The sequence below is a fragment of the Centropristis striata genome, chromosome 17, assembly GCF_030273125.1.
Source record: "Centropristis striata isolate RG_2023a ecotype Rhode Island chromosome 17, C.striata_1.0, whole genome shotgun sequence".
Classification (NCBI taxonomy): domain Eukaryota; kingdom Metazoa; phylum Chordata; class Actinopteri; order Perciformes; family Serranidae; genus Centropristis; species Centropristis striata.
The window spans coordinates 28,109,092-28,181,180 of record NC_081533.1 but is presented as its reverse complement, the minus strand read 5'-3'; the positions used below and the strand labels follow the sequence as shown (position 1 = coordinate 28,181,180).

The 72,089-nt window shown below is 44.2% G+C and overlaps 1 protein-coding gene across 1 annotated transcript; it reads right to left on the bottom strand.

Annotated features, from left to right (window-relative positions):
• Positions 1-26,563: 26,563 nt before the first annotated feature.
• LOC131989257 (probable serine/threonine-protein kinase dyrk2) lies at positions 26,564-45,804 on the bottom strand (the record flags this gene model as incomplete). Its single annotated transcript, XM_059354446.1, has 7 exons — positions 26,564-26,623; positions 27,837-27,952; positions 28,015-28,021; positions 30,652-30,699; positions 39,634-39,753; positions 44,335-44,388; positions 45,757-45,804. Coding segments are annotated over 7 exons (453 nt in total), but the record flags the coding sequence as incomplete, so codon positions are not given.
• Positions 45,805-72,089: the final 26,285 nt, after the last annotated feature.

Here is a 72,089-nt window from a genome sequence, read left to right as displayed (position 1 = left end):
GGATCCATTTGCATCTCTCCAGGGGCTATGATGAAGCCAAGGAAAGATGTGGAGTTGGCATGGAACTCACTTTTTTCAGCTTTAACATACAATTGGTTCTCCAGCAGCCGCTGCAGAACCTGACGCACATGGCGAACATGAGAATTTGAGTCCGGGGAAAAGATCAAGATATCATCTAGGTAAACATAGACAAAGTGGTTCAGGAAGTCTCTGAGTACATCATTTATCATGGCTTGGAAGACAGCCGGAGCGTTAGTCAATCCAAATGGCATAACCAAGTATTCGTAATGTCCACTAGGTGTGTTAAAGCCAGTCTTCCATTCATCACCATCTCGGATGCGAACCAGGTGGTAGGCGTTTCTCAGGTCTAATTTGGTAAAGATCTTGGCCTGTTGAAGCTGATCAAAAGCGGACGACATGAGTGGCAGAGGATACCGATTTTTAATGGTAATCTCATTGAGGGGCCCATAGTCAATGCATGGCCGGAGAGACCCATCTTTTTTACCCACAAAAAAGAAGCCTGCCCCAGCTGGAGATGAAGAAGGCCGAATGAGGCCAGCTTTTAATGAGGACTCAATATATTCAGTCATGGCCTTCCTCTCAGGGCCAGAGATAGAATATAATCTACCCTTAGGAATTGGGGCCCCTGGTATCAGGTCAATGGGACAGTCATATGGTCTGTGAGGGGGAAGGGAAGTAGCCTTACTCTTGCTAAAAACCTCACCCAGATCATGATAACACCTCGGGACTGATGTCAGGTCAGGAGGTTCAGAGTCTGTGGCACATTTAACAGAGACAGCATTAAAAACAGTCTTCACATTCAAATCATGACATGTTAAACACTTGTCCTTACAGCTATCAGCCCAGCTCAAAACCCTCCCAGTGCTCCAGTCAATGTGTGGGTTATGTTCTTTTAACCAAGGAAACCCCAGAATAAGAGAGTGCTGGGGGGAGCTAAACAAATGAAAACACATGAGTTCATGGTGGTTATCAATGATCACTGTCAGTGGTTCAGTCTTATGAGTAACCCGGAATATCAAACTCCCATCGAGAGCACTGGCCTCTATAGGCCGGGCTAATTGTTCAGTTTTCAAGTTGAGTCTTTTGGCAAAGTCCCAGTCTATGAGGCTCTCGTCGGCCCCTGAGTCAATGAGGACCTCAAGATCAGCCGTGGTGTCATGATGCTTTACCTTGATCGCTGTTAGGGTTCGGGGAGAGACTTCAGCCGAGGAGAAACGGCTCACCAGTACTCTCCCATCTACTGGCGAGCCTGCTCTTTTGCTGGACACGCGGCGAGGAGATGCCCCTGCTTCCCACAGTAGAAACACCTGCCTTCCTGCAGTCGGCGACGACGCTCCTCGGAGGACAATTTAGCACGTCCCAGCTGCATGGGCTCCTCTTCCTCCTCAGAGGACACCTTCCTCCGTGGGACTGGTGACGGGAAGCGTGAGGAGCTCAGGCGACTGAGTGGAGGGACTGCAGTGCGGCCCCCGTGGCGACCAGCCGATGGCGCTGCTAGGTTCCGGCTTCGTTGACGCTCCTGTAAACGGTTATCAGTTCTTATGGCTAGGGTGATCAAAGAGTCAAGGTCAGATGGCAGATCAAGGGGTACTAATAAGTCCTGGATCTGGTCAGAGAGACCCTTAAGAAAGACGTCATAAAGGGCCGTGGCATTCCACCCGCTGTCCGTGGCTAGGGTGCGAAAGCGGATAGCATAGTCACACACAGGGTCGATTCCTTGTCTGATATTGCTCAACTCACGTGCTTTCTCTCGATCGGACGAGAGGGGATCAAAAGTTCTCCTCAGAGCCTGCTTGAATTCATCGAGGGACCCACAGATTGATGAATCACAGGACCACTCGGCCGTAGCCCACGCCCTCGCTCTCCCGGTGAGATGGGAAATCATAAATGCCACTCTAGACCTCTCTGTAGGAAAGGCTGAGGGCAAGTGTTCATAATGCATTTCACAGTCAACAATAAAGGCTCTGCATTCTCCGGACTCACCAGAAAACTTTTCAGGTGGGGCGAGGCGAGGAGCCGCTGCGTGGATCACTGGGGCCGATGATGCTCCAGCAGCTGCCGGGGACGGTGGGGCTATAGTGTCAGGAGAGGGGGGATCCTTTGTGAGGTGAGCGAGGACTTGACGTACTTGGGCTGCCAGGAGGTTCACTTGGGTAGTGATGGTGTTTTTGAAGTCCTCCTGACAGTTCGCCAGCTCCTTCACGCCACTATGCAGACAGGACATCTGATCCTCCTGCTGGTTCAGTCGGGCGTTTTGGGAGTGAAGGGCCGCTGTCAGCTGGTTTGAGTCGGCTGGGTTCATGCTTGGCCAGTTCGTTCTGTCACAACTGAACGAGGACCCGAACCCAAATGCACGACTCAGACAAAGTTTACAAAATAGACTATCCTTTATTTAGGAAAAAGTAACAAAGAAAAATCACTCTTGCTGAGGAAAATCAAAAACTACACGAGAAAACAAAGATCACTCACTGAGAGGAACAACAACAAAAAATCACTCAAGAGAGGAAAAACACGAAGGCTACAAAGTATCAAAATAACAAGAAGCAAAGTGCCAAAAATACAAAACCTGACGTGGACAAGATACAAGGAAATGCCTGGCGTGGGTCTTACTGTTTCACAAGACAAGACGAACTGGCACAGGACAAGGGGAAACACAGGCTATATATACACACACAAGGTAATGGGGAACAGGTGGGAACAATCAGGGCGGGGCAGACAATCAGACTGGTGACACACGAGGAAGGGCAAGTGACCTGAAACGAGAGGAGAGTTAATTTCCAAAATAAAACAGGAAGCCACTAGACAACATGGACACAGGACAAAACATATAACTTAACACAATTTCTTGGACATGACAGGCTTGGGATATGCAGAAAAAAGTATGAGGGTGATTGATTCAGTAGTATGATGACTAGGGTGGCCATTTCCTTCACATCAAAAAGGAGGACATTTTGCATAAATGGGACAAGCAAGCAGATATTTGTTTGGTATGATCCGGTTTTAAGCAGAGTTGTACTCCGATTAGCTCGATGCTAGTTAGTGCTAGCATGTCTCTCGTTAGCTGCTTTGCCTTTGCTGCTCACATCCACATCGCTTCGACATAATGTACAAAAAAAATGAAACTCATCCCTCCTACTTTTTGTAACAAACCCGTTTTCTCTTGCCCATTCTGGGTTGTTGTGGTGAATCAACACATGGCTCATTTGGATATTCAAATGAGCCATGTGTTGATAAGTCGAAAATGTAACCAATGACACATTTTTAGCCAATAAGTATTAAACTAACAAGGTAACAACAGGCGGACCTTTTTTGTTATTTTCTTAAAAGGAGGACAAATGAGTGTCCGGCTTAAGGCTGCGCCTACAGCCAGACACGGACTGTCCAGCCTAAAGCCGGACAGATGGCCCCTCTAATGATGACCCTTTTCGACCAAGGCAGTTCCAGGGCTGGTTCGAAGCCGGTGCCTAATCTTGAACCAGTTCTTCGCTTTTCAACTACCAAAGAACCGGCAAAAACATGTATTATTGATTTCATTTGATTTGTTTAACTTCACTGTGACTGATACGGGCTAGCACTCACGGGCTAGAATTAGCGGTTAACAAGCTAGTTTTAGCTTACAACAATGGCCACCACCAACATGTTACGTTCAGTGTGAATAAGAATCTAAACGCCATCCATATTGATCAAGACGAGCAGCACAAATGTGTTGTACCAGTTGTGTTTGGATGCCAGTGTAGGCTCGCAAAGCCAGAAGCAACATTTGTAAAGAGATGATGTAGTCTGCCATGTTGTTATTATACTTGCTGAGAGACACATAGTTATACAGACACTGATGTAATGAAGTGGTACTTTAGTCTGTGGAAAAGCAAACAGGTTCTGAGAAGGTTCGCAAGTTGAATCAACTGTGAACCAGCACCAACACTAACACAGCAAAACAACTACGTTAACATTGGTCGGAAAGGGGTATGAGAGATCAGCTATATGGACGGATACACACACCCAATCATGTGACTAAACACATGGTCCCCTGCTAGCTTACGCCTGATGGAGATAATAAAAGCTAAATAGAACCTGATAGGCTCTGAAATTATGTTTCCCAGTGTACCACAGGGTGCATTTTATTGTTCAAAGAAATATGAGTGTAGGAGGCCCATGAGAGAAAATAGGGCCAAATATGAGGATCTGGTAGAGTGTTGTCAGAGCTCATAAAGATGGAATACAGAGGCTTTGTTTCAATCGGCTGGCTTGGCTCTCTGGATGAGGAGAAAAACCTGAAACACCTGATGATCACATGTAACATCACTGAAGATGTGTCCCAAAGCTTGCATCTCAGAGCCACCTGTTTTTTTTTTTTGTTTTTTTTTAAATAAGCAGTTGAATAGAAAAGATGGATCAGTGCTTACAGGAGTTTAACCCTTTGATGCACAACATGGGTCAAAAATGCATTCATTTCCCATGTTATTTATTGCTTGCTGTGTGTTTCTGTGCTCTATCTTTTGATATCAACTTATTTTATGATTGAACATTCTAAATATTCTTTAAATATCTTGTTTTTGATAACAACAGATCATTATTTTCGCTTTGCTTCTCGTAATTCATAAAGAAAAAAGTTTTTGTATTATTACATAGCTAACTACTTGGCTAAGTAGCTTGCTAAGCTAACTACTTAGCCAAGAAGTTAGCTAAGTAGCTAGCTTAGCAAGCTACTTAGCTAAATACTTAGCAAAGAAGTTAGCTTAACAAGCTACTTAGCTAAAAAAATGGATATGGCTCATTTTTCAACCATGTCATGTATTAGAAGAGTAGTAACAGAAAAAGGGATTTTATTTAAAAATGAATAAAGGAAAACATAAAAATTAGGATATATGATGATCAAAAACAAACTAATTGAGGAAAACCTGGAATACTGAACGATGAATTATTGCAAAGATATAGAACATAAAAACTGTCGGGTCACTTTAGACCCATGTTGTGCATCAAAGGGTTAAAGGGAGGTTTTATCCAGTCCACCAGTGAAATGTGTTGTGTATTTAAGGTCTACAGGGTTGGACAGGTGCACAGATGAGATGAGATCCAGAAAGACATCGCAGGTCCACATCCAGCAGGCAGTGAAACAGCTTTCTCAGGCTAATCTCTAATGGTGTTAAGCAGGCTGTGTGCTGCTGATCCAAACCTATTATCTAATTGCTACTGCAGCAACACTGACTGGGCATAACACATCAATCTCCCCCTCCCTCCTCCTCTCCCTCCCTACCTCCCTCCCATATCTGCTGTGTAATTAGTTTTTTTTTCTCTGTCCATCACTCAATGCTTACTAAGGCTCTCTGTACACACAATATGGGCTCTGTATACATTACCAGGGTTTGTTATTTTGCCACAGTTTTCTTATTTATTTGATATTTTACATGGTAGTATTTTTCCGGATGCTTTCGTCCTTTGGTATCCATCCCTCCAAGAATTAAGTAGCTTGTTTCCCCTTTCTTCTTTCTTCTTTCGTCTTTACAGAGCTCTGTCCACATTTTGCAATAACATTATATGCTTTTTCTGCCAAATGCTAACAACCTAAGCACATTGTATATATATATATATATATATATATATATACGTAGACACAAGAAACAAACCTTCCATACTGACAAAATGTATTTTTATATTCATAGTTTTTTAAGCCTTACTTACAGTCATGGAAAAAATTATTAGACCATTGTTTTCTTCAATTTTTTGTTCATTTTAACCCCTGGTACAACTAAAGGTACATTTGTTTGGACAAATGTAATAATAACAACAAAATTAGCTCATAAGCGTTTTGTCCAAACAAATGTACCAGGTATTAAAATGAATAAATGCAATGAAGAAAACAAGGGTGGTCTAATAACTGTCTGAGTCCGTCCAGACTCATATAGCCATACAGTGGACAATGTTTCAACATCATGGATTTTACCTACAGAAGCTAGAAATTCTAAAACGTGGCTGCTTCACACACATCTTTAACTCAGCAGCTCAGAAGATCTTTACGGTCACCACAGGTTAAGATTAGTGTGACCACTTCAATGTCTATATTCTATTCCTGAGTTACGACAGTGAATTATGTACAGAAAAGTAAAAATAATATGATGTCATAGTAAAGTTGACCTTTGACCTTTTGAATATAAGATAAGATATTCCTTTATTCGTCCCACAACGGGGGAATTTTCAATGTCATCACTTCACCATTTTATTTCTAATAGACAAAATTTTGTCATAATTCCAATTCCAATGTCCATAATTCTTGAGTTATGGCTAAAAAAAATATTTTGTGAGGCCACAGTGACCTTTGACCTCCAAAATTCAATCAGCTTATCATTGGATCTAAGAGGACATTTGTACCAAATTTGAGAGACTTAGAAGTTCCCTTCAGATGTTTTAGAAATATCGGCTTCACAAAAATGTAATGGACGGACAAATTAAAATAGTTTTTTTTTTTGGTTCAGGTGAGGATTCTGTCTGCTGCATTTTTACTATGTTGACTCAGACATGTAGAGAGTGTTACAATAGTCCAGATGAGAGGAAATAAAGTATAATTGACCGTTTTTAGATTTGTGCTGGACAGACTTGAACTCATCTTGGAGAGTTTCAGATTTTTCACAGCATAAGCATTTATTATGCCAGGACCAGTGATGATTAATTAAATCTTGTCAGCTTAGAATCAATCACACTAATTAGTTAGGAAACGATACATGGAAACTGTCCAAACAAAAGTTAATCTTACAAAGTTTAAATTGTTTATTAGTGGGGTCACAAAGACAATATATTTCATAACATGTTTTTTGTCAGTGTTAAAGAACGACCAGGGCTTGTTCCATAAAACTCGTTCATTAAAGTCCAACACAATCAGACTCATTTGAGACAGGTTCACGAAGCTGAGATAAATGCATGTGCACGCTATTTTTAAGCAGCCTGAGAGGTCAAATATGGATCAAATCCATACGCAAAGACAAACAGCAGTGGTAAAGAGAGAGCTGTGCCAGTTTTATATCTATGGGCAATGTTAATTTCAAAGCTAACTCTGACTTTCGCCAAGGTTTCAACAAGATCCATTAACCTAATGTCAATACCAGCCAAAATGACGGAACGTTTTAAAAATAGCACACGCGTCATTACACATACATGTACGGTTCACACATGGCTGCAGCTTTGTTGAATTTAGGCTACAAATCCACTGATCTAGGTTTACTTCCTGGTAAGGCATTATAAAAGACTAAATGTCGGATGTTACAATGGTGATATAGTTACGTAAAAATGTGATGCATAAAGTTATATTTACCTTTAACTTTGAGACTGGTCTCCATTCAAAGATGACCCATATACATTTTATACTGTTGTGGTAGTAATGAATTGATGGCAATTCAGAGTTTAAATGGCAGAATTCACACTAAATAATGGCCCCATTTAGAAGAAAATAGAAGATAAAGAATCGTATGATTTGGGGCGTGGCTACTTTTGATTGACAGGTCACTAACAAGGCGAGCTGGCATCAGGAGAGAATGGGAGAGAAGAAAAGCAATACAGTATAGACATAATAAAGATTATTATATTTATTATGTCTATGGTTTCCAGCCGTGAACTTGTTTGTCGTTGTCTGTGTTTCCGTCCGGTTACGTCTCATACTTTGACCCATTGACACTGTATTTTCATTTAAAAATACAGTGTCTTCTTGTAAGATTTTGTTAATTTAAAATGTCTTGTTCAGTGTTTGGTTGGACGAACAGACACTCCAAAGAGCTGCTGTTCATTTTTCTTAGGTAAGTTAGATACATATTGTTTTTGTTTTTTGCTAACCAAAACTAACATCCCAGTTAATGCTCCAGTTAATGCTAACATGAATTAGCAGTGACTTCTCTCAGTCAGGTTGAGGTGTAGAGAGGCTGTAGTCAGTGATCAGATCCCTCGCGCTCCTCCACAGTCCAAATGTGGTCTGCTCACCGTATTGGAAACAAGATGGCGACGCAAGATGGTGACGAGTGTCATGCCGAATTCGAAGCCTCAAATGGACAGTCTACAAGCCAATGGTTGACGTCACGGTGACTACGTTCATTATTTATATACAGTCTATGTGTATAACATAAATATGGGTCGTTTTTGAGGGGAGACTGTGGCTCAGTTGGTAGAGTCGGTTGGCCCCCAACTGAAGGGTTGGTGGTTCGATCCTTGACCGTCGCAGCCTACATGTCGAAGTATCCTTTAGTAAGATACTGAACTGCTGTGTTCATCGGTGTGTGAATGAATTCCCAATGGTGGCAGGTGGGACCGTTTAGGGTAGCCTCTGCCACCAGTATGAATGTGTGTGTGAAAGGGTGAATGAGCACAGTCTGTAGTGTAAAGCGCTTTGAGTGGTCAAAAAGCGCTATATAAGTACAGGTCCATTTACCATTTACCAGTCCCAAAGGTAAAGGTAAATCCAAGCTCACGCAATCAGACTCATTTGAGACAGGTTCACGTAGCTGAGATAAATGCATGTGCAAGACATTTTAAGCAGGATTAACCTCATATTTGTGAGATTATCACCTGATAATGGACTTTGTGAAACATGGCTTAAGAATGAGAGTTTCTGTAGATGTTTAGATCAGTCGGGCGTTTCAAAGGACATGTATCCTAGGGCTGGTGAAAGTCCAGTGCAACTCACAGAGCTCTGAGCTAAAGTTAACCCTGGGTTGAAAATGTGTGTCTCAAAAGAGCTGTCATTCAGATCTGCTGATATATTTTCAAAAATAACTTCAATTTACATTTACATTTAGTCATTTAGCAGACGCTTTTATCCAAAGTAACTTACAGGAAGAGTAAAAGCAAACAATCAAAGTATACTGCAATAAGAGCTATTTAAACCTGAATTATTTCAACAACAAAATTAAGCATATAGCAGCAAAAGACTCAGCGGTATTAAAATAAATGAATGTTCTAAATATATCAGCAGTCACAGACATTTATAGCAGCTATTCAAACCACCAGAGAGGAATGTACTGTTTTTTCTGCCCCTCCATTCAAAGTGTTTTATAATGTCTTTATTATAGTTCTTCAGCCATGTGGACAGACAGCCTCTCTGGCTCACTGAGTGCATCTTACAATGGAAACATTAAAGCACTGTGCAGCACTGCAAGTAATAAATTACATTTGCTGTTGTTACTTTCCATATTTTGTTTTATTGATGTCAGCATTTGATTTTACTTGAGTATGCTGTATTCCAACATTAAATGTAATTTAAAATATAACATTTTAATTCAATCAATTCCATATATACAGTTGATGTTACATATATCAGTTGAAATTTGAATGTTTAAATAATAAAGTGTGTTCAGGTTTGTTTTTTGAGTTAACATCTGTTCTTTGAGAGGGATTCTGTCACTTCACTGCATGGATGGAAGCTTTATTGAAACAAGACTACAGTGACCCTCAGTGGCTTCCAACTGACATTACACAAGATATACATTTCCATTTTCACTGTTCACATAGTGTCTCAAAGGTATACATACATGTAAATGGAAAAATCAAAGACCTTCACTAATATGATTCAAAAACACACTAAGTGTTGGATTAAAGCAAACCAGAGCTGTACCCATTCTTAAAGTCTTACAGTCTTAAGTAGTTTTTTCTTTTTTTTTTTCTTTCTTTTTCTCTGTTATTTCTTTCTTTTCTCCTTATTGTTGTATAGATTTATGATGATTTTAAACTCTAGGCTATATTTATACAGGGTTTATTTTTTTATTTTTTTTTTCTCAGGGTAAATGTATATTGTAATTGTTTGTAATTTTATTCTATTTTGTAGATGGCGTAATTGTATATTGGATTTTTATAGTATTGTGATTTTGTATGTAGTTGTAAAAGCCCAACTAGGGACGGGAGTTGAAAATTAGCTGAAGCTATATCTCTGTATGCAGCACATCAGATGCATGTCCTGTATCTACGCTAACTGCACTGTCCCTATCAAATAAAATACATTACATTCAAAATATTTTACTCCTTTCTATTAGTTTTAGCTGAAAAATATGGACCAATACAAAAACTTTGCAATGATTTATCAAAGTTTTTTGATGATTGGCTGGATGAAGTGTCAAGGTCTTAAATGACGTGATGATGTGTCTTTGGGCACCTTTTAATGGGGTCGGAATGTGAGTGGTTGTGTGTGGTGTTGCCTGTATTTATTATTTAGTTTATTTTCTAATGTCATAGTTTATTTTTTATAGTTTTATATCTCAATTGGAGTTTGTGTCTGTGTCCACTTGACTTAACTGAGATGATAGTTTTGTTGTTTATTTAACTCTTTGCCTTGCAGAATGTTGTTTTTGTTTTTCTTCTTTGTATTTTTTGGGGGAATGCATAGTGGAGATTCTTGATTGAACTTGTAATTATAGTATTATGCAATAAAGTTTGAAAAAAAAAGTGTCACAAAAAGTTCACAGTCAACTGTTGGCCTTGGAAGCTGCAGTTGATGAAACAAATGAACTACAGCTGTTTGAAAGCTGCAAAAATGTATTTATCATTTACAATGTCTGTCCTTACAGTTTTATTGTGAATAAAAGAGTTATTCTTTTTGGAGAATAATCACATAATCATACATACAAGTAGTTCATTTGGATTAATAATGCTTACCCTGGTGCCAATTTACACACAAACAGATAAATAAAAAAATCAGTTATGTTGACACCTACAAGCAGCAAGTACAAATACTTACTGCAAGTGGAAAAGTCAACAGTGTGACAACAGAGCATCCAGACCTGACCTGAGTCGCGCTCATCCTCATCTGTTGAAGGAACGAAGGACGGAAGAAAGTAAAGCACGCTATGCACTCCAGCAAAGGCACTGAAGAAAATGAAGACAACAAGCTATTAAACAAAATGTAAGCCGCTCTGTAATATAAATGTTAAAAAAAAACAAAAAACAGCTCTTTTATTAGGAACAAAAGGCAACATCTTTTGTCAGATCTCCGAGGTTATAATAGTTTTGGATTTTTCTTTAGTTTTAGTTTTAATTTCGTTGTGAATTTTTGTTTTCAAATTAAGTTAGTTTTAGTTAGTTTTTAGAGTGAGCTTTTTAGTTTGAGTTCAGTTCTTATTTTTTGAAAATGCTTAGTTTTAGTTTAGTTTTTATTAGTTTTAGTGTTAGTTTTAGTTTTTTTAATGGGCTATATGTTGGGTGCCCGATTCAAAGAGGCAAACATTTTTTGCCTTTATTTCCTTTGGTTTATCCATCTCAGCCCCAATAAGGTTATTAACTCTTACAGTTCCAGGTGATTTTAATTTTGGTTTGAGTGTAGACATCCAAGTCTCAGTAAACATATTCACCATGTGTTGCATGTTCAAATAGAAACACTGAATTATGAATGAAAAAAGTTGACAAAAAAACGAAAACTAAGGACATTTTCACTATAATTTTAGTTAGTTTTAGTTAGTTTTGTAACCACAAAAAACAGTTTCAGTTAGTTATCGTTTTTTTATTTCAGTTAACGAAAATGTTTTTTCAATTCTAGTTTTCATTATTTCGTTAGTTTTCGTTAACTATAATAACCTTGCAGATCTCAAGGTGTGAATGTCTCCAAGGTAAAATGTACATACGTTAGATTTTTTTTTTTTTCAAGATTGCCTGTGAAATTAAATTTATTTTGAAAGGATTCTGTGTGCATCTAGAAAGATGTAAACTGGTGCAGAAAACGTGTAAATGGTGCAAAAGCCATCTGTAAGCATAAATAGAAACGAGGAGAGTAAGATAAAGAGTTTACAGTAGCTAAATTATTAAGACACCAAAGTCACACACTAACACAAGCGGCAGTAGGATAGCAACTCTCGGGTTCTGTGAGGTAAAATTATTATTTTTTAATCAATGGGTGGCTTTGAAGAGAGCATAGATAACGGCTTCAGTTCCCCCCACGAAAACATAAACAGGGATGTCTGATGGCAAGATAAAGTGGTGAAAATATACTCAATAAAGCGGACTTAAACTTAAACTGAGAGCTTGCTGACCAACATCTTTAGGGTTAATACACCGTAAGTACCTCATACAACCACACTCCGAAAAAAATCTGAACAATCTCTTTAAACTGTCTCTTACTGTCTTTTCTGATCCTACACCTGAAACAGGAGGAAGACCAAAGTTAAACTACAGACAGCAGGACGAAGCAAAAAGCAGCAGTTCTTTAGATTCTCATGTACACTGTAAAACATAATCTGTTTAATTTACGGAAAAATATCGGCAGCTGTGGTTCGCCAGAACTTCACCGTAAAAAATACAGTGAGTGGATTGTCTATTCTAAATTTAAATGTAAATATCAGCAAAAAACTAATTTAGACTGAATAATCCTGTTATTTTTTAGGGTAATTGTGTCATTTATTCACACATCATGGTGTTTCTCCATACATTTGTGTGAAAATGTTATATTTTTACAGCAAAACTGTGTGTTTCTTCCAGTTTATGACAGAAAAAGTAAAAGTTTTGTGCTATTCTTTGATTTACGGTAATTAATGGTGTCTAATACGGTGATGTACAATTTTTAATTTTACGCCCCATTTCTGATGTATTTGACAGTGTTTTACTGTTATTTCTACAAACATTTTTTACAGTGTAGGTTTGGTGATTTAAAGCCCTACCTCTTCAAGTATTAGATATTTCAGTTATGGGGTGTATTTAACCTTCAAATGTATAAATATATTTAAAATTCATAGAAATGGTTAAAATGCATGAAAATGTAAGTAACTGTTTTGATAGTTCAAAGGTAAAAAGTTGGGTTGGAGTTCATGTGAAAGAGTTGTTTTATGTGTACTTAATGAGCCAACACATGTAGTCAGCCCTAAGGCCTAAATGTTCATCAGTATTTGTCAATCTTTGTTTTTCTGTGTTTTAGGTTTTAGATGGAATGTTTTAAGATCTACAGCCAACCAGATTCTATTCTCAGGTAGAGGGGCGGGGCTTAGTTGCAAGATACAGATCACGGACAGTGGAGAAAAGGCACTTTGTGTCATTACTCTATAACTGACCATTTCAATCAATATTGAGTGTAGTGGTGTTCTTTACCTCTCACAGATCATGGTTCAGGGAGGATAATTCACTCATTTTTCATTAAAAATGCATGTTGAAACTTTTTTTAATGTACACTGGAAATACCTTCATATAAAATACAACAGTTTCACATGACTGATTTAAAAAAAAGATGCATTTTGATCTTTTTTTTTTTATCTTTATGGAGTGATGTTGATGAATTAACACGAGAAACCTCTTCTGTTCAGGGTCAAATTTTCCTGCAGACTTAAAATCAAGACAAATGAGTCAAGATGATTTGTATTGAAAATAAACTTTGTTTAACCCATTGAAGCCTGGAAAGCGGGTAGGTCGTTTTGTAGTATTTGTATAAGCTCTCAAATACTTTTTGAATTTCATTTCTATCTGCTACAGAGGCTGAAAAATCTATTATTTAGTAGAAGCGTTGACACTTCTATTGAATTTCCAGAAAAACCTCAGGTTTTAGGGGCTTATTTTAAAATCGCCCAGAGATTTTACAGGCGTTTTAGGCGTCAAAGGGTTAAGCACTGTTTTTCAACCAGAAATGAACAAAATAACAAAACAAAAAAGGAGATTTCCAATATGAACAGGCTGTGTGTGTCTGTGAGTTTCCACAGCCAGGATGAGGAACCTCAAATATGCATGTAAATGAATTTTATCTAGCTCCTTCCACTTCTCCCCCAAAACACACCTTCCTTCTAAATAAGTAATTTCAAGAATGGCTTTTCTGTATTGAGTTGAATAGGACCAGCTCAAAAGCTGACTTGATGTCTGTCACACAAGTCATTATGTTTTCTGCAGACAGTTTTGCCTGATGTATATTTGGGCCTGAAAACCACTCTATTTTACCATTTTTTGATGTGAATGTCTTGCTTGTAGGGATATGAATAGCAGTTTCCTCATTTGGTTCAGAATCATCAGATGGTCTTCATCTTCAGACACATCCTCCTCTATTTCACTGACATGATCAAAGATGAGGCCCAGGTCCTCCAGGGCTGCCATCTGTTTACTGCTGCTGCTCATTTTGTAAAGCTCTGACAGAGAATATATCATATGTAGCTGCAGAGTGTAATGTTTGTAGGACTTTCTTGCAGATAATCTTTTTATGTTTTGCCCCTCCCCTGCTGAGTGTCCACTCAGAGAGGGTGGAGTTTGCCCACAGGAACAGAAAAGGTTCCTGTCAAAAGCCTCATTACACCCCTTTTTTCAATTTTAATACATCAAATGTACAATAATATATCATTTGTGCTCAGTGTTTGTACTGTAGTTTTGGGGTAAGCACCTGCATTTAGGGGCAGATACTGAGATCAAAGAGCAATCCAATTGAATTTTGCTGTCATAGAACTACATTACACTTTTTGATGATGTTTTTAAGCCTATCAAGTTTAACTATCTGCAGACACTATTTACACAGCTTACAGGCAGGTTGTCTGCTGGGCTTTTTATGTAGGCACATTATAAAGTCATAACCCTTATGAAGGGCGTTTGCAATTTACAAAGGTTTTGAATAGTCACATTTGATGAAAATCAATGGAAGTATATAATATACATATATATATACATATATATATATATAGCTATTAGCCATTTAAACTACCAAAACTTAAATGCAATATTGAATTAAACAATATATTTCATTCAAAGAAAATGATTTAATTGGCCACACACTTATGTGACCAGTCAGTCCATCTTTGGCCCAAAATCTAATTATTTGACAGGTTTCATCAAAATATATCTCACAATAAATAAATTTGACCGTTAATATGAATTGTAATTGTTGATCTGACTTTGTCATGACTAACGCTGTTAACCTGTAAACTGGAACGACAACATCTGTGCTGGTTTACACTAATGTCCTGAGCATGCCTTGTAAGAAACAGGCCAGCTGCTTCATCCTTGGTGACAACATATAAAAAACTTGTAAAAATACATTTATCTTTATCTTGTTCTGTGTAGAGTAGAAGCTACACTACAGCTATGGCTGTTTGTTTCCGCCCCCGACATGTTATACTGTGGATTTTTTCTTCTTCCTCTTCCGGACGCAATTTCGTCCCGCTACTAGTCCTACAACTTGAAGAGTTGCAGGACAAATTATATATCAAAACATGCGGTTTGATAGGGATCGGTGTGCTATTACTTTTCTCTACAGAATACGAAAAACTGCCCAAAGTTTTGCATTGAAATGAATGGGACGGCCGACAAAAAAATGAGCGAAAAAGAACAATAATTGGAGATTTTTAAATGTCTACTTCTCCGGCATAATTTTACCTAGAGTTTCCATTTAAACTTTAAACAGTAGACACAAGTCTTGTGTATTGGTATATTAATCCACGTTTCGATAGGTCATATAGTTTTTTATCAATCCCTGTTCAATGACCATGATCATTTTTGGAGAAATTCTGAGATTATAATGGGTGTGTATTGCACGAAATGTTCGTGTCACAGTGTGTGACATCATCGCCAGAGTGTAAAGGGAGAGGTAAAATTGTCAAAATTTTTTTTTGAAAACTGTGCTCCAGGCCGCAAATTCCACTCTACAGAAATAATTTATACATAGAAATGTAGGAAAATTTGTCTTCTCACTCACAATCTTCTGGTAAAGCTGTCAGAGTTATAGTTTGGGCGTACGACGCACAGATGCATCACCAACACCACCAACAGCCTCATTGGCTCCCATATTAAAAACGCAGGAAGATTTCGGAAAAAAGGAAGATGGAACAGTTTTTCTAGATTGCTCTAACAAAGCTATTTTTTAATTTTTCTCTCAAAAAACAACATATGTAGACGTTCAGGAAGAACTCGGGACTCTCAAAGTGAAGTCAGATCAATGATAGGTATTATGGTTTTGCCAAAAATGCTTTCTGTTCAAGGCCAGAAATTCCAGTCCACCTCTGGCTGCTGTCACTCTTTCATTAACAGGTGTCAGTTAATTCTGTTGATTGCTTTGATCTGATTGCCTTTGATCTTTGATGTGATTACAGTTACAGATACACACACACACACACATGGGCGTAAGCATGCACACTCCTCACACATGCATACACATGCTTCAAACACACGCACGCATGCACACACGCACGCACACACACACACACACACACACACAGTAACTTTATGTGATTTTAATTACACACACACACACACACACACACACACACACACACACACACACACACACACACACATTCTGAGGTTAAAGGGCATAGTTTGAAATCTCTGAAGAATCTCATCATAGTGTACACACACCGGCAGTAGCCCCCGTGGCCCTTTCAAAATTTCCCCAGAGGAAATTTTCTAGTTTATAACATTGTTATGTTTCTGAGGGGAATGAACTGGAATACTGGACAGTAATCGGGGACTTTGTCAGCTGGTTTGAGCTCAACCAGATTCAGCTAAACACCTGCAAGACAAAAGAGATGATCATTAACTTCAGTAGGAAAACATCCCACTTCACACTGGTGAACTTCCAGGGATTAGACATTGAGGTGGTGGAGAACTTCCTGGGTGTTCACCTCAACAACAAACTGGACTGGACTGACCACACCTGTGCTCTCTACAAGAACGGCAAGAGCCTCCACCTGCTGAGGAGACTGAGGTCCTTCGGAGTGTGCAGGGCCATCCTCTAGTCCAGCCATTCTCAACCTTGGGGTCCCGACCCCAATTGGGGTCGCGAGATGATTTCTGGGGGTCGCCAAATAATTTTGGAAAAAATATAAATGCACAAAATTAATATCAAATGACATAATTTTAGACAGGGAGATGTTTTAGCTGTTGTGTGCTTCATTATTTGTCCAAAATTCGTCGTATCAACTGAGTTTGTATGATCTGTTCAGTGAGCACAGCGGAAAAAATAAACAAACAAAAACAAAAAAAAACGGCGCATTGTTGCTTTAGCGCAGCTGCAGTTTGCTAGCTAAGGGGGCTGAGGTGGGGGGTCACGGACAACATGCATGTTAAATTGGGGGTCGCGACTCAAAAAGGTTGAGAACCACTGCTCTAGTCTATGCTGTGGTCTGCTGGAGAGGGGGCAGTACAGACAAGGACAGAAAGAGACTAAATAAACTGATCAGGAGCGTGAGCTCTGTCCTGGACTGTCCCCTGGACTCCAAAGAGAAGGTGGTTGGGAGGAAGATGTAAGTGAAGCTGACATCCATTGTGGACAATACCTCTCACCCCTAACATGACACTGTGGGGTCCCAGAGTAGCTGTTACATCCACGGTGCAAGGAGAGGTTCCACAGGTCTTTTATCCCTGCTGCTGTCAGACACTACAACAGCTGCACCACCTGATCGTGTTGTAGTTTCTGTTCAGATCACCACCACACCTTTGTCAGCAATTATCATTACACTACTCACCATAGCTTTTATAAATCTTGATCTGTATTTATATTTTTCATTTTTCATTCAAACTACTACTTTTCCCCCTGTAATTTACATTCACACCCTTATTGCTTCTGTTTTTGCGTCTGTGACAAATTAATTTCCCTGTTGTGTGATCAATAAAGTATAATCTAAATTAATCTAATCTAATCTGATCTAATAACACACACATATCTATATAGACTGTTTAAACTGTTTTCTACATACACGGAGAGGAGGAAATGTGTCTGATAGCTGGACAGTCTGAGATAACAAGCAGCAATTTAATAATTATTATCTTTTGACCTTGACCCTGGTTTTACAACAGCACCTTCGGCTGCCTTGAGGAAAGGCTAAGAAATTGTCCATTTTATTTTCATTAACATTTCACCATAATAAAACAAACTTTAAGCCAACCTTAACTACATTTTATATTATAAAGAACGAAGTGATGAACAACATTATGCAGTTCTGTTGAAGCCAATGGCGCGTCAGTTTAAGGTGTCCTGTTGTGAACACATTTTCCCACTTCTTTTCCAGAATCACAATGGTGAAAAACAAAAACTGGCAGAGTGACACATTCAAATATTTGTCACTCAAGACATACAGATACATGTCAGTCTTCTACACAATGGCCAAGAGAGCTAACATAGAGACAGCTTGCTCACACAGCTGTTGCTCCATGGGACCTCATAGAGGTTGAGGTGAGGTAATTTGGGACACTTCGGGATTAGCAAGACAAATATTATGTTTTACGTTACGTAAGATTTTATGGGTCTCTGCTATATTTCAATAAAGAAAATATGTTGCCAAGTAAAATATTTGAGTGACTTTGGACCGTCAAACACATAAAATGGGGTTGCCAACTTGAGTGCCAAGTGCCATGAGTTTCATAATAAAATAGTTGTCAACAGACATTCATAATAAAATAGATGTCAACAGACAGGGCAAAGATTAGTACAACATTTTTTTCTTTTTACATGTAATTTACCAGAATCTCTGTCTAGTAACACAGACAGCAATAAGTTGTAAAAAATACACAGACATTTCCAGAAACCACATAAAAAATTGCATTTTCTCTAGTGTTCTAAGGTACAGTTAAGTTTTGTTTCATTACAGATAGATAGATCAAATAAAAGACTAAAATCTGTTGAGCTGCCCCTTGTTAAACAGATACAAACCTGATTCTAAATAGTTGGGATGTCAATTCATAAAAAGTCCCATCATGAAAAAAAAAAGTTGATGAGGAAGACAGTGATTGAGCTCCTTGGAAAACCATCCCTGTTGTACAATAATCATAACTAGAAAATTTCCTCTGGGGAAATTCTGAAAGGGCCACGGGGGCTACTGCCAGTGTGTGTACACTATGATGAGACTCTTCAGAGATTTCAAACTATGCCCTTTAACCTCAAAATGTGTGTGTGTGTGTGTGTGTGTGTGTGTGTGTGTGTATGTGTGTGTGTAATTAAAATCACATAAAGTTACCTGTGTGTGTGTGTTTGTGTGTGCGTGTGTTTGAAGCATGTGTATGCATGTGTGAGGAGTGTGCGTGCTTACGCGCATGTGTGTGTGTATCTGTAACTGTAATCACATCAAAGATCAAAGGCAATCAGATCAAAGCAATCAACAGAATTAACTGACACCTGTTCCGGCACATTGACAGCAGAGACTGCTTTTTTAATACACCCATACACAAGACTTGTGTCTACTGTTTAAAGTTTAAATGGAGTCTCTAAGTGAAATTATGCCGGAAAAGTAGATGTTTAAAAATCTGCAATTATTGTTCTTTTTCACATATAGGAGATGCTGAATAAAGTCCACAAAAAATGGCGTTCATAAAATCATTTGAGATCAACCGGAGCGCCCTAAGAATCCATTGGTACCATACCATCTCATGACACCTTGTCGGGAAGGGGGTGAAATAACTCTCCAAAAAAGGGATCAATTTTAGTGGAGGAAAAACTGCCACGCCCATTTTTACAGGGCTCCCTTGAACTCAAGATATTATAATATAAAATAGGTTCTATGGGCAACAAGTCTCACCTTTACAGACATGGTCACTTTATGCTTATCCCATGTAGTTTAAAGTAAAAACATGCAGTTTTACAGTGTATTCTTTTTGTGCCTTTTGTATTCAAATATTTTATCCATAAACAGTCTTGGAATTGCATAAATTGGGTATGACTGGAAAGTTGAGACTCTTGTGGTTTCGATGAGCCCACTTATATTATTGTGTGATGATGTTAGACCCCATAGCAGTATTTCATTACGATGAGAGGATTTTTTGACCTCACTGTATAAAATGAGCTGCTGTGACCTCTCAGATCATTACAGCCTTATGAAACTTTAGAACCACAAACTAGAACAGAGATGCTCGCCATCCAAACACCAAAAATCACAATTCTTGCAGAAATCTCGCAATATCAAATGTCTTTGATACTAAATCACAGCAAGGGTTTTACTCAGGGTTTTGTTGTCTTGATGTGTTTTTGAAGGGATTTTTGACCATTTAAAAAACCTTTAGTGGTCAGAAATGTAATTTAGCCCCATATCTGTGAAAAAAAAACATCAACCCAAAAATTGCTACAACTTGTGAGACATAATTGAACATGGGGACGTTATCATATACTTCAATCACAGTCCTCTTAGCCCTTATACACTCAACATTTAAATAAGCAACTAATCAAAACACAATGTTTATAACAGATTTATGAAAAGAAGAATTTGACACACAATGTTGAGCTGCATTACAGGTTTCAGATTATGTACACCACTTCTATTTTGCATCTACTGTTGACCTGTTATCTCCCCCCAAAGAACCCCTTTATCCTGCATAGTTTAAAACTGGGGACATGTTTGTTGTTGGTGTGACATCATTATCAACTGTAGGTCACTGACTTGTTTGTGCCCCAGTAATTCAGTTCACATTAATAATTACCCATTACCTTCTGAAACAAAGGATAGTTGGAAAAAAGTTAAATGTGAAGTTTTTTGAAGTGTGGGGTTCATCATAGGACTGGATGTAAATGTTAGACAAAGCTCAAAGCAAAATGCATTTCAGTCCAACATCACCACCACCACTGCAACTAGAGCTTCACAAATAACTACAGAGATGAATGAATACCTGTTGGGCATTGTGTCAATGAAGCTGAACATGAGAAGCTTCATAACAGGAGCATTTATGACAAGGCTGTTCAGTAGACTCATTAACAGTGGATAGCACTTTCGCTTGCTGTCAGTTTAAGAAATCAATAAATAAATCAAGCAATAATATACATACCTAATGTAATACAGATGTTAATACAATTATTAGACCTTCGACATTTCAGAAGTATATAAATACGTTTATATTAGGCAGCAAAAAGAGAAGTAGTCATCATCAAGAGCAAGTTTAGACAAAGTAAGTTTTCAGTGCACTGCTCAGGCGTCCCAGGATGTCCTGATATGAGGCCTTTTGATCCTCATCTGTGTAAAGAAAGAAAGAAAGAATTGTCAAACAATGTAAACAACAATAAACACCCTCTGTTTTTCTGTAGGCGTGCACTAACCGGGTCGGATGGGAAGGCTCTCCGTGGTAGGCGGGCAGACTGTGAGAATCCATCATTAGAAAATGGAGCATTGTGTCTGCCATCAGATGATTCAGTGGGCTGGTAGACAGATGATGGCCCCACACTGTGGACGGATGACTCTTCATGTGTAAATGAAAGGTTACTGTAGTCTCCTTAAAAAAAAGCACAAGGGCTTATTTACAAGCACTCTAACAGAGCAGTTTCAGTACAAGGAAGCCAGGATGACCAACATACAGATCTACACTGTCCTGCAAAGGCAGAGAGCAGGAACTACCGAATCAGTGACGTTCAAACAAAAGCTTTTCAGGGCAGTGAGTGAACTGGGTGAAAGACAAAAAGTTGTAATGTTGTCATCTTATGTCTTTTAAGGCTGAGTATTTTACGCCCCAGAGAATCATCACCACAGAACCACATGATACCTGCAGATACTGCACTCTGCTTTGGTAAAGTCTTTGTGGATTGCAAAGGGAAAAAATGCATTCAGCTTTTATGAATGCCCTAATAAATGCTTAGTTCAGATTAGTAAATTTATCGGGTCATGTGGCCAACCAACATGCTTTTTTCTTTTCCTTTCTTTTCTTTTTTTCAGTAAACAAGACAAACAAAATCCCTTTCGTTTTTGAGGAGAAGGTGTTTTTCATAATGAAACTACATTGAAATAAAGCTGCAATAATCACAATGTTTATTATATTTAATTGTAGCTTAATTTTCATTGTGATATGTTTGGAAGAAATTGATTAATAAAGTTTTGAGAAGATATAAACTTTATCTCTGTGTGTGTGTGTGTGTGTGTGTGTGTGTGTGCGTAATACACTACAAACATACCAGAATAATCACTGGAGATGTCAGATCTTGACCACTCAAAGTCCTCAGTCAGCCACTGACTCACCTGCTGCTCTCTAACGTCTCTTCTCCTGCAGACAGAGGAAACCGTATCATTTCAGCTTTCATGACAAAACAGCACCTTTGCAGTTTTTTTTAAAACATAATCATGAATGTCATGCTGTGATGTTTCATGTATTTACTACTTAGGCTGGAAAAAGTTTGACTAATGACCAGTACAGTCTATGTAGAGCTTACAGTATTTCCTTGTGCTTGTTAATCAGCATGTATACAGTTAAGGCTCCCACAGTCACCAACAGGATGGCAAGGGTCACACTTAATCCTACATAGAAGGCAGTCGTCACTATAGGCAGGCTACAATCATTGCCCAAGTACCAAGTGGAATCCACATTTTGGCAACTGAAACAGAGAAAGAACAACAAACTGTGAACAACTGTGCTCAACAAAGCAACAAACAAAAACTTAAAAAAAATGTTAAATTCATCTCTTTTTCATTGGTCTCAATTTAGCGTTTGCAAAAGCTCTGCCCCCTTAGTTACTGTTGCTATGCCCGTCAAGCTTCCATGACCGTCAGCAGCCATGGAGCGGACGGGCGCTATTTTAGCGAGTGTTTTTGGCAACATGGTCTCACATGAATCCGTGAAATAGCCACGGATTCGCTCAATAGCATGTGCTATAGGCTACATATGTAATTTTACTGAAGGACTGAATGAATATGGAACCGGACTGGGTGTATTGATAACGATGGTTGATAACGGTGATATTTATTCACTCAACCAGAAACATCCAATTTTTCCCGAAAACATCAGCAGCTCCCATTGTTTTACAGCAAAGAGATGAAAGTGATCGACCCATGAAAACGATAGCGATGGGCTAATTCACCAGCGTTATCATCCTTTTTTTCCAGTAAATCCAAGGCTAACGTACATGGTCAAAATTATATACGGTTTGAAAGATAAGAAGTTAGATTCTAGTTTCACATCACTTATTTTATAGGAAACATAACATGATTTTAGTAGATAATGTGAAATTTTTATAGAATGTTAGCCAAAAGCCGGCCAATGTGGGATTCAGTGACGCTAGCTATTCGCACTGTACAGCCCTGTAATATGTTAAGCTCCTAGCAACATTGCTAGCTAGCTTAGCATGCTAATTTTACAGAAGGTGTCATTAAAATGAGTTCATTGGACTAGTTTTTCACAAGCAGGTAAGGTAAGAAAAGAAAAGAATACTAGTTGACAGGAACTTTAGCTGTTAAATCTGGTTTGGGTTATCTCATCTAACAGCTAGACAATCATTATTTAGCTCATGTTAGCTTGCTAGCAGCTTAACTTGGAGCACATGTGTGTCTTTTGATTTTTGATACTTGGGAGGGCTCTCCCACACTGTTTAATCCACAGCCAGCAATGCTCCTCTTGTTTTTTGAGTTTGGTAAAAGGGGAAAAACGACTCCTTCTGCTAAACTCTTAGGGTACCTGGTGTCAGATTTACAAATCCTGTATACATACCATGTCACCTTGTTGCTCAGAGCTCAAGGCTTGACGGACCTTCTTCTCTTAGTAATGGTTGCTAAGTTATGATTGAGCGAGGATCGTTCGGGGGAGGAGTTTTGCGAACGATCAATTGCAGTCTTCCTTAATAGAGCACAATGATCATTTTGTACATTTCTCCTGAATTCTAAGGGCGTCTGAGTGTCCTGCCCAAACTCTTGTAATTTGCATACCACTCAAACTACATCATTAATTATTGTAATTTGTGTTTCCATGAGTTTCAGATCAAGATGCCAGATTGTCTCACAAGTCACACACAACATAAAATTGTAATCCATCTGTCACCACAACCTGGCAAACCCACAACCAGATTCAAGTGTGCAGCCAAAGATTCAAGATTTTGTGGGGATTTCAGTTCTCACAGAAACAATTATGAACCATGCTTAACATTTTACTGTAGTCTATTTAGAGGACATTTTTATTATATAAAAAAAGTTTTTAAAAGCACCAAACTGACACTTCAGTCAACTTACTGGCAAAGAGGTCCGGTATCACTGTACAATCTGCAGATTCCCTTATTGTAGCATGTTTTAGCACTTGGATGTAGACTGTTACATACAGTCACACAAGTGATGGCACCATTAACAGTCATTGGTTCGTAGTATTCAGCAAGTGTATTTCCCAACAACCTTTCACATACAGCTGGTGGGAAGAACACAGGGATAATTAGTTCTGTTAGTTTACTGTCTTTTCTTGCAAATACACATTTACACAGTGGAACACCAGCCAACTACCAGGTAGGACCTTATTCAGACCAAGCAGCAACCTCCGGGTCTGAGAAGTGATCCAAACCAGGAAGTGCCTTAAGCCAAAAAAATCCAAAAGGGGGCGCTGACGAAGGTTGCAGAAGCATTTGGGTCCTTCCATTTCAATACAAAATAAGAAAACTTCTCACTTGATTTTTTTAAGGACAACACTATGGTCTCAATTGCTAGTAAAAAATCAATCAATCAAAAAAGACAATATGATGTTAATTGTGTAAATAATGGCCCCATTTAGAAGAAGTCATCAGGAGAGAAGAAAAGCAATGCATATTCACGGCACTGTGTCAATAAAGGTTGATCTTTAAAAAAAAGGATGTTTACCGGTTAACTTACATAACTTTGACCTTTTCACAATGTATTTTCACTTAATGACTGTTCATTTTTGTTAGGTAAGTAATGTATATATATTTTGTTTTTGTTTTTTGCTAGCCAAAATTAACATTCTACAATTCTACAATGTAATTTAGCATACACTCATATCCAAAGGGACGTACAAATGAGAGTTAATACAACACAAGCAAGGATGAAGTTAAGAAACATAGCAAGAGTAAGTGCCGTGGGTTAAGTTTGAGTCCATAAGGACACAAGACACTGCGATAGCAGTCAATGCGATTCTTATCGCAGACATTAGTGTAGATCAAGAAATGGCAAATGGACCTGCATATATCACTTTTCTAGTCTTTGCGACCACTCAAAGCGCTTTACACTACAGACTGCGCTCATTCACCCTTTCACACACATTCATACAGGTGGCAGAGGCTACCCTGCCACCATTGGGAATTCATTCATACACTGATAGCAATTTGGGGTTCAGTATCTTGCTCAAGGATACTTCGACATGTAGCTATGGTCAGGGATCGAACCACCAACGCTTCGGTTGGGTGGCAACCCGTTCTACCAACTGAGCCACAGCCGCCCTGAGCAAGAGTGAAGGTGTTCAGTAAGTTGGGTCTTCAGTTTCTTCTTAAAGATTGATAAGGTCTCAGGAGAATGGATGGAGTTTGGAAGCTCGTTCCACCACCAGGTGCGACAAAAAAAATAAAAAAAACCCTGCAAAATTAAAATGTTTTCTCTTTCAGGTTTCACTATCCTGTCCTCAGAGCTCGCACAAAATGCAAATAGTCACAATTAAATATGGAAACATCTTTACCAATTTGACAACACATGCAGCATTTTGAAAACATTAACCAACTTGATGGAGCAAAAAATGTTTCAATTTCATGATACAAGAACATCAACATCTCGCAACAAAAACATCGCTTTGATGCAACGAGTCCTCCAAAAAAATGATACCCAAATAATCAGTTTGTTTCTCCACCATTTCACGATCGTCAGATTGGTGTTTTTGTTTGTCATCAAGTTGGTGAATGTATTTAAATGCTGCACATGTGTTGCCAAGTTGGGGGAAGTTTTTTCTTCATTTGTTTGTTTGTGTTGTAGTTCTACTTACAGCCCATATCCACTTCTGCTGTATCCACTATGGGTTCAGTTGTGACATCATAAGGACAATCTGAAAATTCAGATGACAAAAAATGACTTTCCATTATGTATGTATACAATGACTTTTCAGTTTACAAAACATTTTATAACATAAAGCTTATAACTTAATGCTAATCAAACTCTAACTAATCTTGTGATGTGCTAACAGTGTATACTCCATATAATTATGGATTGAAATAATTTTTTTCTGTGCTACCTGCTTTGCAGTCAACAAGCTCCACGACAGCCTCCTTAACTTCTTCAAAGACGGCTTCATATTGTGTTTCGGAGTTGGCATTGTTTGGAATTGCCAAAATCACGTCATGTTTGACATTAACCCTAAAAAAGAAAGAATTTTATACAGTATGTCAGTACAAGTGAGGTTGTTATTATGCAGTTCAGAATATACAGTGTTGGTGAGACTGTTTACTTTTATAAACATCCTACTATTTCGATCATTATTATTGCTAGTAAACATGCGTATCTTTATTCCAATATGAGGAACCAAGTAATTCACGACCAAACAGACATTGCAGTTACAATGAGACTGTCCTCCATTAGAATTATGACACTACGTGTCCTTTAAACAACACCAAATTTTGACCCATATTTACATTTGTAGTTAGTGGCGGTTAATAGTCTGTCTAATAGTTTGTCCTAACCTTAGGGAAGTTGTATCAAAGCCTAAACTTAATAAAACTATAGGAATTTTACAACATTAACAGTGTGTTTAAAATGACAACCATTGTCTGTTGTTCTCCAGCCACAGGTAAGGGCTGCTAAATTTAGAAACACTCCTGTTGTATTTAAGGGTAGCAACAAACACCAAAGAAAGTGTTGCTAGACTACTTTACAGTTGTGTTGCAGATCTAACTGTATCTCTATTTAGTTGTCATTACATCACATCTACTATTGGCCTCATGGGTTTAAGATCCTTAAGGATTTATGTGCTCAATTTACCCTTGTGCTCTTGGTGTCATGCTGTAGATAGCCATGGCTTCATCTGATAATCTCACCTGAATAAAAGATAGGACAATTGTTAACATTCAATATCTGATTCGACACCCTGCTAAAAAGCTGTTTGAATAGTTTTACCTCTTCTGCAGTGTTATCTGAGAATTTAACCAAAGGGTTTCCACGGCTAAGAAAAAAGAACAAGAGAGAAACTGTCATGAAATAGAAAAGTGCTCTCAGTACAGTGCCAATCTCTGCCAGGAATGAAGAATCTCCACTAAGTGAAATGGGTTTATTTTGGGTTCATACTGTTGTAGTAGTGGCAGTCAGCATAGCCCTAATTGTCCTGAACTCCATTCACAAAACAAGTTTTTTAAAAAGCTTTTTAAATTGTTGTCTTGCAGACAGACCTGACAAATCCTGTATTCAACCTTTTTACACATTGGCATCATGTTGTAGAAAAATCGACATACTTTTGATCCGTCTAAAATCAGTTGATGAGCTTATGCCCGAAGGAGATAAAATAGCACTTGGTAGTGCTATTACAATTAAGTCACTTAAGTCACTAATCCTTGTCTGTTCCTGTGTTAGCAATGTATAGCAAAATACAATAAAAAGGGTTTTGTTTTTGACAATCAGAAGTACATTACCTGACACTAGTTACCACCACTCCTTTAAAGTTTTTTATTTTTTTTTCCAGGTAATATGTTTCCATCTGAAATAGTAAAGAAAAAATGCCATTCATAATGTTTCAAAAGCAGAATGCCGAATGAATAAATGAACTTGTCAAATGAAATGATGTGGGTCATTTATCCTACTCCACATGAATTGTGTCCTATAACTGTGTACTATTGGAGTTGTATTTCAGTATGACCTGTCTTAATCATCACTATTTTGCTTTTCATAATTATTTATGTGCTACCTTTGTCACTTGCCAAAATCTTACATTCAAAGCATTCTTAATAATACATGTATTGCTTGAATTAGAATTTTTGGACAAGGGTAAAAAAAGTCATGCTGTAAACTTTTATGCATCCCTACCCTTGCTGTTGTTTTAGAATATTGCTATCGTTGTGTAAGTGTGCTTGATGAATGCAGATTTGACGATTGCATTTTCTCGTGTAAGAACACAATTAGCCATGTAAAGCCCCAGATGTTACAGCATACTGGTCAGTAAAGGAAGACATATAGGTTACTTTATCTTTATCTTACTGACAGAATGTGTCCAGTACCTACATGGTGCTAAACCAGCATAACATCCATTTTCGCATTTACCTGTTTAGTGAAGTTTCCAACAAACTCTTTGTATTCAGGTGAAGTTTGGTCATCATATTTATCATTAAATTCCTCATTGATCACCACATTAACAACGACTGACCTGTTGAGTGCAGCTGCAAAGGGGATAAAACACATTTGACACCATTAAAAATATTTAAGGCAACAACTAATGTACTCAGTAACTGTTAGTTGTTATAACAAAGAAGTTATAACAAAGAACAAAGAAGATGATAGTACCTGGCTCAATAGTTTCAACAAATTCGCAAAATTTTCCACTGAATGCATCAAGACATGTGCAGTTGATTCCATTGAAATATCCTCCATTTTGGCAGTTATACGGCTTTACTGTGGTAATTGGTTGAATCGTTGTTTTGGTGGCAGTTGATGTTATTTGTGTGGTTGGGTCATCAATTGGTTGTTTGGTTGATGGTATGGCTGGTTGTGTAGTTGGTAAAGTAATGGTTGGTAGGCCTGTTGGTATAACAGTTGGTGTTCTGGTTGGTTCTATTGGAGGTAAGGATGGTGGTTCAGTTGGCTGAGTTGATGGTGTGTGTGTTGTAAAGGTTACTGTGTCAGTGGGACTAGTTGATTGAGATAGCAAGGTGGTAGCAGCAGGTTCAGACGTCACTGTATCTGTAGAACCTGTAGGTTCAGTTAGCGGAGTGGTCTCTGCAGACTGTGATGTTACTGAATCAGTTGAAGCTGTTGATTCAGATGCGAAGGTGGTACCAGCAGTCTCAGATGTTGTATCAGTAGAACTTGTAGGTTCAGGTGACATGGTTGTCTGGGCAGTGACAGAGGTTACTGTGCCAGTGGGATTGGTTGATTGAGATACCAAGGTGGTAGCAGCAGGTTCAGACGTCACTGTATCTGTAGAACCTGTAGGTTCAGTTAGCGGAGTGGTCTCTGCAGACTGTGATGTTACTGAATCAGTTGAAGCTGTTGATTCAGATGCGAAGGTGGTACCAGCAGTCTCAGATGTTGGATCAGTAGAACTTGTAGGTTCAGGTGACATGGTTGTCTGGCCAGTAAAAGAGGTTACTGTGTCAGTGGGACTGGTTGATTGAGATACCAAGGTGGTAGCAGCAGATTCAGACGTCACTCTATCTGTAGAACCTGTAGGTTCAGTTAGCGGAGTGGTCTCTGCAGACTGTGATGTTACTGAATCAGTTGAAGCTGTCGATTGAGATGCGAAGGTGGTACCAGCAGTATCAGATGTTGGATCAGTAGAACTTGTAGGTTCAGGTGACATGGTTGTCTGGCCAGTGACAGAGGTTACTGTGTCAGTGGGACTGGTTGATTGAGATACCAAGGTGGTAGCAGCAGGTTCAGACATCAATGTATCTGTAGAACCTGTAGGTTCAGTTAGCGGAGTGGTCTCTGCAGACTGTGATGTTACTGAATCAGTTGAAGCTGTCGATTGAGATGCGAAGGTGGTACCAGCAGTCTCAGATGTTGGATCAGTAGAACTTGTAGGTTCAGGTGACATGGTTGTCTGGCCAGTAACAGAGGTTACTGTGTCAATGGGACTGGTTGATTGAGACACCAAGGTGGTAGCAGCAGATTCAGACGTCAGTGTACCTGTAGAACCTGTAGGTTCAGTTAGCGGAGTGGTCTCTGCAGACTGTGATGTTACTGAATCAGTTGAAGCTGTCGATTGAGATGCGAAGGTGGTACCAGCAGTCTCAGATGTTGGATCAGTAGAACTTGTAGGTTCAGGTGACATGGTTGTCTGGCCAGTGACAGAGGTTACTGTGTCAGTCGCGCTGGTTGATTGAGATACCAACGTGGTAGCAGCAGATTCAGACGTCACTGTTTCTGTAAAACCTGTAGGTTCAGTTAGCGGAGTGGTGTCTGCAGACTGTGATGTTACTGAATCAGTTGAAGCTGTCGATTCAGATGCGAAGGTGGTACCAGTAGTCTCAGATGTTGGATCAATAGAACTTGTAGGTTCAGGTGACATGGTTGTCTGGCCAGTGACAAAGGTTACTGTGTCAGTGGGACTGGTTGATTGAGATACCAAGGTGGTAGCAGCAGGTTCAGACATCACTGTATCTGTAGAACCTGTAGGTTCAGTTAGCGGAGTGGTCTCTGCAGACTGTGATGTTACTGAATCAGTTGAAGCTGTCGATTGAGATGCGAAGGTGGTACCAGCAGTCTCAGATGTTGGATCAGTAGAACTTGTAGGTTCAGGTGACATGGTTGTCTGGCCAGTGACAGAGGTTACTGTTTCAGTGGGACTGGTTGATTGAGATACCAAGGTGGTAGCAGCAGATTCAGACGTCACTGTAGAACCTGTAGGTTCAGTTAGTGGAGTGGTCTCTGCAGACTGTGATGTTACTGAATCAGTTGAAGCTGTCGAATGAGATGCGAAGGTGGTACCAGCAGTCTCAGATGTTGTATCAGTAGAACTTGTAGGGTCAGGTGACATGGTTGTCTGGCCAGTGACAGAGGTTACTGTGTCAGTGGGACTGGATGATTGAGATACCATGGTGGTAGCAGCAGGTTCAGACTTCACTGTATCTGTAGAACCTGTAGGTTCAGTTAGCGGAGTGGTCTCTGCAGACTCTGATGTTAATGAATCAGTTGAAGCTGTCGATTGAGATGCGAAGGTGGTACCAGCAGTCTCAGATGTTGTATCAGTAGAACTTGTAGGTTCAGGTGACATGGTTGTCTGGCCAGTGACAGAGGTTACTGTGTCAGTGGGACCGGTTGATTGAGATACCAAGGTGGTAGCAGCAGATTCAGACGTCACTGTAGAACCTGTAGGTTCAGTTAGCGGAGTGGTGTCTGCAGACTGTGATGTTACTGAATCAGTTGAAGCTGTCGATTGAGATGCGAAGGTGGTACCAGCAGTCTCAGATGTTGTATCAGTAGAACTTGTAGGTTCAGGTGACATGGTTGTCTGGCCAGTGACAGAGGTTACTGTGTCAGTGGGACTGGTTGATTGAGATACCAAGGTGGTAGCAGCAGATTCAGACGTCACTGTAGAACCTGTAGGTTCAGTTAGCGGAGTGGTGTCTGCAGACTGTGATGTTACTGAATCAGTTGAAGCTGTCGATTGAGATGCGAAAGTGGTACCAGCAGTCTCAGATGTTGTATCAGTAGAACTTGTAGGTTCAGGTGACATGGTTGTCTGGCCAGTAACAGAGGTTACTGTGTCAGTGGGACTGGTTGATTGAGATACCAAGGTGGTAGCAGCAGATTCAGACGTCACTGTTTCTGTAGAACCTGTAGGTTCAGTTAGCAGAGTGGTCTCTGCAGACTGTGATGTTACTGAATCAGTTGAAGCTGTCGATTGAGATGCGAAGGTGGTACCAGCAGTCTCAGATGTTGTATCAGTAGAACTTGTAGGTTCAGGTGACATGGTTGTCTGGCCAGTGACAGAGGTTACTGTGTCAGTGGGACTGGTTGATTGAGATACCAAGGTGGTAGCAGCAGATTCAGACGTCACTGTATCTGTAGAACCTGTAGGTTCAGTTAGCGGAGTGGTCTCTGCAGACTGTGATGTTACTGAATCAGTTGAAGCTGTCGATTCAGATGCGAAGGTGGTACCAGCAGTCTCAGATGTTGTATCAGTAGAACTTGTAGGTTCAGGTGACATGGTTGTCTGGCCAGTAACAGAGGTTACTGTGTCAGTGGGACTGGTTGATTGAGATACCAAGGTGGTAGCAGCAGATTCAGACGTCACTGTTTCTGTAGAACCTGTAGGTTCAGTTAGCAGAGTGGTCTCTGCAGACTGTGATGTTACTGAATCAGTTGAAGCTGTCGATTGAGATGCGAAGGTGGTACCAGCAGTCTCAGATGTTGTATCAGTAGAACTTGTAGGTTCAGGTGACATGGTTGTCTGGCCAGTGACAGAGGTTACTGTGTCAGTCGGACTGGTTGATTGAGATACCAAGGTGGTAGCAGCAGATTCAGACGTCACTGTAGAACCTGTAGGTTCAGTTAGCGGAGTGTTCTCTGCAGACTGTGATGTTACTGAATCAGTTGAAGCTGTCGATTGAGATGCGAAGGTGGTACCAGCAGTCTCAGATGTTGTATCAGTAGAACTTGTAGGTTCAGGTGTCATGGTTGTCTGGCCAGTGACAGAGGTTACTGTGTCAGTGGGACTGGTTGATTGAGATACCAAGGTGGTAGCAGCAGATTCAGACGTCACTGTATCTGTAGAACCTGTAGGTTCAGTTAGCGGAGTGGTCTCTGCAGACTGTGATGTTACTGAATCAGTTGAAGCTGTCGATTCAGATGCGAAGGTGGTACCAGCAGTCTCAGTTGTTGGATCAGTAGAACTTGTAGGTTCAGGTGACATGGTTGTCTGGCCAGTGACAGAGGTTACTGTGTCAGTGGGACTGGTTGATTGAGATACCAAGGTGGTAGCAGCAGATTCAGACGTCACTGTAGAACCTGTAGGTTCAGTTAGCGGAGTGGTGTCTGCAGACTGTGATGTTACTGAATCAGTTGAAGCTGTCGATTGAGATGCGAAAGTGGTACCAGCAGTCTCAGATGTTGTATCAGTAGAACTTGTAGGTTCAGGTGACATGGTTGTCTGGCCAGTAACAGAGGTTACTGTGTCAGTGGGACTGGTTGATTGAGATACCAAGGTGGTAGCAGCAGATTCAGACGTCACTGTTTCTGTAGAACCTGTAGGTTCAGTTAGCAGAGTGGTCTCTGCAGACTGTGATGTTACTGAATCAGTTGAAGCTGTCGATTGAGATGCGAAGGTGGTACCAGCAGTCTCAGATGTTGTATCAGTAGAACTTGTAGGTTCAGGTGACATGGTTGTCTGGCCAGTGACAGAGGTTACTGTGTCAGTGGGACCGGTTGATTGAGATACCAAGGTGGTAGCAGCAGATTCAGACGTCACTGTAGAACCTGTAGGTTCAGTTAGCGGGGTGGTGTCTGCAGACTGTGATGTTACTGAATCAGTTGAAGCTGTCCATTGAGATGCGAAGGTGGTACCAGCAGTCTCAGATGTTGTATCAGTAGAACTTGTAGGATCAGGTGACATGGTTGTCTGGCCAGTGACAGAGGTTACTGTGTCAGTCGGGCTGGTTGATTGAGATACCAAGGTGGTAGCAGCAGATTCAGACGTCACTGTTCCTGTAGAACCTGTAGGTTCAGTTAGCAGAGTGGTGTCTGCAGACTGTGATGTTACTGAATCAGTTGAAGCTGTCGATTGAGATGCGAAGGTGGTACCAGCAGTCTCAGATGTTGTATCAGTAGAACTTGTAGGTTCAGGTGACATGGTTGTCTGGCCAGTGACAGAGGTTACTGTGTCAGTCGCGCTGGTTGATTGAGATACCAACGTGGTAGCAGCAGATTCAGACGTCACTGTTTCTGTAGAACCTGTAGGTTCAGTTAGCGGGGTGGTCTCTGCAGACTGTGATGTTACTGAATCAGTTGAAGCTGTCGATTGAGATGCGAAGGTGGTACCAGCAGTCTCAGATGTTGTATCAGTAGAACTTGTAGGTTCAGGTGACATGGTTGTCTGGCCAGTGACAGAGGTTACTGTGTCAGTGGGACTGGTTGATTGAGATACCAAGGTGGTAGCAGCAGATTCAGACGTCACTGTAGAACCTGTAGGTTCAGTTAGCGGAGTGGTCTCTGCAGACTGTGATGTTACTGAATCAGTTGAAGCTGTCGATTGAGATGCGAAGGTGGTACCAGCAGTCTCAGATGTTGGATCAGTAGAACTTGTAGGTTCAGGTGACATGGTTGTCTGGCCAGTGACAGAGGTTACTGTGTCAGTGGGACTGGTTGATTGAGATACCAAGGTGGTAGCAGCAGGTTCAGACGTCACTGTATCTGTAGAACCTGTAGGTTCAGTTAGCGGAGAGGTCTCTGCAGACTGTGATGTTACTGAATCAGTTGAAGCTGTCGATTCAGATGCGAAGGTGGTACCAGCAGTCTCAGATGTTGGATGAGTAGAACTTGTAGGTTCAGGTGATATGGTTGTCTGGCCAGTGACAGAGGTTACTGTGTCAGTGGGACTGGTTGATTGAGATACCAAGGTGGTAGCAGCAGATTCAGACGTCACTGTAGAACCTGTAGGTTCAGTTAGCGGAGTGGTCTCTGCAGACTGTGATGTTACTGAATCAGTTGAAGCTGTCGATTGAGATGCGAAGGTGGTACCAGCAGTCTCAGATGTTGTATCAGTAGAACTTGTAGGTTCAGGTGACATGGTTGTCTGGCCAGTGACAGAGGATACTGTGTCAGTCGGGCTGGTTGATTGAGATACCAAGGTGGTAGCAGCAGATTCAGACGTCACTGTTTCTGTAGAACCTGTAGGTTCAGTTAGCGGGGTGGTCTCTGCAGACTGTGATGTTACTGAATCAGTTGAAGCTGTCGATTGAGATGCGAAGGTGGTACCAGCAGTCTCAGATGTTGTATCAGTAGAACTTGTAGGTTCAGGTGACATGGTATTCTGGCCAGTGACAGAGGTTACTGTGTCAGTGGGACTGGTTGATTGAGATACCAAGGTGGTAGCAGCAGATTCAGACGTCACTGTAGAACCTGTAGGTTCAGTTAGCGGAGTGGTGTCTGCAGACTGTGATGTTACTGAATCAGTTGAAGCTGTCGATTGAGATGCGAAGGTGGTACCAGCAGTCTCAGATGTTGTATCAGTAGAACTTGTAGGTTCAGGCGACATGGTTGTCTGGCCAGTGACAGAGGTTACTGTGTCAGTGGGACTGGTTGATTGAGATACCATGGTGGTAGCAGCAGATTCAGACGTCACTGTTCCTGTAGAACCTGTAGGTTCAGTTAACGGGGTGGTCTCTGTAGACTGTGATGTTACTGAATCAGTTGAAGCTGTCGATCGAGATGCGAAGGTGGTACCAGCAGTCTCAGATGTTATATCAGTAGAACTTGTAGGTTCAGGTGACATGGTTGTCTGGCCAGTGACAGAGGTTACTGTGTCAGTCGCGCTGGTTGATTGAGATACCAAGGTGGTAGCAGCAGATTCAGACGTCACTGTTTCTGTAGAACCTGTAGGTTCAGTTAGCAGAGTGGTCTCTGCAGACTGTGATGTTACTGAATCAGTTGAAGCTGTCGATTGAGATGCGAAGGTGGTACCAGCAGTCTCAGATGTTGTATCAGTAGAACTTGTAGGTTCAGGTGACATGGTTGTCTGGCCAGTGACAGAGGTTACTGTGTCAGTGGGACTGGTTGATTGAGATACCAAGGTGGTAGCAGCAGATTCAGATGTCACTGTAGAACCTGTAGGTTCAGTTAGCGGGGTGGTGTCTGCAGACTGTGATGTTACTGAATCAGTTGAAGCTGTCCATTGAGATGCGAAGGTGGTACCAGCAGTCTCAGATGTTGTATCAGTAGAACTTGTAGGATCAGGTGACATGGTTGTCTGGCCAGTGACAGAGGTTACTGTGTCAGTCGGGCTGGTTGATTGAGATACCAAGGTGGTAGCAGCAAGTTCAGACGTCACTGTTCCTGTAGAACCTGTAGGTTCAGTTAGCGGAGTGGTGTCTGCAGACTGTGATGTTACTGAATCAGTTGAAGCTGTCGATTCAGATGCGAAGGTGGTACCAGCAGTCTCAGATGTTGTATCAGTAGAACTTGTAGGTTCAGGTGACATGGTTGTCTGGCCAGTGACAGAGGTTACTGTGTCAGTCGCGCTGGTTGATTGAGATACCAACGTGGTAGCAGCAGATTCAGACGTCACTGTTTCTGTAGAACCTGTAGGTTCAGTTAGCGGGGTGGTCTCTGCAGACTGTGATGTTACTGAATCAGTTGAAGCTGTCGATTGAGATGCGAAGGTGGTACCAGCAGTCTCAGATGTTGTATCAGTAGAACTTGTAGGTTCAGGTGACATGGTTGTCTGGCCAGTGACAGAGGTTACTGTGTCAGTGGGACTGGTTGATTGAGATACCAAGGTGGTAGCAGCAGATTCAGACGTCACTGTAGAACCTGTAGGTTCAGTTAGCGGAGTGGTGTCTGCAGACTGTGATGTTACTGAATCAGTTGAAGCTGTCGATTGAGATGCGAAGGTGGTACCAGCAGTCTCAGATGTTGTATCAGTAGAACTTGTAGGTTCAGGCGATATGGTTGTCGGGCCAGTGACAGAGGTTACTGTGTCAGTGGGACTGGTTGATTGAGATACCAAGGTGGTAGCAGCAGATTCAGACGTCACTGTTCCTGTAGAACCTGTAGGTTCAGTTAGTGGGGTGGTCTCTGTAGACTGTGATGTTACTGAATCAGTTGAAGCTGTCGATTGAGATGCGAAGGTGGTACCAGCAGTCTCAGATGTTATATCAGTAGAACTTGTAGGTTCAGGTGACATGGTTGTCTGGCCAGTGACAGAGGTTACTGTGTCAGTCGCGCTGGTTGATTGAGATACCAAGGTGGTAGCAGCAGATTCAGACGTCACTGTTTCTGTAGAACCTGTAGGTTCAGTTAGCGGGGTGGTCTCTGCAGACTGTGATGTTACTGAATCAGTTGAAGCTGTCGATTGAGATGCGAAGGTGGTACCAGCAGTCTCAGATGTTGTATCAGTAGAACTTGTAGGTTCAGGTGACATGGTTGTCTGGCCAGTGACAGAGGTTACTGTGTCAGTGGGACTGGTTGATTGAGATACCAAGGTGGTAGCAGCAGATTCAGACGTCACTGTAGAACCTGTAGGTTCAGTTAGCGGAGTGGTCTCTGCAGACTGTGATGTTACTGAATCAGTTGAAGCTGTCGATTGAGATGCGAAGGTGGTACCAGCAGTCTCAGATGTTGGATCAGTAGAACTTGTAGGTTCAGGTGACATGGTTGTCTGGCCAGTGACAGAGGTTACTGTGTCAGTGGGACTGGTTGATTGAGATACCAAGGTGGTAGCAGCAGGTTCAGACGTCACTGTATCTGTAGAACCTGTAGGTTCAGTTAGCGGAGAGGTCTCTGCAGACTGTGATGTTACTGAATCAGTTGAAGCTGTCGATTCAGATGCGAAGGTGGTACCAGCAGTCTCAGATGTTTGATGAGTAGAACTTGTAGGTTCAGGTGACATGGTTGTCTGGCCAGTGACAGAGGTTACTGTGTCAGTGGGACTGGTTGATTGAGATACCAACGTGGTAGCAGCAGATTCAGACGTCACTGTTTCTGTAGAACCTGTAGGTTCAGTTAGCGGAGTGGTCTCTGCAGACTGTGATGTTACTGAATCAGTTGAAGCTGTAGATCCAGATGCGAAGGTGGTGCCAGCAGTCTCAGATGTTGTATCAGTAGAACTTGTAGGTTCAGGCGACATGGTTGTCTGGCCAGTGACAGAGGTTACTGTGTCAGTGGGACTGGTTGATTGAGATACCAAGGTGGTAGCAGCAGATTCAGACGTCACTGTAGAACCTGTAGGTTCAGTTAGCGGAGTGGTGTCTGCAGACTGTGATGTTACTGAATCAGTTGAAGCTGTCGATTGAGATGCGAAGGTGGTACCAGCAGTCTCAGATGTTGTATCAGTAGAACTTGTAGGTTCAGGCGATATGGTTGTCTGGCCAGTGACAGAGGTTACTGTGTCAGTGGGACTGGTTGATTGAGATACCAAGGTGGTAGCAGCAGATTCAGACGTCACTGTTCCTGTAGAACCTGTAGGTTCAGTTAGTGGGGTGGTCTCTGTAGACTGTGATGTTACTGAATCAGTTGAAGCTGTCGATTGAGATGCGAAGGTGGTACCAGCAGTCTCAGATGTTATATCAGTAGAACTTGTAGGTTCAGGTGACATGGTTGTCTGGCCAGTGACAGAGGTTACTGTGTCAGTCGCGCTGGTTGATTGAGATACCAAGGTGGTAGCAGCAGATTCAGACGTCACTGTTTCTGTAGAACCTGTAGGTTCAGTTAGCGGGGTGGTCTCTGCAGACTGTGATGTTACTGAATCAGTTGAAGCTGTCGATTGAGATGCGAAGGTGGTACCAGCAGTCTCAGATGTTGTATCAGTAGAACTTGTAGGTTCAGGTGACATGGTTGTCTGGCCAGTGACAGAGGTTACTGTGTCAGTGGGACTGGTTGATTGAGATACCAAGGTGGTAGCAGCAGATTCAGACGTCACTGTAGAACCTGTAGGTTCAGTTAGCGGAGTGGTCTCTGCAGACTGTGATGTTACTGAATCAGTTGAAGCTGTCGATTGAGATGCGAAGGTGGTACCAGCAGTCTCAGATGTTGGATCAGTAGAACTTGTAGGTTCAGGTGACATGGTTGTCTGGCCAGTGACAGAGGTTACTGTGTCAGTGGGACTGGTTGATTGAGATACCAAGGTGGTAGCAGCAGGTTCAGACGTCACTGTATCTGTAGAACCTGTAGGTTCAGTTAGCGGAGAGGTCTCTGCAGACTGTGATGTTACTGAATCAGTTGAAGCTGTCGAATGAGATGCGAAGGTGGTACCAGCAGTCTCAGATGTTGGATGAGTAGAACTTGTAGGTTCAAGTGACATGGTTGTCTGGCCAGTGACAGAGGTTACTGTGTCAGTGGGACTGGTTGATTGAGATACCAAGGTGGTAGCAGCAGATTCAGACGTCACTGTAGAACCTGTAGGTTCAGTTAGCGGAGTGGTGTCTGCAGACTGTGATGTTACTGAATCAGTTGAAGCTGTCGATTGAGATGCGAAGGTGGTACCAGCAGTCTCAGATGTTGTATCAGTAGAACTTGTAGGTTCAGGCGATATGGTTGTCTGGCCAGTGACAGAGGTTACTGTGTCAGTGGGACTGGTTGATTGAGATACCAAGGTGGTAGCAGCAGATTCAGACGTCACTGTTCCTGTAGAACCTGTAGGTTCAGTTAGTGGGGTGGTCTCTGTAGACTGTGATGTTACTGAATCAGTTGAAGCTGTCGATTGAGATGCGAAGGTGGTACCAGCAGTCTCAGATGTTATATCAGTAGAACTTGTAGGTTCAGGTGACATGGTTGTCTGGCCAGTGACAGAGGTTACTGTGTCAGTCGCGCTGGTTGATTGAGATACCAAGGTGGTAGCAGCAGATTCAGACGTCACTGTTTCTGTAGAACCTGTAGGTTCAGTTAGCGGGGTGGTCTCTGCAGACTGTGATGTTACTGAATCAGTTGAAGCTGTCGATTGAGTTGCGAAGGTGGTACCAGCAGTCTCAGATGTTGTATCAGTAGAACTTGTAGGTTCAGGTGACATGGTTGTCTGGCCAGTGACAGAGGTTACTGTGTCAGTGGGACTGGTTGATTGAGATACCAAGGTGGTAGCAGCAGATTCAGACGTCACTGTAGAACCTGTAGGTTCAGTTAGCGGAGTGGTCTCTGCAGACTGTGATGTTACTGAATCAGTTGAAGCTGTCGATTGAGATGCGAAGGTGGTACCAGCAGTCTCAGATGTTGGATCAGTAGAACTTGTAGGTTCAGGTGACATGGTTGTCTGGCCAGTGACAGAGGTTACTGTGTCAGTGGGACTGGTTGATTGAGATACCAAGGTGGTAGCAGCAGGTTCAGACGTCACTGTATCTGTAGAACCTGTAGGTTCAGTTAGCGGAGAGGTCTCTGCAGACTGTGATGTTACTGAATCAGTTGAAGCTGTCGATTCAGATGCGAAGGTGGTACCAGCAGTCTCAGATGTTGGATGAGTAGAACTTGTAGGTTCAGGTGACATGGTTGTCTGGCCAGTGACAGAGGTTACTGTGTCAGTGGGACTGGTTGATTGAGATACCAACGTGGTAGCAGCAGATTCAGACGTCACTGTTTCTGTAGAACCTGTAGGTTCAGTTAGCGGAGTGGTCTCTGCAGACTGTGATGTTACTGAATCAGTTGAAGCTGTAGATCCAGATGCGAAGGTGGTGCCAGCAGTCTCAGATGTTGTATCAGTAGAACTTGTAGGTTCAGGTGATATGGTTGTCTGGCCAGTGACAGAGGTTACTGTGTCAGTGGGACTGGTTGATTGAGATACCAAGGTGGTAGCAGCAGATTCAGACGTCACTGTTTCTGTAGAACCTGTAGGTTCAGTTAGCGGAGTGGTCTCTGCAGACTGTGATGTTACTGAATCAGTTGAAGCTGTCGATTGAGATGCGAAGGTGGTACCAGCAGTCTCAGATGTTGTATCAGTAGAACTTGTAGGTTCAGGTGACATGGTTGTCTGGCCAGTGACAGAGGTTACTGTGTCAGTGGGACTGGTTGATTGAGATACCAAGGTGGTAGCAGCAGATTCAGACGTCACTGTAGAACCTGTAGGTTCAGTTAGCGGAGTGGTGTCTGCAGACTGTGATGTTACTGAATCAGTTGAAGCTGTCGATTGAGATGCGAAGGTGGTACCAGCAGTCTCAGATGTTGTATCAGTAGAACTTGTAGGTTCAGGCGACATGGTTGTCTGGCCAGTGACAGAGGTTACTGTGTCAGTGGGACTGGTTGATTGAGATACCAAGGTGGTAGCAGCAGATTCAGACGTCACTGTTCCTGTAGAACCTGTAGGTTCAGTTAACGGGGTGGTCTCTGTAGACTGTGATGTTACTGAATCAGTTGAAGCTGTCGATTGAGATGCGAAGGTGGTACCAGCAGTCTCAGATGTTATATCAGTAGAACTTGTAGGTTCAGGTGACATGGTTGTCTGGCCAGTGACAGAGGTTACTGTGTCAGTCGCGCTGGTTGATTGAGATACCAAGGTGGTAGCAGCAGATTCAGACGTCACTGTTTCTGTAGAACCTGTAGGTTCAGTTAGCGGGGTGGTCTCTGCAGACTGTGATGTTACTGAATCAGTTGAAGCTGTCGATTGAGATGCGAAGGTGGTACCAGCAGTCTCAGATGTTGTATCAGTAGAACTTGTAGGTTCAGGTGACATGGTTGTCTGGCCAGTGACAGAGGTTACTGTGTCAGTGGGACTGGTTGATTGAGATACCAAGGTGGTAGCAGCAGATTCAGACGTCACTGTAGAACCTGTAGGTTCAGTTAGCGGGGTGGTCTCTGCAGACTGTGATGTTACTGAATCAGTTGAAGCTGTCGATTGAGATGCGAAGGTGGTACCAGCAGTCTCAGATGTTGGATCAGTAGAACTTGTAGGTTCAGGTGACATGGTTGTCTGGCCAGTGACAGAGGTTACTGTGTCAGTGGGACTGGTTGATTGAGATACCAAGGTGGTAGCAGCAGGTTCAGACGTTACTGTATCTGTAGAACCTGTAGGTTCAGTTAGCGGAGAGGTCTCTGCAGACTGTGATGTTCCTGAATCAGTTGAAGCTGTCGATTCAGATGCGAAGGTGGTACCAGCAGTCTCAGATGTTGGATGAGTAGAACTTGTAGGTTCAGGTGACATGGTTGTCTGGCCAGTGACAGAGGTTACTGTGTCAGTGGGACTGGTTGATTGAGATACCAACGTGGTAGCAGCAGATTCAGACGTCACTGTTTCTGTAGAACCTGTAGGTTCAGTTAGCGGAGTGGTCTCTGCAGACTGTGATGTTACTGAATCAGTTGAAGCTGTAGATCCAGATGCGAAGGTGGTGCCAGCAGTCTCAGATGTTGTATCAGTAGAACTTGTAGGTTCAGGTGACATGGTTGTCTGGCCAGTGACAGAGGTTACTGTGTCAGTGGGACTGGTTGATTGAGATACCAAGGTGGTAGCAGCAGATTCAGACGTCACTGTAGAACCTGTAGGTTCAGTTAGCGGAGTGGTCTCTGCAGACTGTGATGTTACTGAATCAGTTGAAGCTGTCGATTGATATGCGAAGGTGGTACCAGCAGTCTCAGATGTTGTATCAGTAGAACTTGTAGGTTCAGGTGACATGGTTGTCTGGCCAGTGATAGAGGATACTGTGTCAGTCGGGCTGGTTGATTGAGATACCAAGGTGGTAGCAGCAGATTCAGACGTCACTGTTTCTGCAGAACCAGTAGGTTCAGTTAGCGGGGTGGTCTCTGCAGACTGTGATGTTACTGAATCAGTTGAAGCTGTAGATTGAGATGCGAAGGTGGTACCAGCAGTCTCAGATGTTGTATCAGTAGAACTTGAAGGTTCAGGTGACATGGTTGTCTGGCCAGTGACAGAGGTTACTGTGTCAGTGGGACTGGTTGATTGAGATACCAAGGTGGTAGCAGCAGATTCAGACGTCACTGTAGAACCTGTAGGTTCAGTTAGCGGAGTGGTGTCTGCAGACTGTGATGTTACTGAATCAGTTGAAGCTGTCGATTCAGATGCGAAGGTGGTACCAGCAGTCTCAGATGTTGTATCAGTAGAACTTGTAGGTTCAGGCGACATGGTTGTCTGGCCAGTGACAGAGGTTACTGTGTCAGTGGGACTGGTTGATTGAGATACCAAGGTGGTAGCAGCAGATTCAGACGTCACTGTAGAACCTGTAGGTTCAGTTAGCGGAGTGGTGTCTGCAGACTGTGATGTTACTGAATCAGTTGAAGCTGTCGATTCAGATGCGAAGGTGGTACCAGCAGTCTCAGATGTTGTATCAGTAGAACTTGTAGGTTCAGGTGACATGGTTGTCTGGCCAGTGATAGAGGATACTGTGTCAGTCGGGCTGGTTGATTGAGATACCAAGGTGGTAGCAGCAGATTCAGACGTCACTGTTTCTGCAGAACCAGTAGGTTCAGTTAGCGGGGTGGTCTCTGCAGACTGTGATGTTACTGAATCAGTTGAAGCTGTCGATTGAGATGCGAAGGTGGTACCAGCAGTCTCAGATGTTGTATCAGTAGAACTTGAAGGTTCAGGTGACATGGTTGTCTGGCCAGTGACAGAGGTTACTGTGTCAGTGGGACTGGTTGATTGAGATACCAAGGTGGTAGCAGCAGATTCAGACGTCACTGTAGAACCTGTAGGTTCAGTTAGCGGAGTGGTGTCTGCAGACTGTGATGTTACTGAATCAGTTGAAGCTGTCGATTGAGATGCGAAGGTGGTACCAGCAGTCTCAGATGTTGTATCAGTAGAACTTGTAGGTTCAGGCGACATGGTTGTCTGGCCAGTGACAGAGGTTACTGTGTCAGTGGGACTGGTTGATTGAGATACCAAGGTGGTAGCAGCAGATTCAGACGTCACTGTTCCTGTAGAACCTGTAGGTTCAGTTAACGGGGTGGTCTCTGTAGACTGTGATGTTACTGAATCAGTTGAAGCTGTCGATTGAGATGCGAAGGTGGTACCAGCAGTCTCAGATGTTATATCAGTAGAACTTGTAGGTTCAGGTGACATGGTTGTCTGGCCAGTGACAGAGGTTACTGTGTCAGTCGCGCTGGTTGATTGAGATACCAAGGTGGTAGCAGCAGATTCAGACGTCACTGTTTCTGTAGAACCTGTAGGTTCAGTTAGCGGGGTGGTCTCTGCAGACTGTGATGTTACTGAATCAGTTGAAGCTGTCGATTGAGATGCGAAGGTGGTACCAGCAGTCTCAGATGTTGTATCAGTAGAACTTGTAGGTTCAGGTGACATGGTTGTCTGGCCAGTGACAGAGGTTACTGTGTCAGTGGGACTGGTTGATTGAGATACCAAGGTGGTAGCAGCAGATTCAGACGTCACTGTAGAACCTGTAGGTTCAGTTAGCGGGGTGGTCTCTGCAGACTGTGATGTTACTGAATCAGTTGAAGCTGTCGATTGAGATGCGAAGGTGGTACCAGCAGTCTCAGATGTTGGATCAGTAGAACTTGTAGGTTCAGGTGACATGGTTGTCTGGCCAGTGACAGAGGTTACTGTGTCAGTGGGACTGGTTGATTGAGATACCAAGGTGGTAGCAGCAGGTTCAGACGTTACTGTATCTGTAGAACCTGTAGGTTCAGTTAGCGGAGAGGTCTCTGCAGACTGTGATGTTCCTGAATCAGTTGAAGCTGTCGATTCAGATGCGAAGGTGGTACCAGCAGTCTCAGATGTTGGATGAGTAGAACTTGTAGGTTCAGGTGACATGGTTGTCTGGCCAGTGACAGAGGTTACTGTGTCAGTGGGACTGGTTGATTGAGATACCAACGTGGTAGCAGCAGATTCAGACGTCACTGTTTCTGTAGAACCTGTAGGTTCAGTTAGCGGAGTGGTCTCTGCAGACTGTGATGTTACTGAATCAGTTGAAGCTGTAGATCCAGATGCGAAGGTGGTGCCAGCAGTCTCAGATGTTGTATCAGTAGAACTTGTAGGTTCAGGTGACATGGTTGTCTGGCCAGTGACAGAGGTTACTGTGTCAGTGGGACTGGTTGATTGAGATACCAAGGTGGTAGCAGCAGATTCAGACGTCACTGTAGAACCTGTAGGTTCAGTTAGCGGAGTGGTCTCTGCAGACTGTGATGTTACTGAATCAGTTGAAGCTGTCGATTGATATGCGAAGGTGGTACCAGCAGTCTCAGATGTTGTATCAGTAGAACTTGTAGGTTCAGGTGACATGGTTGTCTGGCCAGTGATAGAGGATACTGTGTCAGTCGGGCTGGTTGATTGAGATACCAAGGTGGTAGCAGCAGATTCAGACGTCACTGTTTCTGCAGAACCAGTAGGTTCAGTTAGCGGGGTGGTCTCTGCAGACTGTGATGTTACTGAATCAGTTGAAGCTGTAGATTGAGATGCGAAGGTGGTACCAGCAGTCTCAGATGTTGTATCAGTAGAACTTGAAGGTTCAGGTGACATGGTTGTCTGGCCAGTGACAGAGGTTACTGTGTCAGTGGGACTGGTTGATTGAGATACCAAGGTGGTAGCAGCAGATTCAGACGTCACTGTAGAACCTGTAGGTTCAGTTAGCGGAGTGGTGTCTGCAGACTGTGATGTTACTGAATCAGTTGAAGCTGTCGATTCAGATGCGAAGGTGGTACCAGCAGTCTCAGATGTTGTATCAGTAGAACTTGTAGGTTCAGGCGACATGGTTGTCTGGCCAGTGACAGAGGTTACTGTGTCAGTGGGACTGGTTGATTGAGATACCAAGGTGGTAGCAGCAGATTCAGACGTCACTGTAGAACCTGTAGGTTCAGTTAGCGGAGTGGTGTCTGCAGACTGTGATGTTACTGAATCAGTTGAAGCTGTCGATTCAGATGCGAAGGTGGTACCAGCAGTCTCAGATGTTGTATCAGTAGAACTTGTAGGTTCAGGTGACATGGTTGTCTGGCCAGTGATAGAGGATACTGTGTCAGTCGGGCTGGTTGATTGAGATACCAAGGTGGTAGCAGCAGATTCAGACGTCACTGTTTCTGCAGAACCAGTAGGTTCAGTTAGCGGGGTGGTCTCTGCAGACTGTGATGTTACTGAATCAGTTGAAGCTGTCGATTGAGATGCGAAGGTGGTACCAGCAGTCTCAGATGTTGTATCAGTAGAACTTGAAGGTTCAGGTGACATGGTTGTCTGGCCAGTGACAGAGGTTACTGTGTCAGTGGGACTGGTTGATTGAGATACCAAGGTGGTAGCAGCAGATTCAGACGTCACTGTAGAACCTGTAGGTTCAGTTAGCGGAGTGGTGTCTGCAGACTGTGATGTTACTGAATCAGTTGAAGCTGTCGATTCAGATGCGAAGGTGGTACCAGCAGTCTCAGATGTTGTATCAGTAGAACTTGTAGGTTCAGGCGACATGGTTGTCTGGCCAGTGACAGAGGTTACTGTGTCAGTGGGACTGGTTGATTGAGATACCAAGGTGGTAGCAGCAGATTCAGACGTCACTGTTCCTGTAGAACCTGTAGGTTCATTTAGCGGGGTGGTCTCTGTAGACTGTGATGTTACTGAATCAGTTGAAGCTGTCGATTGAGATGCGAAGGTGGTACCAGCAGTCTCAGATGTTGTATCAGTAGAACTTGTAGGTTGAGGTGACATGGTTGTCTGGCCAGTGACAGAGGTTACTGTGTCAGTCACGCTGGTTGATTGAGATACCAACGTGGTAGCAGCAGATTCAGACGTCACTGTTTCTGTAGAACCTGTAGGTTCAGTTAGCGGGGTGGTCTCTGCAGACTGTGATGTTACTGAATCAGTTGAAGCTGTCGATTGAGATGCGAAGGTGGTACCAGCAGTCTCAGATGTTGTATCAGTAGAACTTGTAGGTTCAGGTGACATGGTTGTCTGGCCAGTGACAGAGGTTACTGTGTCAGTCGCGCTGGTTGATTGAGATACCAACGTGGTAGCAGCAGATTCAGACGTCACTGTTTCTGTAGAACCTGTAGGTTCAGTTAGCGGGCTGGTCTCTGCAGACTGTGATGTTACTGAATCAGTTGAAGCTGTCGATTGAGATGCGAAGGTGGTACCAGCAGTCTCAGATGTTGTATCAGTAGAACTTGTAGGTTCAGGTGACATGGTTGTCTGGCCAGTGACAGAGGTTACTGTGTCAGTGGGACTGGTTGATTGAGATACCAAGGTGGTAGCAGCAGATTCAGACGTCACTGTAGAACCTGTAGGTTCAGTTAGCGGAGTGGTCTCTGCAGACTGTGATGTTACTGAATCAGTTGAAGCTGTCGATTGAGATGCGAAGGTGGTACCAGTAGTCTCAGATGTTGTATCAGTAGAACTTGTAGGTTCAGGTGACATGGTTGTCTGGCCAGTGACAGAGGTTACTGTGTCAGTGGGACTGGTTGATTGAGATACCAAGGTGGTAGCAGCAGGTTCAGACGTTACTGTATCTGTAGAACCTGTAGGTTCAGTAAGCGGAGAGGTCTCTGCAGACTGTGATGTTACTGAATCAGTTGAAGCTGTCGATTCAGATGCGAAGGTGGTACCAGCAGTCTCAGATGTTGGATGAGTAGAACTTGTAGGTTCAGGTGACATGGTTGTCTGGCCAGTGACAGAGGTTACTGTGTCAGTGGGACTGGTTGATTGAGATACCAACGTGGTAGCAGCAGATTCAGACGTCACTGTTTCTGTAGAACCTGTAGGTTCAGTTAGCGGAGTGGTCTCTGCAGACTGTGATGTTACTGAATCAGTTGAAGCTGTCGATTGAGATGCGAAGGTGGTACCAGCAGTCTCAGATGTTGTATCAGTAGAACTTGTAGGTTCAGGTGACATGGTTGTCTGGCCAGTGACAGAGGTTACTGTGTCAGTGGGACTGGTTGATTGAGATACCAAGGTGGTAGCAGCAGATTCAGACGTCACTGTAGAACCTGTAGGTTCAGTTAGCGGAGTGGTGTCTGCAGACTGTGATGTTACTGAATCAGTTGAAGCTGTCGATTGAGATGCGAAGGTGGTACCAGCAGTCTCAGATGTTGTATCAGTAGAACTTGTAGGTTCAGGTGACATGGTTGTCTGGCCAGTGACAGAGGTTACTGTGTCAGTGGGACTGGTTGATTGAGATACCAAGGTGGTAGCAGCAGATTCAGGCGTCACTGTATCTGTAGAACCTGTAGGTTCAGTTAGCGGAGTGGTCTCTGCAGACTGTGATGTTATTGAATCAGTTGAAGCTGTCGATTCAGATGCGAAGGTGGTACCAGCAGTCTCAGTTGTTGGATCAGTAGAACTTGTAGGTTCAGGTGACATGGTTGTCTGGCCAGTGACAGAGGTTACTGTGTCAGTGGGACTGGTTGATTGAGATACCAAGGTGGTAGCAGCAGATTCAGACGTCACTGTAGAACCTGTAGGTTCAGTAAGCGGAGAGGTCTCTGCAGACTGTGATGTTACTGAATCAGTTGAAGCTGTCGATTCAGATGCGAAGGTGGTACCAGCAGTCTCAGATGTTGGATCAGTCGAACTTGTAGGTTCAGGTGACATGGTTGTCTGGCCAGTGACAGAGGTTACTGTGTCAGTGGGACTGGTTGATTGAGATACCAACGTGGTAGCAGCAGATTCAGACGTCACTGTTTCTGTAGAACCTGTAGGTTCAGTTAGCGGAGTGGTCTCTGCAGACTGTGATGTTACTGAATCAGTTGAAGCTGTCGATTGAGATGCGAAGGTGGTACCAGCAGTCTCAGATGTTGTATCAGTAGAACTTGTAGGTTCAGGTGACATGGTTGTCTGGCCAGTGACAGAGGTTACTGTGTCAGTGGGACTGGTTGATTGAGATACCAAGGTGGTAGCAGCAGATTCAGACGTCACTGTAGAACCTGTAGGTTCAGTTAGCGGAGTGGTGTCTGCAGACTGTGATGTTACTGAATCAGTTGAAGCTGTCGATTGAGATGCGAAGGTGGTACCAGCAGTCTCAGATGTTGTATCAGTAGAACTTGTAGGTTCAGGTGACATGGTTGTCTGGCCAGTGACAGAGGTTACTGTGTCAGTGGGACTGGTTGATTGAGATACCAAGGTGGTAGCAGCAGATTCAGACGTCACTGTATCTGTAGAACCTGTAGGTTCAGTTAGCGGAGTGGTCTCTGCAGACTGTGATGTTATTGAATCAGTTGAAGCTGTCGATTCAGATGCGAAGGTGGTACCAGCAGTCTCAGTTGTTGGATCAGTAGAACTTGTAGGTTCAGGTGACATGGTTGTCTGGCCAGTGACAGAGGTTACTGTGTCAGTGGGACTGGTTGATTGAGATACCAAGGTGGTAGCAGCAGATTCAGACGTCACTGTAGAACCTGTAGGTTCAGTAAGCGGAGAGGTCTCTGCAGACTGTGATGTTACTGAATCAGTTGAAGCTGTCGATTCAGATGCGAAGGTGGTACCAGCAGTCTCAGATGTTGGATCAGTCGAACTTGTAGGTTCAGGTGACATGGTTGTCTGGCCAGTGACAGAGGTTACTGTGTCAGTGGGACTGGTTGATTGAGATACCAACGTGGTAGCAGCAGATTCAGACGTCACTGTTTCTGCAGAACCTGTAGGTTCAGTTAGCGGAGTGGTCTCTGCAGACTGTGATGTTACTGAATCAGTTGAAGCTGTCGATTCAGATGCGAAGGTGGTACCAGCAGTCTCAGTTGTTGGATCAGTAGAACTTGTAGGTTCAGGTGACATGGTTGTCTGGCCAGTGACAGAGGTTACTGTGTCAGTGGGACTGGTTGATTGAGATACCAAGGTGGTAGCAGCAGATTCAGACGTCACTGTAGAACCTGTAGGTTCAGTTAGCGGAGTGGTGTCTGCAGACTGTGATGTTACTGAATCAGTTGAAGCTGTCGATTGAGATGCGAAGGTGGTACCAGCAGTCTCAGATGTTGTATCAGTAGAACTTGTAGGTTCAGGTGACATGGTTGTCTGGCCAGTAACAGAGGTTACTGTGTCAGTGGGACTGGTTGATTGAAATACCAAGGTGGTAGCAGCAGATTCAGACGTCACTGTTTCTGTAGAACCTGTAGGTTCAGTTAGCAGAGTGGTCTCTGCAGACTGTGATGTTACTGAATCAGTTGAAGCTGTCGATTGAGATGCGAAGGTGGTACCAGCAGTCTCAGATGTTGTCTCAGTAGAACTTGTAGGTTCAGGTGACATGGTTGTCTGGCCAGTGACAGAGGTTACTGTGTCAGTGGGACTGGTTGATTGAGATACCAAGGTGGTAGCAGCAGATTCAGACGTCACTGTAGAACCTGTAGGTTCAGTTAGCGGAGTGGTGTCTGCAGACTGTGATGTTACTGAATCAGTTGAAGCTGTCGATTGAGATGCGAAGGTGGTACCAGCAGTCTCAGATGTTGTATCAGTAGAACTTGTAGGTTCAGGTGACATGGTTGTCTGGCCAGTGACAGAGGATACTGTGTCAGTCGGGCTGGTTGATTGAGATACCAAGGTGGTAGCAGCAGATTCAGACGTCACTGTTTCTGTAGAACCTGTAGGTTCAGTTAGCGGAGTGGCCTCTGCAGACTGTGATGTTACTGAATCAGTTGAAGCTGTCGATTGAGATGCGAAGGTGGTACCAGCAGTCTCAGATGTTGTATCAGTAGAACTTGTAGGTTCAGGTGACATGGTTGTCTGGCCAGTGACAGAGGTTACTGTGTCAGTGGGACTGGTTGATTGAGATACCAAGGTGGTAGCAGCAGATTCAGACGTCACTGTAGAACCTGTAGGTTCAGTTAGCGGGGTGGTGTCTGCAGACTGTGATGTTACTGAATCAGTTGAAGCTGTCGATTGAGATGCGAAGGTGGTACCAGCAGTCTCAGATGTTGTATCAGTAGAACTTGTAGGATCAGGTGACATGGTTGTCTGGCCAGTGACAGAGGTTACTGTGTCAGTCGGGCTGGTTGATTGAGATACCAAGGTGGTAGCAGCAGATTCAGACGTCACTGTTCCTGTAGAACCTGTAGGTTCAGTTAGCGGAGTGGTGTCTGCAGACTGTGATGTTACTGAATCAGTTGAAGCTGTCGATTCAGATGCGAAGGTGGTACCAGCAGTCTCAGATGTTGTATCAGTAGAACTTGTAGGTTCAGGTGACATGGTTGTCTGGCCAGTGACAGAGGTTACTGTGTCAGTCGGGCTGGTTGATTGAGATACCAAGGTGGTAGCAGCAGATTCAGACGTCACTGTTTCTGTAGAACCTGTAGGTTCAGTTAGCGGGGTGGTCTCTGCAGACTGTGATGTTACTGAATCAGTTGAAGCTGTCGATTGAGATGCGAAGGTGGTACCAGCAGTCTCAGATGTTGTATCAGTAGAACTTGTAGGTTCAGGTGACATGGTTGTCTGGCCAGTGACAGAGGTTACTGTGTCAGTGGGACTGGTTGATTGAGATACCAAGGTGGTAGCAGCAGGTTCAGACGTCACTGTATCTGTAGAACCTGTAGGTTCAGTTAGCGGAGAGGTCTCTGCAGACTGTGATGTTACTGAATCAGTTGAAGCTGTCGATTCAGATGCGAAGGTGGTACCAGCAGTCTCAGATGTTGGATGAGTAGAACTTGTAGGTTCAGGTGACATGGTTGTCTGGCCAGTGACAGAGGTTACTGTGTCAGTGGGACTGGTTGATTGAGATACCAACGTGGTAGCAGCAGATTCAGACGTCACTGTTTCTGTAGAACCTGTAGGTTCAGTTAGCGGAGTGGTCTCTGCAGACTGTGATGTTACTGAATCAGTTGAAGCTGTAGATCCAGATGCGAAGGTGGTGCCAGCAGTCTCAGATGTTGTATCAGTAGAACTTGTAGGTTCAGGTGACATGGTTGTCTGGCCAGTGACAGAGGTTACTGTGTCAGTGGGACTGGTTGATTGAGATACCAAGGTGGTAGCAGCAGATTCAGACGTCACTGTAGAACCTGTAGGTTCAGTTAGCGGAGTGGTGTCTGCAGACTGTGATGTTACTGAATCAGTTGAAGCTGTCGATTGAGATGCGAAGGTGGTACCAGCAGTCTCAGATGTTGTATCAGTAGAACTTGTAGGTTCAGGTGACATGGTTGTCTGGCCAGTAACAGAGGTTACTGTGTCAGTGGGACTGGTTGATTGAAATACCAAGGTGGTAGCAGCAGATTCAGACGTCACTGTTTCTGTAGAACCTGTAGGTTCAGTTAGCAGAGTGGTCTCTGCAGACTGTGATGTTACTGAATCAGTTGAAGCTGTCGATTGAGATGCGAAGGTGGTACCAGCAGTCTCAGATGTTGTCTCAGTAGAACTTGTAGGTTCAGGTGACATGGTTGTCTGGCCAGTGACAGAGGTTACTGTGTCAGTGGGACTGGTTGATTGAGATACCAAGGTGGTAGCAGCAGGTTCAGACGTCACTGTATCTGTAGAACCTGTAGGTTCAGTTAGCGGAGAGGTCTCTGCAGACTGTGATGTTACTGAATCAGTTGAAGCTGTCGATTCAGATGCGAAGGTGGTACCAGCAGTCTCAGATGTTGGATGAGTAGAACTTGTAGGTTCAGGTGACATGGTTGTCTGGCCAGTGACAGTGGTTACTGTGTCAGTGGGACTGGTTGATTGAGATACCAACGTGGTAGCAGCAGATTCAGACGTCACTGTTCCTGTAGAACCTGTAGGTTCAGTTAGCGGAGTGGTCTCTGCAGACTGTGATGTTACTGAATCAGTTGAAGCTGTAGATTCAGATGCGACGGTGGTGCCAGCAGTCTCAGATGTTGTATCAGTAGAACTTGTAGGTTCAGGTGACATGGTTGTCTGGCCAGTGACAGAGGTTACTGTGTCAGTGGGACTGGTTGATTGAGATACCAAGGTGGTAGCAGCAGATTCAGACGTCACTGTAGAACCTGTAGGTTCAGTTAGCGGAGTGGTCTCTGCAGACTGTGATGTTACTGAATCAGTTGAAGCTGTCGATTGAGATGCGAAGGTGGTACCAGCAGTCTCAGATGTTGTATCAGTAGAACTTGTAGGTTCAGGTGACATGGTTGTCTGGCCAGTGACAGAGGTTACTGTGTCAGTGGGACTGGTTGATTGAGATACCAACGTGGTAGCAGCAGATTCAGACGTCACTGTTTCTGTAGAACCTGTAGGTTCAGTTAGCGGAGTGGTCTCTGCAGACTGTGATGTTACTGAATCAGTTGAAGCTGTAGATCCAGATGCGAAGGTGGTGCCAGCAGTCTCAGATGTTGCATCAGTAGAACTTGTAGGTTCAGGTGACATGGTTGTCTGGCCAGTGACAGAGGTTACTGTGTCAGTGGGACTGGTTGATTGAGATACCAACGTGGTAGCAGCAGATTCAGACGTCACTGTTTCTGTAGAACCTGTAGGTTCAGTTAGCGGAGTGGTCTCTGCAGACTGTGATGTTACTGAATCAGTTGAAGCTGTAGATCCAGATGCGAAGGTGGTGCCAGCAGTCTCAGATGTTGTATCAGTAGAACTTGTAGGTTCAGGTGACATGGTTGTCTGGCCAGTGACAGAGGTTACTGTGTCAGTGGGACTGGTTGATTGAGATACCAAGGTGGTAGCAGCAGATTCAGACGTCACTGTAGAACCTGTAGGTTCAGTTAGCGGAGTGGTCTCTGCAGACTGTGATGTTACTGAATCAGTTGAAGCTGTCGATTGAGATGCGAAGGTGGTACCAGCAGTCTCAGATGTTGTATCAGTAGAACTTGTAGGTTCAGGTGACATGGTTGTCTGGCCAGTGACAGAGGTTACTGTGTCAGTGGGACTGGTTGATTGAGATACCAACGTGGTAGCAGCAGATTCAGACGTCACTGTTTCTGTAGAACCTGTAGGTTCAGTTAGCGGAGTGTTCTCTGCAGACTGTGATGTTACTGAATCAGTTGAAGCTGTAGATCCAGATGCGAAGGTGGTGCCAGCAGTCTCAGATGTTGCATCAGTAGAACTTGTAGGTTCAGGTGACATGGTTGTCTGGCCAGTGACAGAGGTTACTGTGTCAGTCGCGCTGGTTGATTGAGATACCAACGTGGTAGCAGCAGATTCAGACGTCACTGTTTTTGTAGAACCTGTAGGTTCAGTTAGCGGGGTGGTCTCTGCAGACTGTGATGTTACTGAATCAGTTGAAGCTGTCGATTGAGATGCGAAGGTGGTACCAGCAGTCTCAGATGTTGTATCAGTAGAACTTGTAGGTTCAGGTGACATGGTTGTCTGGCCAGTGACAGAGGTTAATGTGTCAGTGGGACTGGTTGATTGAGATACCAAGGTGGTAGCAGCAGATTCAGACGTCACTGTAGAACCTGTAGGTTCAGTTAGCGGAGTGGTCTCTGCAGACTGTGATGTTACTGAATCAGTTGAAGCTGTCGATTGAGATGCGAAGGTGGTACCAGCAGTCTCAGATGTTGGATCAGTAGAACTTGTAGGTTCAGGTGACATGGTTGTCTGGCCAGTGACAGAGGTTACTGTGTCAGTGGGACTGGTTGATTGAGATACCAAGGTGGTAGCAGCAGGTTCAGACGTCACTGTATCTGTAGAACCTGTAGGTTCAGTTAGCGGAGAGGTCTCTGCAGACTGTGATGTTACTGAATCAGTTGAAGCTGTCGATTCAGATGCGAAGGTGGTACCAGCAGTCTCAGATGTTGGATCAGTAGAACTTGTAGGTTCAGGTGACATGGTTGTCTGGCCAGTGACAGTGGTTACTGTGTCAGTGGGACTGGTTGATTGAGATACCAACGTGGTAGCAGCAGATTCAGACGTCACTGTTCCTGTAGAACCTGTAGGTTCAGTTAGCGGAGTGGTCTCTGCAGACTGTGATGTTACTGAATCAGTTGAAGCTGTAGATTCAGATGCGACGGTGGTGCCAGCAGTCTCAGATGTTGTATCAGTAGAACTTGTAGGTTCAGGTGACATGGTTGTCTGGCCAGTAACAGAGGTTACTGTGTCAGTGGGACTGGTTGATTGAGACACCAAGGTGGTAGCAGCAGATTCAGACGTCACTGTACCTGTAGAACCTGTAGGTTCAGATAGCGGGGTGGTGTCTGCAGACTGTGATGTTACTGAATCAGTTGAAGCTGTCGATTGAGATGCGAAGGTGGTACCAGCAGTCTCAGATGTTGTATCAGTAGAACTTGTAGGATCAGGTGACATGGTTGTCTGGCCAGTGACAGAGGTTACTGTGTCAGTCGGGCTGGTTGATTGAGATACCAAGGTGGTAGCAGCAGATTCAGACGTCACTGTTCCTGTAGAACCTGTAGGTTCAGTTAGCGGAGTGGTGTCTGCAGACTGTGATGTTACTGAATCAGTTGAAGCTGTCGATTCAGATGCGAAGGTGGTACCAGCAGTCTCAGATGTTGTATCAGTAGAACTTGTAGGTTCATGTGACATGGTTGTCTGGCCAGTGACAGAGGTTACTGTGTCAGTCGCGCTGGTTGATTGAGATACCAACGTGGTAGCAGCAGATTCAGACGTCACTGTTTCTGTAGAACCTGTAGGTTCAGTTAGCGGGGTGGTCTCTGCAGACTGTGATGTTACTGAATCAGTTGAAGCTGTCGATTGAGATGCGAAGGTGGTACCAGCAGTCTCAGATGTTGTATCAGTAGAACTTGTAGGTTCAGGTGACATGGTTGTCTGGCCAGTGACAGAGGTTACTGTGTCAGTCGCGCTGGTTGATTGAGATACCAACGTGGTAGCAGCAGATTCAGACGTCACTGTTTCTGTAGAACCTGTAGGTTCAGTTAGCGGGGTGGTCTCTGCAGACTGTGATGTTACTGAATCAGTTGAAGCTGTCGATTGAGATGCGAAGGTGGTACCAGCAGTCTCAGATGTTGTATCAGTAGAACTTGTAGGTTCAGGTGACATGGTTGTCTGGCCAGTGACAGAGGTTACTGTGTCAGTGGGACTGGTTGATTGAGATACCAAGGTGGTAGCAGCAGATTCAGACGTCACTGTAGAACCTGTAGGTTCAGTTAGCGGAGTGGTCTCTGCAGACTGTGATGTTACTGAATCAGTTGAAGCTGTCGATTGAGATGCGAAGGTGGTACCAGCAGTCTCAGATGTTGGATCAGTAGAACTTGTAGGTTCAGGTGACATGGTTGTCTGGCCAGTGACAGAGGTTACTGTGTCAGTGGGACTGGTTGATTGAGATACCAAGGTGGTAGCAGCAGGTTCAGACGTCACTGTATCTGTAGAACCTGTAGGTTCAGTTAGCGGAGAGGTCTCTGCAGACTGTGATGTTACTGAATCAGTTGAAGCTGTCGATTCAGATGCGAAGGTGGTACCAGCAGTCTCAGATGTTGGATCAGTAGAACTTGTAGGTTCAGGTGACATGGTTGTCTGGCCAGTGACAGAGGTTACTGTGTCAGTGGGACTGGTTGATTGAGATACCAACGTGGTAGCAGCAGATTCAGACGTCACTGTTTCTGTAGAACCTGTAGGTTCAGTTAGCGGGGTGGTCTCTGCAGACTGTGATGTTACTGAATCAGTTGAAGCTGTCGATTGAGATGCGAAGGTGGTACCAGCAGTCTCAGATGTTGTATCAGTAGAACTTGTAGGTTCAGGTGACATGGTTGTCTGGCCAGTGACAGAGGTTACTGTGTCAGTGGGACTGGTTGATTGAGATACCAAGGTGGTAGCAGCAGATTCAGACGTCACTGTAGAACCTGTAGGTTCAGTTAGCGGAGTGGTGTCTGCAGACTGTGATGTTACTGAATCAGTTGAAGCTGTCGATTCAGATGCGAAGGTGGTACCAGCAGTCTCAGATGTTGTATCAGTAGAACTTGTAGGTTCAGGTGACATGGTTGTCTGGCCAGTGACAGAGGTTACTGTGTCAGTCGCGCTGGTTGATTGAGATACCAACGTGGTAGCAGCAGATTCAGACGTCACTGTTTCTGTAGAACCTGTAGGTTCAGTTATCGGGGTGGTCTCTGCAGACTGTGATGTTACTGAATCAGTTGAAGCTGTCGATTGAGATGCGAAGGTGGTACCAGCAGTCTCAGATGTTGGATCAGTCGAACTTGTAGGTTCAGGTGACATGGTTGTCTGGCCAGTGACAGAGGTTACTGTGTCAGTGGGACTGGTTGATTGAGATACCAACGTGGTAGCAGCAGATTCAGACGTCACTGTTTCTGTAGAACCTGTAGGTTCAGTTAGCGGAGTGGTCTCTGCAGACTGTGATGTTACTGAATCAGTTGAAGCTGTCGATTGAGATGCGAAGGTGGTACCAGCAGTCTCAGATGTTGTATCAGTAGAACTTGTAGGTTCAGGTGACATGGTTGTCTGGCCAGTGACAGAGGTTACTGTGTCAGTGGGACTGGTTGATTGAGATACCAAGGTGGTAGCAGCAGATTCAGACGTCACTGTAGAACCTGTAGGTTCAGTTAGCGGAGTGGTGTCTGCAGACTGTGATGTTACTGAATCAGTTGAAGCTGTCGATTGAGATGCGAAGGTGGTACCAGCAGTCTCAGATGTTGTATCAGTAGAACTTGTAGGTTCAGGTGACATGGTTGTCTGGCCAGTAACAGAGGTTACTGTGTCAGTGGGACTGGTTGATTGAAATACCAAGGTGGTAGCAGCAGATTCAGACGTCACTGTTTCTGTAGAACCTGTAGGTTCAGTTAGCAGAGTGGTCTCTGCAGACTGTGATGTTACTGAATCAGTTGAAGCTGTCGATTGAGATGCGAAGGTGGTACCAGCAGTCTCAGATGTTGTCTCAGTAGAACTTGTAGGTTCAGGTGACATGGTTGTCTGGCCAGTGACAGAGGTTACTGTGTCAGTGGGACTGGTTGATTGAGATACCAAGGTGGTAGCAGCAGGTTCAGACGTCACTGTATCTGTAGAACCTGTAGGTTCAGTTAGCGGAGAGGTCTCTGCAGACTGTGATGTTACTGAATCAGTTGAAGCTGTCGATTCAGATGCGAAGGTGGTACCAGCAGTCTCAGATGTTGGATCAGTAGAACTTGTAGGTTCAGGTGACATGGTTGTCTGGCCAGTGACAGTGGTTACTGTGTCAGTGGGACTGGTTGATTGAGATACCAACGTGGTAGCAGCAGATTCAGACGTCACTGTTCCTGTAGAACCTGTAGGTTCAGTTAGCGGAGTGGTCTCTGCAGACTGTGATGTTACTGAATCAGTTGAAGCTGTAGATTCAGATGCGACGGTGGTGCCAGCAGTCTCAGATGTTGTATCAGTAGAACTTGTAGGTTCAGGTGACATGGTTGTCTGGCCAGTAACAGAGGTTACTGTGTCAGTGGGACTGGTTGATTGAGACACCAAGGTGGTAGCAGCAGATTCAGACGTCACTGTACCTGTAGAACCTGTAGGTTCAGTTAGCGGGGTGGTGTCTGCAGACTGTGATGTTACTGAATCAGTTGAAGCTGTCGATTGAGATGCGAAGGTGGTACCAGCAGTCTCAGATGTTGTATCAGTAGAACTTGTAGGATCAGGTGACATGGTTGTCTGGCCAGTGACAGAGGTTACTGTGTCAGTCGGGCTGGTTGATTGAGATACCAAGGTGGTAGCAGCAGATTCAGACGTCACTGTTCCTGTAGAACCTGTAGGTTCAGTTAGCGGAGTGGTGTCTGCAGACTGTGATGTTACTGAATCAGTTGAAGCTGTCGATTCAGATGCGAAGGTGGTACCAGCAGTCTCAGATGTTGTATCAGTAGAACTTGTAGGTTCATGTGACATGGTTGTCTGGCCAGTGACAGAGGTTACTGTGTCAGTCGCGCTGGTTGATTGAGATACCAACGTGGTAGCAGCAGATTCAGATGTCACTGTTTCTGTAGAACCTGTAGGTTCAGTTAGCGGGGTGGTCTCTGCAGACTGTGATGTTACTGAATCAGTTGAAGCTGTCGATTGAGATGCGAAGGTGGTACCAGCAGTCTCAGATGTTGTATCAGTAGAACTTGTAGGTTCAGGTGACATGGTTGTCTGGCCAGTGACAGAGGTTACTGTGTCAGTCGCGCTGGTTGATTGAGATACCAACGTGGTAGCAGCAGATTCAGACGTCACTGTTTCTGTAGAACCTGTAGGTTCAGTTAGCGGGGTGGTCTCTGCAGACTGTGATGTTACTGAATCAGTTGAAGCTGTCGATTGAGATGCGAAGGTGGTACCAGCAGTCTCAGATGTTGTATCAGTAGAACTTGTAGGTTCAGGTGACATGGTTGTCTGGCCAGTGACAGAGGTTACTGTGTCAGTGGGACTGGTTGATTGAGATACCAAGGTGGTAGCAGCAGATTCAGACGTCACTGTAGAACCTGTAGGTTCAGTTAGCGGAGTGGTCTCTGCAGACTGTGATGTTACTGAATCAGTTGAAGCTGTCGATTGAGATGCGAAGGTGGTACCAGCAGTCTCAGATGTTGGATCAGTAGAACTTGTAGGTTCAGGTGACATGGTTGTCTGGCCAGTGACAGAGGTTACTGTGTCAGTGGGACTGGTTGATTGAGATACCAAGGTGGTAGCAACAGGTTCGGACGTCACTGTATCTGTAGAACCTGTAGGTTCAGTTAGCGGAGAGGTCTCTGCAGACTGTGATGTTACTGAATCAGTTGAAGCTGTCGATTCAGATTCGAAGGTGGTACCAGCAGTCTCAGATGTTGGATGAGTAGAACTTGTAGGTTCAGGTGACATGGTTGTCTGGCCAGTGACAGAGGTTACTGTGTCAGTGGGACTGGTTGATTGAGATACCAACGTGGTAGCAGCAGATTCAGACGTCACTGTTTCTGTAGAACCTGTAGGTTCAGTTAGCGGGGTGGTCTCTGCAGACTGTGATGTTACTGAATCAGTTGAAGCTGTCGATTGAGATGCGAAGGTGGTACCAGCAGTCTCAGATGTTGTATCAGTAGAACTTGTAGGTTCAGGTGACATGGTTGTCTGGCCAGTGACAGAGGTTACTGTGTCAGTGGGACTGGTTGATTGAGATACCAAGGTGGTAGCAGCAGATTCAGACGTCACTGTAGAACCTGTAGGTTCAGTTAGCGGAGTGGTGTCTGCAGACTGTGATGTTACTGAATCAGTTGAAGCTGTCGATTCAGATGCGAAGGTGGTACCAGCAGTCTCAGATGTTGTATCAGTAGAACTTGTAGGTTCAGGTGACATGGTTGTCTGGCCAGTGACAGAGGTTACTGTGTCAGTCGCGCTGGTTGATTGAGATACCAACGTGGTAGCAGCAGATTCAGACGTCACTGTTTCTGTAGAACCTGTAGGTTCAGTTATCGGGGTGGTCTCTGCAGACTGTGATGTTACTGAATCAGTTGAAGCTGTCGATTGAGATGCGAAGGTGGTACCAGCAGTCTCAGATGTTGGATCAGTCGAACTTGTAGGTTCAGGTGACATGGTTGTCTGGCCAGTGACAGAGGTTACTGTGTCAGTGGGACTGGTTGATTGAGATACCAACGTGGTAGCAGCAGATTCAGACGTCACTGTTTCTGTAGAACCTGTAGGTTCAGTTAGCGGAGTGTTCTCTGCAGACTGTGATGTTACTGAATCAGTTGAAGCTGTCGATTGAGATGCGAAGGTGGTACCAGCAGTCTCAGATGTTGTATCAGTAGAACTTGTAGGTTCAGGTGACATGGTTGTCTGGCCAGTGACAGAGGTTACTGTGTCAGTGGGACTGGTTGATTGAGATACCAAGGTGGTAGCAGCAGATTCAGACGTCACTGTAGAACCTGTAGGTTCAGTTAGCGGAGTGGTGTCTGCAGACTGTGATGTTACTGAATCAGTTGAAGCTGTCGATTGAGATGCGAAGGTGGTACCAGCAGTCTCAGATGTTGTATCAGTAGAACTTGTAGGTTCAGGTGACATGGTTGTCTGGCCAGTAACAGAGGTTACTGTGTCAGTGGGACTGGTTGATTGAAATACCAAGGTGGTAGCAGCAGATTCAGACGTCACTGTTTCTGTAGAACCTGTAGGTTCAGTTAGCAGAGTGGTCTCTGCAGACTGTGATGTTACTGAATCAGTTGAAGCTGTCGATTGAGATGCGAAGGTGGTACCAGCAGTCTCAGATGTTGTCTCAGTAGAACTTGTAGGTTCAGGTGACATGGTTGTCTGGCCAGTGACAGAGGTTACTGTGTCAGTGGGACTGGTTGATTGAGATACCAAGGTGGTAGCAGCAGATTCAGACGTCACTGTAGAACCTGTAGGTTCAGTTAGCGGAGTGGTGTCTGCAGACTGTGATGTTACTGAATCAGTTGAAGCTGTCGATTGAGATGCGAAGGTGGTACCAGCAATCTCAGATGTTGTATCAGTAGAACTTGTAGGTTCAGGTGACATGGTTGTCTGGCCAGTAACAGAGGTTACTGTGTCAGTGGGACTGGTTGATTGAAATACCAAGGTGGTAGCAGCAGATTCAGACGTCACTGTTTCTGTAGAACCTGTAGGTTCAGTTAGCAGAGTGGTCTCTGCAGACTGTGATGTTACTGAATCAGTTGAAGCTGTCGATTGAGATGCGAAGGTGGTACCAGCAGTCTCAGATGTTGCCTCAGTAGAACTTGTAGGTTCAGGTGACATGGTTGTCTGGCCAGTGACAGAGGTTACTGTGTCAGTGGGACTGGTTGATTGAGATACCAAGGTGGTAGCAGCAGATTCAGACGTCACTGTAGAACCTGTAGGTTCAGTTAGCGAAGTGGTCTCTGCAGACTGTGATGTTACTGAATCAGTTGAAGCTGTCGATTGAGATGCGAAGGTGGTACCAGCAGTCTCAGATGTTGTATCAGTAGAACTTGTAGGTTCAGGTGACATGGTTGTCTGGCCAGTGACAGAGGTTACTGTGTCAGTGGGACTGGTTGATTGAGATACCAAGGTGGTAGCAGCAGATTCAGACGTCACTGTATCTGTAGAACCTGTAGGTTCAGTTAGCGGAGTGGTCTCTGCAGACTGTGATGTTATTGAATCAGTTGAAGCTGTCGATTCAGATGCGAAGGTGGTACCAGCAGTCTCAGTTGTTGGATCAGTAGAACTTGTAGGTTCAGGTGACATGGTTGTCTGGCCAGTAACAGAGGTTACTGTGTCAGTGGGACTGGTTGATTGAGACACCAAGGTGGTAGCAGCAGATTCAGACGTCACTGTACCTGTAGAACCTGTAGGTTCAGTTAGCGGGGTGGTGTCTGCAGACTGTGATGTTACTGAATCAGTTGAAGCTGTCGATTGAGATGCGAAGGTGGTACCAGCAGTCTCAGATGTTGTATCAGTAGAACTTGTAGGATCAGGTGACATGGTTGTCTGGCCAGTGACAGAGGTTACTGTGTCAGTCGGGCTGGTTGATTGAGATACCAAGGTGGTAGCAGCAGATTCAGACGTCACTGTTCCTGTAGAACCTGTAGGTTCAGTTAGCGGAGTGGTGTCTGCAGACTGTGATGTTACTGAATCAGTTGAAGCTGTCGATTCAGATGCGAAGGTGGTACCAGCAGTCTCAGATGTTGTATCAGTAGAACTTGTAGGTTCAGGTGACATGGTTGTCTGGCCAGTGACAGAGGTTACTGTGTCAGTGGGACTGGTTGATTGAGATACCAAGGTGGTAGCAGCAGATTCAGACGTCACTGTAGAACCTGTAGGTTCAGTTAGCGGAGTGGTCTCTGCAGACTGTGATGTTACTGAATCAGTTGAAGCTGTCGATTGAGATGCGAAGGTGGTACCAGCAGTCTCAGATGTTGGATCAGTAGAACTTGTAGGTTCAGGTGACATGGTTGTCTGGCCAGTGACAGAGGTTACTGTGTCAGTGGGACTGGTTGATTGAGATACCAAGGTGGTAGCAGCAGGTTCAGACGTCACTGTATCTGTAGAACCTGTCGGTTCAGTTAGCGGAGAGGTCTCTGCAGACTGTGATGTTACTGAATCAGTTGAAGCTGTCGATTCAGATGTGAAGGTGGTACCAGCAGTCTCAGATGTTGGATGAGTAGAACTTGTAGGTTCAGGTGACATGGTTGTCTGGCCAGTGACAGAGGTTACTGTGTCAGTGGGACTGGTTGATTGAGATACCAACGTGGTAGCAGCAGATTCAGACGTCACTGTTTCTGTAGAACCTGTAGGTTCAGTTAGCGGGGTGGTCTCTGCAGACTGTGATGTTACTGAATCAGTTGAAGCTGTCGATTGAGATGCGAAGGTGGTACCAGCAGTCTCAGATGTTGTATCAGTAGAACTTGTAGGTTCAGGTGACATGGTTGTCTGGCCAGTGACAGAGGTAACTGTGTCAGTGGGACTGGTTGATTGAGATACCAAGGTGGTAGCAGCAGATTCAGACGTCACTGTAGAACCTGTAGGTTCAGTTAGCGGAGTGGTGTCTGCAGACTGTGATGTTACTGAATCAGTTGAAGCTGTCGATTCAGATGCGAAGGTGGTACCAGCAATCTCAGATGTTGTATCAGTAGAACTTGTAGGTTCAGGTGACATGGTTGTCTGGCCAGTAACAGAGGTTACTGTGTCAGTGGGACTGGTTGATTGAAATACCAAGGTGGTAGCAGCAGATTCAGACGTCACTGTTTCTGTAGAACCTGTAGGTTCAGTTAGCAGAGTGGTCTCTGCAGACTGTGATGTTACTGAATCAGTTGAAGCTGTCGATTGAGATGCGAAGGTGGTACCAGCAGTCTCAGATGTTGCCTCAGTAGAACTTGTAGGTTCAGGTGACATGGTTGTCTGGCCAGTGACAGAGGTTACTGTGTCAGTGGGACTGGTTGATTGAGATACCAAGGTGGTAGCAGCAGATTCAGACGTCACTGTAGAACCTGTAGGTTCAGTTAGCGAAGTGGTCTCTGCAGACTGTGATGTTACTGAATCAGTTGAAGCTGTCGATTGAGATGCGAAGGTGGTACCAGCAGTCTCAGATGTTGTATCAGTAGAACTTGTAGGTTCAGGTGACATGGTTGTCTGGCCAGTGACAGAGGTTACTGTGTCAGTGGGACTGGTTGATTGAGATACCAAGGTGGTAGCAGCAGATTCAGACGTCACTGTATCTGTAGAACCTGTAGGTTCAGTTAGCGGAGTGGTCTCTGCAGACTGTGATGTTATTGAATCAGTTGAAGCTGTCGATTCAGATGCGAAGGTGGTACCAGCAGTCTCAGTTGTTGGATCAGTAGAACTTGTAGGTTCAGGTGACATGGTTGTCTGGCCAGTAACAGAGGTTACTGTGTCAGTGGGACTGGTTGATTGAGACACCAAGGTGGTAGCAGCAGATTCAGACGTCACTGTACCTGTAGAACCTGTAGGTTCAGTTAGCGGGGTGGTGTCTGCAGACTGTGATGTTACTGAATCAGTTGAAGCTGTCGATTGAGATGCGAAGGTGGTACCAGCAGTCTCAGATGTTGTATCAGTAGAACTTGTAGGATCAGGTGACATGGTTGTCTGGCCAGTGACAGAGGTTACTGTGTCAGTCGGGCTGGTTGATTGAGATACCAAGGTGGTAGCAGCAGATTCAGACGTCACTGTTCCTGTAGAACCTGTAGGTTCAGTTAGCGGAGTGGTGTCTGCAGACTGTGATGTTACTGAATCAGTTGAAGCTGTCGATTCAGATGCGAAGGTGGTACCAGCAGTCTCAGATGTTGTATCAGTAGAACTTGTAGGTTCAGGTGACATGGTTGTCTGGCCAGTGACAGAGGTTACTGTGTCAGTGGGACTGGTTGATTGAGATACCAAGGTGGTAGCAGCAGATTCAGACGTCACTGTAGAACCTGTAGGTTCAGTTAGCGGAGTGGTCTCTGCAGACTGTGATGTTACTGAATCAGTTGAAGCTGTCGATTGAGATGCGAAGGTGGTACCAGCAGTCTCAGATGTTGGATCAGTAGAACTTGTAGGTTCAGGTGACATGGTTGTCTGGCCAGTGACAGAGGTTACTGTGTCAGTGGGACTGGTTGATTGAGATACCAAGGTGGTAGCAGCAGGTTCAGACGTCACTGTATCTGTAGAACCTGTCGGTTCAGTTAGCGGAGAGGTCTCTGCAGACTGTGATGTTACTGAATCAGTTGAAGCTGTCGATTCAGATGTGAAGGTGGTACCAGCAGTCTCAGATGTTGGATGAGTAGAACTTGTAGGTTCAGGTGACATGGTTGTCTGGCCAGTGACAGAGGTTACTGTGTCAGTGGGACTGGTTGATTGAGATACCAACGTGGTAGCAGCAGATTCAGACGTCACTGTTTCTGTAGAACCTGTAGGTTCAGTTAGCGGGGTGGTCTCTGCAGACTGTGATGTTACTGAATCAGTTGAAGCTGTCGATTGAGATGCGAAGGTGGTACCAGCAGTCTCAGATGTTGTATCAGTAGAACTTGTAGGTTCAGGTGACATGGTTGTCTGGCCAGTGACAGAGGTAACTGTGTCAGTGGGACTGGTTGATTGAGATACCAAGGTGGTAGCAGCAGATTCAGACGTCACTGTAGAACCTGTAGGTTCAGTTAGCGGAGTGGTGTCTGCAGACTGTGATGTTACTGAATCAGTTGAAGCTGTCGATTCAGATGCGAAGGTGGTACCAGCAGTCTCAGATGTTGTATCAGTAGAACTTGTAGGTTCAGGTGACATGGTTGTCTGGCCAGTGACAGAGGTTACTGTGTCAGTCGCGCTGGTTGATTGAGATACCAACGTGGTAGCAGCAGATTCAGACGTCACTGTTTCTGTAGAACCTGTAGGTTCAGTTATCGGGGTGGTCTCTGCAGACTGTGATGTTACTGAATCAGTTGAAGCTGTCGATTCAGATGCGAAGGTGGTACCAGCAGTCTCAGATGTTGTATCAGTAGAACTTGTAGGTTCAGGTGACATGGTTGTCTGGCCAGTGACAGAGGTTACTGTGTCAGTGGGACTGGTTGATTGAGATACCAACTTGGTAGCAGCAGATTCAGACGTCACTGTTCCTGTAGAATCTGTAGGTTCAGTTAGCGGAGTGGTGTCTGCAGACTGTGATGTTACTGAATCAGTTGAAGCTGTCGATTCAGATGCGAAGGTGGTACCAGCAGTCTCAGATGTTGTATCAGTAGAACTTGTAGGTTCAGGTGACATGGTTGTCTGGCCAGTGACAGAGGTTACTGTGTCAGTCGCGCTGGTTGATTGAGATACCAACGTGGTAGCAGCAGATTCAGACGTCACTGTTTCTGTAGAACCTGTAGGTTCAGTTAGCGGAGTGGTCTCTGCAGACTGTGATGTTACTGAATCAGTTGAAGCTGTAGATCCAGATGCGAAGGTGGTGCCAGCAGTCTCAGATGTTGTATCAGTAGAACTTGTAGGTTCAGGTGACATGGTTGTCTGGCCAGTGACAGAGGTTACTGTGTCAGTGGGACTGGTTGATTGAGATACCAAGGTGGTAGCAGCAGATTCAGACGTCACTGTAGAACCTGTAGGTTCAGTTAGCGGAGTGGTGTCTGCAGACTGTGATGTTACTGAATCAGTTGAAGCTGTCGATTCAGATGCGAAGGTGGTACCAGCAGTCTCAGATGTTGGATCAGTAGAACTTGTAGGTTCAGGTGACATGGTATTCTGGCCAGTGACAGAGGTTACTGTGTCAGTGGGACTGGTTGATTGAGATACCAAGGTGGTAGCAGCAGATTCAGACGTCACTGTTTCTGTAGAACCTGTAGGTTCAGTTAGCAGAGTGGTCTCTGCAGACTGTGATGTTACTGAATCAGTTGAAGTTGTCGATTGAGATGCGAAGGTGGTACCAGCAGTCTCAGATGTTGTATCAGTAGAACTTGTAGGTTCAGGTGACATGGTTGTCTGGCCAGTGACAGAGGTTACTGTGTCAGTCGGGCTGGTTGATTGAGATACCAAGGTGGTAGCAGCAGATTCAGACGTCACTGTTTCTGTAGAACCTGTAGGTTCAGTTAGCGGAGTGGTGTCTGCAGACTGTGATGTTACTGAATCAGTTGAAGCTGTCGATTCAGATGCAAAGGTGGTATCAGAAGTCTCAGATGTTGTATCAGTAGAACTTGTAGGTTCAGGTGACATGGTTGTCTGGCCAGTGACAGAGGTTACTGTGTCAGTGGGACTGGTTGATTGAGATACCAAGGTGGTAGCAGCAGATTCAGACGTCACTGTTTCTGTAGAACCTGTAGGTTCAGTTAGCGGAGTGGTGTCTGCAGACTGTGATGTTACTGAATCAGTTGAAGTTGTCGATTGAGATGCGAAGGTGGTACCAGCAGTCTCAGATGTTGTATCAGTAGAACTTGTAGGTTCAGGTGACATGGTTGTCTGGCCAGTGACAGAGGTTACTGTGTCAGTCGGGCTGGTTGATTGAGATACCAAGGTGGTAGCAGCAGATTCAGACGTCACTGTTTCTGTGGAACCTGTAGGTTCAGTTAACGGAGTGGTGTCTGCAGACTGTGATGTTACTGAATCAGTTGAAGATGTCGATTGAGATGCGAAGGTGGTACCAGCAGTCTCAGATGTTGGATCAGTAGAACTTGTAGGTTCAGGTGACATGGTTGTCTGGCCAGTGACAGAGGTTACTGTGTCAGTGGGACTGGTTGATTGAGATACCAAGGTGATAGCAGCAGATTCAGACGTCACTGTAGAACCTGTAGGTTCAGTTAGCGGAGTGGTCTCTGCAGACTGTGATGTTACTGAATCAGTTGAAGCTGTCGATTGAGATGCGAAGGTGGTACCAGCAGTCTCAGATGTTGTATCAGTAGAACTTGTAGGTTCAGGTGACATGGTTGTCTGGCCAGTGACAGAGGATACTATGTCAGTCGGGCTGGTTGATTGAGATACCAAGGTGGTAGCAGCAGATTCAGACGTCACTGTAGAACCTGTAGGTTCAGTTAGCGGAGTGGTCTCTGCAGACTGTGATGTTACTGAATCAGTTGAAGCTGTCGATTGAGATGCGAAGGTGGTACCAGCAGTCTCAGATGTTGTATCAGTAGAACTTGTAGGTTCAGGTGACATGGTTGTCTGGCCAGTTACAGAGGTTACTGTGTCAGTCGGGCTGGTTGATTGAGATACCAAGGTGGTAGCAGCAGATTCAGACGTCACTGTTTCTGTAGAACCTGTAGGTTCAGTTAGCGGAGAGGTCTCTGCAGACTGTGATGTTACTGAATCAGTTGAAGCTGTCGATTCAGATGCGAAGGTGGTACCAGCAGTCTCAGATGTTGGATCAGTAGAACTTGTAGGTTCAGGTGACATGGTTATCTGGCCAGTGACAGAGGTTACTGTGTCAGTGGGACTGGTTGATTGAGATACCAAGGTGGATGCAGCGGATTCAGACGTCACTGTAGAACCTGTAGGTTCAGTTAGCGGAGTGGTCTCTGCAGACTGTGATGTTACTGAATCAGTTGAAGCTGTCGATTGAGATGCGAAGGTGGTACCAGCAGTTTCAGATGTTGGATCAGTAGAACTTGTAGGTTCAGGTGACATGGTTGTCTGGCCAGTGACAGACGTTACTGTGTCAGTGGGACTGGTTGATTGAGATACCAAGGTGGTAGCAGCAGATTCAGACGTCACTGTAGAACCTGTAGGTTCAGTTAGCGGAGTGGTCTCTGCAGACTGTGATGTTACTGAATCAGTTGAAGCTGTCGATTGAGATGCGAAGGTGGTACCAGCAGTCTCAGATGTTGTATCAGTAGAACTTGTAGGTTCAGGTGACATGGTTGTCTGGCCAGTGACAGAGGATACTGTGTCAGTCGGGCTGGTTGATTGAGATACCAAGGTGGTAGCAGCAGATTCAGACGTCACTGTTTCTGTAGAACCTGTAGGTTCAGTTAGCGGGGTGGTCTCTGCAGACTGTGATGTTACTGAATCAGTTGAAGCTGTCGATTCAGATGCGAAGGTGGTACCAGCAGTCTCAGATGTTGTATCAGTAGAACTTGTAGGTTCAGGTGACATGGTTGTCTGGCCAGTGACAGAGGTTACTGTGTCAGTGGGTCTGGCTGATTGAGATACCAAGGTGGTAGCAGCAGATTCAGACGTCACTGTAGAACCTGTAGGTTCAGTTAGCTGAGTGGTGTCTGCAGACTGTGATGTTACTGAATCAGTTGAAGCTGTCGATTGAGATGCGAAGGTGGTACCAGCAGTCTCAGAAGTTGTATCAGTAGAACTTGTAGGTTCAGGTGACATGGTTGTCTGGCCAGTGACAGAGGTTACTGTGTCAGTGGGACTGGTTGATTGAGATACCAAGGTGGTAGCAGCAGATTCAGACGTCACTGTAGAACCTGTAGGTTCAGTTAGCGGAGTGGTCTCTGCAGACTGTGATGTTACTGAATCAGTTGAAGCTGTCGATTGAGATGTGAAGGTGGTACCAGCAGTCTCAGATGTTGTATCAGTAGAACTTGTAGGTTCAGGTGACATGGTTGTCTGGCCAGTGACAGAGGATACTGTGTCAGTCGGGCTGGTTGATTGAGATACCAAGGTGGTAGCAGCAGATTCCGACGTCACTGTTTCTGTAGAACCTGTAGGTTCAGTTAGCGGGGTGGTCTCTGCAGACTGTGATGTTACTGAATCAGTTGAAGCTGTCGATTCAGATGCGAAGGTGGTACCAGCAGTCTCAGATGTTGTATCAGTAGAACTTGTAGGTTCAGGTGACATGGTTGTCTGGCCAGTGACAGAGGATACTGTGTCAGTGGGACTGGCTGATTGAGATACCAAGGTGGTAGCAGCAGATTCAGACGTCACTGTAGAACCTGTAGGTTCAGTTAGCTGAGTGGTGTCTGCAGACTGTGATGTTACTGAATCAGTTGAAGCTGTCGATTGAGATGCGAAGGTGGTACCAGCAGTCTCAGAAGTTGTATCAGTAGAACTTGTAGGTTCAGGTGACATGGTTGTCTGGCCAGTGGCAGAGGTTACTGTGTCAGTCGGGCTGGTTGATTGAGATACCAAGGTGGTAGCAGCAGATTCAGACGTCACTGTTTCTGTAGAACTTGTAGGTTCAGTTAGCGGAGTGGTGTCTGCAGACTGTGATGTTACTGAATCAGTTGAAGCTGTCGATTCAGATGCGAAGGTGGTACCAGCAGTCTCAGATGTTGTATCAGTAGAACTTGTAGGTTCAGGTGACATGGTTGTCTGGCCAGTGACAGAGGTTACTGTGTCAGTCACGCTGGTTGATTGAGATACCAACGTGGTAGCAGCAGATTCAGACGTCACTGTTTCTGTAGAACCTGCAGGTTCAGTTAGCGGGGTGGTCTCTGCAGACTGTGATGTTACTGAATCAGTTGAAGCTGTCGATTGAGATGCGAAGGTGGTGTCAGCAGTCCCAGATGTTGTATCAGTAGAACTTGTAGGTTCAGGTGACATGGTTGTCTGGCCAGTGACAGAGGTTACTGTGTCAGTGGGACTGGTTGATTGAGATGCCAAGGTGGTAGCAGCAGATTCAGATGTCACTGTAGAACCTGTAGGTTCAGTTAGCGGAGTGGTCTCTGCAGACTGTGATGTTACTGAATCAGTTGAAGCTGTCGATTGAGATGCGAAGGTGGTACCAGCAGTCTCAGATGTTGGATCAGTAGAACTTGTAGGTTCAGGTGACATGGTTGTCTGGCCAGTGACAGAGGTTACTGTGTCAGTGGGACTGGTTGATTGAGATACCAAGGTGGTAGCAGCAGGTTCAGACGTCACTGTATCTGTAGAACCTGTAGGTTCAGTTAGCGGAGAGGTCTCTGCAGACTGTGATGTTACTGAATCAGTTGAAGCTGTCGATTCAGATGCGAAGGTGGTACCAGCAGTCTCAGATGTTGGATCAGTAGAACTTGTAGGTTCAGGTGACATGGTTGTCTGGCCAGTGACAGAGGTTACTGTGTCAGTGGGACTGGTTGATTGAGATACCAAGGTGGTAGCAGCAGATTCAGACGTCACTGTAGAACCTGTAGGTTCAGTTAGCGGAGTGGTGTCTGCAGACTGTGATGTTACTGAATCAGTTGAAGCTGTCGATTGAGATGCGAAGGTGGTACCAGCAGTCTCAGATGTTGTATCAGTAGAACTTGTAGGTTCAGGTGACATGGTTGTCTGGCCAGTGACAGAGGATACTATGTCAGTCGGGCTGGTTGATTGAGATACCAAGGTGGTAGCAGCAGATTCAGACGTCACTGTAGAACCTGTAGGTTCAGTTAGCGGAGTGGTCTCTGCAGACTGTGATGTTACTGAATCAGTTGAAGCTGTCGATTGAGATGCGAAGGTGGTACCAGCAGTCTCAGATGTTGTATCAGTAGAACTTGTAGGTTCAGGTGACATGGTTGTCTGGCCAGTTACAGAGGTTACTGTGTCAGTCGGGCTGGTTGATTGAGATACCAAGGTGGTAGCAGCAGATTCAGACGTCACTGTTTCTGTAGAACCTGTAGGTTCAGTTAGCGGAGAGGTCTCTGCAGACTGTGATGTTACTGAATCAGTTGAAGCTGTCGATTCAGATGCGAAGGTGGTACCAGCAGTCTCAGATGTTGGATCAGTAGAACTTGTAGGTTCAGGTGACATGGTTATCTGGCCAGTGACAGAGGTTACTGTGTCAGTGGGACTGGTTGATTGAGATACCAAGGTGGATGCAGCGGATTCAGACGTCACTGTAGAACCTGTAGGTTCAGTTAGCGGAGTGGTCTCTGCAGACTGTGATGTTACTGAATCAGTTGAAGCTGTCGATTGAGATGCGAAGGTGGTACCAGCAGTTTCAGATGTTGGATCAGTAGAACTTGTAGGTTCAGGTGACATGGTTGTCTGGCCAGTGACAGACGTTACTGTGTCAGTGGGACTGGTTGATTGAGATACCAAGGTGGTAGCAGCAGATTCAGACGTCACTGTAGAACCTGTAGGTTCAGTTAGCGGAGTGGTCTCTGCAGACTGTGATGTTACTGAATCAGTTGAAGCTGTCGATTGAGATGCGAAGGTGGTACCAGCAGTCTCAGATGTTGTATCAGTAGAACTTGTAGGTTCAGGTGACATGGTTGTCTGGCCAGTGACAGAGGATACTGTGTCAGTCGGGCTGGTTGATTGAGATACCAAGGTGGTAGCAGCAGATTCAGACGTCACTGTTTCTGTAGAACCTGTAGGTTCAGTTAGCGGGGTGGTCTCTGCAGACTGTGATGTTACTGAATCAGTTGAAGCTGTCGATTCAGATGCGAAGGTGGTACCAGCAGTCTCAGATGTTGTATCAGTAGAACTTGTAGGTTCAGGTGACATGGTTGTCTGGCCAGTGACAGAGGTTACTGTGTCAGTGGGTCTGGCTGATTGAGATACCAAGGTGGTAGCAGCAGATTCAGACGTCACTGTAGAACCTGTAGGTTCAGTTAGCTGAGTGGTGTCTGCAGACTGTGATGTTACTGAATCAGTTGAAGCTGTCGATTGAGATGCGAAGGTGGTACCAGCAGTCTCAGAAGTTGTATCAGTAGAACTTGTAGGTTCAGGTGACATGGTTGTCTGGCCAGTGACAGAGGTTACTGTGTCAGTGGGACTGGTTGATTGAGATACCAAGGTGGTAGCAGCAGATTCAGACGTCACTGTAGAACCTGTAGGTTCAGTTAGCGGAGTGGTCTCTGCAGACTGTGATGTTACTGAATCAGTTGAAGCTGTCGATTGAGATGTGAAGGTGGTACCAGCAGTCTCAGATGTTGTATCAGTAGAACTTGTAGGTTCAGGTGACATGGTTGTCTGGCCAGTGACAGAGGATACTGTGTCAGTCGGGCTGGTTGATTGAGATACCAAGGTGGTAGCAGCAGATTCAGACGTCACTGTTTCTGTAGAACCTGTAGGTTCAGTTAGCGGGGTGGTCTCTGCAGACTGTGATGTTACTGAATCAGTTGAAGCTGTCGATTCAGATGCGAAGGTGGTACCAGCAGTCTCAGATGTTGTATCAGTAGAACTTGTAGGTTCAGGTGACATGGTTGTCTGGCCAGTGACAGAGATTACTGTGTCAGTGGGACTGGCTGATTGAGATACCAAGGTGGTAGCAGCAGATTCAGACGTCACTGTAGAACCTGTAGGTTCAGTTAGCTGAGTGGTGTCCGCAGACTGTGATGTTACTGAATCAGTTGAAGCTGTCGATTGAGATGCGAAGGTGGTACCAGCAGTCTCAGAAGTTGTATCAGTAGAACTTGTAGGTTCAGGTGACATGGTTGTCTGGCCAGTGGCAGAGGTTACTGTGTCAGTCGGGCTGGTTGATTGAGATACCAAGGTGGTAGCAGCAGATTCAGACGTCACTGTTTCTGTAGAACTTGTAGGTTCAGTTAGCGGAGTGGTGTCTGCAGACTGTGATGTTACTGAATCAGTTGAAGCTGTCGATTCAGATGCGAAGGTGGTACCAGCAGTCTCAGATGTTGTATCAGTAGAACTTGTAGGTTCAGGTGACATGGTTGTCTGGCCAGTGACAGAGGTTACTGTGTCAG